Source organism: Ambystoma mexicanum, chromosome 5p, assembly GCF_040938575.1.
Source record: "Ambystoma mexicanum isolate Mex_15411 chromosome 5p, UKY_AmexF1_1, whole genome shotgun sequence".
Taxonomy (NCBI): Eukaryota; Metazoa; Chordata; class Amphibia; order Caudata; family Ambystomatidae; genus Ambystoma; species Ambystoma mexicanum.
The window spans coordinates 1,285,823,213-1,285,895,301 of NC_090930.1; positions in this window are offsets into that span (position 1 = coordinate 1,285,823,213).

Below are 72,089 nucleotides of genomic sequence, written 5' to 3' on the forward strand. Positions count from 1 at the left end.
AACCCTATAGAGTGTATATGTAGCCACAACCACTAACCAATCTCCTTTCAAAAGAGGTTTTTGTAAAATGAGATCAATGTGATGACATCATTTGTGACAAAGTTGTATTACTTAAATCATTGTTTATAATGGAAGCTCAGAGAGCTGCAAGACTTTAATGCTTGCATGCGGTCCCTCCTTTATTTGACTGATAATAATGTTGGATTTTTGCCTCAAACTTGATTTACTTCATCTTTGATTATGGTTTGGATTGACTCCAAGTCCTCTGGGTTATTGGGCCATCTTAACAGATGGTAACAGAGGAATTAGGCTAAGTGTTGTTGGATTGTGAATGGGTACTACTGTGTCCCCAAAGACCAAAGAGGAAACCTGTGGATAGCAGGATTACGCGCAACAGAGAGAGGTCAACAGGAGCCCCCTCTGGAGAAAGGAATTGCTGGTCCCTGCAGAGCACCACATAGAGCAGAGAGCAGCATTCTAATAGGGGAGACTTGACGTCAAAGACCTTCAGCAGATCAGTAGATGTAAGTATGATATAGATGTGTCAAAATTAAGAAAGGCCTTTATGTATATTGTAGGTTTGGGAGGAAGTAAATGATTGAGAAAGCTATCGTATGACAAGGGTCAGAAAAGATCACATGGTAAGCTGTGTTATGGCGCAATAATTTGTACAGCGCTTTGGCAAGTCAATAAAATACAAATACACATTTTTTGCTGGCACCAGACTTATGTTGTGAGATAGTTTAGGCTTATAGAAGTTAGTTTTGTATATTTTGTGGAGGAAGTAAAGTTATGGTGTGGACCAAGGAGTGTGGTCCAATATGGGAGCAGTGAGGTAGGGCTGCTCAGAGTGAGTGGCATTTGTGGGGTTGCTAAGAAGGATTGTGAGGAACAGCAAGGTGGGTCTGTTCAGAGCATGAGTGGTGTTTGCAGTACCACTCTAAGGGATTGGGTGATGCAGGAGGCGTGGTCTTTTAGAGAGACACAATGGTGTTGAGTTGTATGGGGAGTGTGAGTGAAGAGGAAAAGGTGAGCAAGAATCACAATTGTGTTTTCTGATCATTGATAAGTTATGTATGTTTCCTATTAGTATGGGAGACACTCCAATCATTCTTATTTGCAAATCATTGCCCCAATAAAAGGATACAATTACAAAATATTGCGCAGAGTTGGTGAAAGACAAAATGTTTATGCCCTGGTCACAGGAAGGCACTCATTCAAAGACAGTACTGCAACACATGTGCCCCTATTTGCATGCCACTTATAAGGGAAAGCAATTGCAGAATGCACTGAGTATATCGGAACTATGGAAAATGTTTGATGAACAGGAGGTGGAGGCAATTACAAAAGAATGGATGCTTAACCAGCATGATGAACGGTGTATGACGCCAAGGCTCCTCCTCCTCCTCAGAGCACTGGTAGGTCCTCAGCTGTACAAGGTGTATACCCATTAAAAGCATTAAAAGCAATGGCAGGGCATACTAATCCCACATACGCACCCCTGTGTATAGTAGTGAAGACATTAAACATTGAGAGAAAACAAGCAACCAACAACCAATGTTTGCTCATGTCGATATGACGAGCACTGCAGTTTACAAGTGAAGTGTGCAGAAGCTGAGAAAGAGGTTCAGAGAGAAAGACAGACAGAGCAACAGGGATGAAACAGTGATTGTATTAAATGAATGGATAGGGGGACAAATATGCTTAAATTAGACAGAAAGAACATTGATGATTCTAAAGGAGAGAGAAGTTAAAGAAAGACAAGAGAGAGAAGAAGAGGGAAGAGTACTGGAGGAGAAAGACAGAGTGCAAAGAAGAGAGGAGTGGGAGAAGGACAGACAAAAACAAGAAGAAAGTGAGAGGGAAAAGAAACCAGAGCCAAAAAGAGAAAGAGAAAGGGAGGAGAGGCAAGAAGACAGGAGGAGGGAGAAACAAAGAGATGGAGAATAGGAAAGAGAAATGAAAAAGGAGGAAGAAAGGGACAGAGAGAGAGTCAACAAGATGCAGAAAAAAGTCAGGAAAGTTGCCAAAAGGAAGTTAATGAGATTCTTAAGAAAGCATACTCTTATAGACAGAGAGAGAAGGAAGGAGCTATACGAAGGAGGATTGTACAATCTGTACAGGAACAAGAGGGATGGCACCAGCAAAAATCAGAGTAAAGCAGGATCTCTGCAAGAGAAGCATGGAATATATTGGAGGATGCAATGAGTAGAACATATAGGACAATTCCCAGTGGAAGACTAGCGTTTGAGGATAGAGAGGACAAAGAAGATGAAGACAGTGAAGATACTATATTCAAGGATAAAGATGAAGAGGGCAGGGAAGAGGAAACTGCAAGAGCCCCATCCACAAGTATGAAAATAGGAAGAGCAATAGCATGGTTATATTTGGAGGAACCGGCCAAGAGGCCAGAACCCATTGACTACCCGAAGTGCTCAAAGAGTCTAGAAGAAAGAATGCCATATGTGAATACTCTGAGAAATTTACCAGGATGAAAGAAAGTTAGCATGACAGATGGGGTGATAAAGACAAAGGGTGTGGTCCCTTTAGGCCAGGACAGTGGGCTAGCATGATTCCCGTTATTGGAGAAAGGGCAAGGACTACTGCAATATACAATCTGGCCACAAATGGACAACGAAAATGTAATTTGTAAATTTCCATCACTCACATTAGGGGCGGGCAAATGGATTTATGAATTGGAGCGACTGATGTCTGTGATGACCTTAGCAGTTGGTGACATAAAAAGCATGCTTGCTGCTATATTAGGAGAGCAATCAGACGATGTTTAGAAATGAGCAGGGTATCCTCGGGTGACAGCACATAATACTAACCAGGGCAACTTTTAACAATTGTCGAGCTGACTTATGGAGAGCACTTATGGTACAATACACAGACTTGTCAAACATGAGTGCAATTATTGTTCGGAAAATGAGAGCAAACAAAGATCCATCTGCTTATATACAGGACATTCAAGATAAATGGTGGCTAGAGGCTAGAGAACCATGAGCCAAAAATAAAACTATTGTTTATCATATTTTATCTCAGGCACTTCTCAAAGACATGCAACGACAGTTGCGAAAGATTGTGGGAATGGAAGCAAAGCCATGGACAGATATACAATTGACTATTGTTCACCATTGTTGATTAAAACAAGAGAATGACCGAAATAAAGCTGAGGAGGGACAGATTGAGGAAGCAAAATTGGTTTAGAAGAAACTGTCAAAATTGCCAGTGGAAGGAGCAATACTAACAAGTGGGGAAGAAAGTTACCATCAACAAGGGGCATAGCAGATGCAGCCAGGGATGAATGAAAGGTTTGAAGGAAGAGGCAAGTATTATTATTTTCCCTGAGGACAAGGGTTTGCAGCCCAAGGCAGAGGGTTTGGTTTCACGCTCCATAAGGAGGAGGGTTTAATGGAGGGCAACAAAGATTCAGAGGACCACCACAACAGTGTTGGATCGGTGGGAAGATGGGACACATTTCACATGTATGCAGAAGCATGGGAAAGATGTAACAAAACTGACAAGCAACAGACCCAAGAGGGGGACATCATACCACCACCCTATATTGCAGAACCACAAGAATATTATCACACACAATATCAGACACGAGCACCACAAATACAGCAAATGGAGCAGGAGAGGCGATACCAGACACAGCAAGCACCCAAGCAGACACAGGCACAAGAACAAATGAACGCACAGCAGAATGCAGTGACACCATGGAAAGCAAACAGACACCAACACGTGGTATAGGAGGATGATAGTAGTGGGTTGTCACAGGAGTGGGAGGGAATGATTTCATTGGCACAGGACTGAATACACACCAACAATAGGACAAACCATAGAGAAACCTGATGTGTCTATCCTGTCGATTACACCATGCCCACAAGAGGAACCAAGAGTCAGAGTGACCATAGGTGATAAAACATGTTCCTTCTTGGTAGATACTGGGGTGACTCGATACTGTGCAAGAAAAGGGATGTTTCAATATCAGGCATTGCAATGAACGCACAAGGATTTTCTGGGGTGACAACTATGGTTCCTTTTACAGATGATTTACCTATCGCCATATGTGAATGCAACATGTCTATTCCATTATTATACCCTCACAAGACACCAGTTAACATAGTGGGGAGAGACTTGATGAGTAAAAATAAACATGACAATAACATTTACTGACCAGGGGATACTATGTTCTACCTCAGGGATCCATTATGTGAATGCACAAGACATCATAACAGCATTTTATGTTCAGAAAGCACAGAGAGGGGTTCCACTGGACCCAGAAGTATTCATTTATGTTATTTGTTTATTTGTTTTTGATTCTGAAAGAACCTTTACAAATGTAAACACTTTTTCAACAATGTAATAAAATACAGTCAATCAATTTACTTTTAAACTTTGCCAATAATAATAATAATACAAATACTCTCATCTGAAATCTCCTATTTCATTTAAATGTGTGTTGCCAGTTGATACCCCTATCTTGTCTACAACTCTTCCATAAAACATATATATGAAAATAGAGGTACAAAATTAACTTTTCTGAACTATAAAACCAATATAACTTAACATACACCAGTTTATGATTACATTTTTTAAAATTCGAAAATTGGTGTGGGGTACTTCCTACTGTGGATCATCTGTATTAGCATTTTTCAGCATAACAAAATGGAGCCATACCCAATACAAGGCCATGTGTACCTCCTTAGACTCTGTGTTTAGGCAATAATCCCAGATCTCCTCACTTTTTATAGAATTGTAGTGGTGTACGTATTTACCCAGGAGAGATATATTAGCTATACCCACCACATTCTGTAAAAACGTGCCTGATGGGTCTCTATGACTCTTAGTAAACTACAGAACTAACTGCAATAGTAGTTTCTTGGTCTCAAGGCTTATGAGTTTAAGTGCTGACAGAAATTACACTACTAGGGGTACTCATATAGCCTATTTTACCGTGGAGTCTCTTGTTCAGTATAAGTGATTTCACGTACGGCCATAGTACGGCCATAGTCCTGAGACTATTTGATCCCAACACCACAGTTTTGAGTTCCACGCACGTTACATATTTTACTGATCTAATTGCTGACTAGACAATCTCTTTTTTGCCAAACAACATGGTAGCAGTTTTTAAACTACAAGAACAAATACGTGCCAAAACTACTAGCAAAAACTTCACTATTTGGAGAAGGGAAAGAACCAATTTCCACAACTAATTTGACTAATTGGGACGGACTGACACATCTAAAAAAACAACTAATCAGAACAGAGATACACAGAACAGGATTACTGGAACATTTTAGGGATGGGACCCTACCACAAGGGTTAATCGTTAAAAAAGGTTGTTTTTAGACAACAAAGAATTAATTTTGCAATGGAGCTACACATCAACTAAATGCAGAAGGGACTGGATAATCCTAATTATTGATAAGCAAAAGGAATGACTGAACAAGCTAGAAGGACACATTTTACTTCTAGTCCCTTTAGAAAGTTACAAAGCAAAACTAGAACAAATTAAAAAAGAAATGAAAGATTTTAAAGAATTCACAATTAAAGAATGAATTCATAGAAGGAAGAAAGACCTAGCAAACTTCAATCACGAGAAGGTTTTTCCCTACTCAAAAGAAGGTTTTGTAGTTAGAAATATTATAGAACAACAAAAACTAACAACAAAAAAGAGTATGTTTTGGGAACACATCATATGTTTGGACCTGTTTGGACCAAAAGGATCCAGGGCCTAAACCCCTGCTCAGAGAACAGGTAAGCATGCACCAAAATGTGTTTACTCCCTCTGTCCCCACAGGACATCCCCATGCCTCTGGTCCCCCTGTGATATTCCATTGTGCCCACCTTCTCACACATAGGTGTTGCCTGTTTTGCTTGATTCTTCTACCCTGCTCCCCCTCCCCACCCTTCACCCTACTTCTGCAGGAGTCTGTCCGGATACATTCTGGTTTCACCATCACCCTCTTGTGGCCAATGCTGGATTTGACTTTTATCGACTTCATCGATTCACGGTGTGTCACCCTTTCTCATGGTGGTCCTGAATCATGCTGTTCCCATCTTCATCTTGTATCCAGGCTTGCAGCATTATGTGTTACTACTGACTTCTGCAATTATATTTGCTCTCCCCTCTTGCTTCTCTGCTCTTTTTGACTGCTTACTCTCTGTTCTCTCCTCTTCTCCCTTTCTCCCTTTTCCTATATCATCTCCTCCTCCCCTTACTTTCTTATATGCACTTACTCTATCAGAATTGTCCCTGGACCTAGTATGATAGCAACCTCGTCTGTCTCCTCCCCCATCCCCTTACTTGTCCCCCCTGCCCCACCGCAACACTATCTGAAATGTCGTCAGACCTAGTACAATAGTCAATTGTTTTGTTCTTCCCCTCCCGTTCTGCACCCCTCTCCCTCACCTTTTTATTTTCTTCAGCTCTACCAGAAATGTTGTCAGGCTTAGTATGGTTGTCGCCTGTCTGTTTCCATTTCCTTCCCCCACTCCCCATCCCTTCCTTATCTATGTTTTAGCTCTTGCACTATCTGAAATGTCGTCAGGCCGAGTACGATAGTTAATTTCACATCCTTATTGTTCATGGCCTGTAAGAATGTAATTGTATTTTCCCTTGTTCCTTCCCTTGCCTGGAAGTGCTTTGAAACACATTGTTTATAGGTGCTATATAAATAAACTATAATATTATATCATATATTCAGGAGAAGAGACGTCCAAAGAAGAAAGAAGAGACAGAGCGTATGAGGCCTATTTCAAAGGAATATCACAAAGAAATAACTCCAGAAATAGAAAGACGGGAGGCCGAAGAAACAGAGACAGAGAACATAACACATATGAGTTAAGGCCTTTTTTAGGACAGGACAGAGAAACTCGAGCTACAAACCCACCGAACAGAAGATGCAAGTCCTGGAAAGAGGACTAGAATATGTAAGCACGAACATTCATGACAAATTCTGCTTCAGAGTAGAATTTAGTAAATTTATGAGAAAAACCCATCTAAAAGAATGTGTTGAGGAAGCTAGCTATAATGGTGTAGTAAATAAACAGGACTAAAGAAAATATCAACCTTTACACCACCAAGTAGTTCATTCTCAGCAGAGCCCTTGGTCTTTGAAAAGAAGGTAGGAACTACAACACAAAGGAGGAACAATCATGAACATTTCCATACAAGAATGAATAGCAGTTAATCAATTGAAAACAAAGCAATAGATCATAACTCTATGGCAGGTAAAGGAAGAGCAATCGTCATCCTGAACAGAACAGAATACATACAAGAATGTGAATGACAGCTCGAAGACGAGATGTGTTATCAAAGATTAGAAGAAGACAACCATCTGATTAATACCTCTGATTAGAGATAAAGTACAACAAGCACACGAGAGAGGATGGATCAGTCGACAAGAAGCAGATTTTCTCTTTAAACTTAACCCCAGAATGCCCAAATTTTAAATTTTCCCAAAAATACATAAAACTTTGAATAAAACACCAGGGAGACTGATCTTGTCAGGCATTGACTCGATTCTTGAGCCACTTTCACAATTCACAGATGTCTATTAAAGGCCATTCGTCAAGGAAATGCAATCTTTTGTAAAGACATGACTACTATCATCAGAATTATCATGACCTTCGATCATGAGAAAGAAATTCTGATGAGCTTAAATGTCACATTACTATACACAATGATCATACAAGATGCTAGTATAGAAATGATAGGGACACTGCTCATTGAAAAACAAAAAGATGGAATTGTACCAAACTCTTTCATTCTGTGGTGCTTGTCAATGACCCTCAAAGAAAGTTACTTCCAATTCCAAGACACAATATATAAACAAATACATGGGATCGCAATGGGTGCCTCAGAAGCATCCAATGTAGCAAATCTATATGTAGAAATGGTAGAAGAAAACAGACTATTCATTGACACAAATCCCTATAAGAACAACATCTGTCTATGGAAAAGATATATCGACAACATATTGAGGACATGGAATGGTGACAGAAATACAGCAGAATTGTGTGTGAGCTGGCTGAACAAGCAAGACCACTATCTAAAATTAACAGCAACCTACACCGATACCCAAGTGAACTTTTTGGATGTGACAATCTTTGTTGAAAAAGCAAGCAGTAAATTATGGGTTACACCATACCATAAGCCCACTTATATGAGAATGCTTTGCTTAGATTTGACAGCTTCCATCCCAGACACACCAGAAACAATCTGCCCTTTTGAAAATTCCTAAGATTAAAAGGAAATAGTTTCAATATACAGCTATACAAACATGAAGCAGAACATCTAAAAGAAAAACTGCTGACATGGGGCTATTCCAAGAAAATAGTAAAGTCAGCCTATAAAATAGTAAGCAACAATAGAGAAGCCTTGCCAGAATATCAACCTAAAGAAAAAGAAACTGAAAGACTTATGTTTGCCAGTGCTTTCAGCTATTTTTCAGACAAAATCGAGAAATCAATAATGAAGAACTGGAGAATTTATAAGAAGCAAGCGTCAAGCCCCAGTTCCCTTGTGCTCGTGTTCAAACACAGCTAAAATCTGAAGGATACGCTTACTTAATTCCACATAAGATTACCAATTCAGAAAGAAAAAAAACCTAGTAGAAATATGGGGAATGAACAAAGTGATCAGCCATACACCATGAAGTTGCTGCACATCCACTAAACGAATCAGTGAATGCGACCTAGGCCTGCCAACACCATGGAAACTAAAATAATTAACCAATTGTAATACCAAAATGGTGGTCTACGCAATCTAATGCCCATGTAAGCTACTGTATGTCGGCAAAATAGAAAGAATGGTTTGTACTAGGAATACCAAACATAAAAGCTGCATAAGAAATAAAGTTGAAAATGCCCCATTAGTAAAGCATTTCAATGACAAAGTAGCACACAGAAGAAGAGTCAGCATGGACGGTAATTTACAAATTACAGGAAGGAAAAGATGCAACAAGAGATAAAGAAAAACTCTTTAGAAAAGAACAAGAACTCATCTTCCTCACCAAAAGCCACCAGATAAGATTGAACGAGAATATTGAGTGGCTGCGAGTGAGTTAAGCATGCTGATACGTCTCTTGATTACAATTTGCCTTTGACATCAGTAGCGTAATCCTTTTATAATACAGGCAACAGCAAGAGACACATTTTACAATAGAGAGATGACAGAACATGCATTAACAAGCCCTAAAAGCCATCAGGAGTGGAGAAAGGTAATCTCAATAGTTTTCTCCAAAGATAACCCTCCAGTCTATCCAACCAACCCACTTATTTCATAGCCAGGGATTAGAAACAATACAATAACATAGGGCAGTAGCTTTGTTTGCATAATGCAACAACCCCTTCATTGTAATAACCGCCGTCTGATTTGCAAAATTGGCAATCACATGGCACAAATGTTGGGCCTTGTTTTTCTTGGCTTCAATTATGTACATATAGTCACTTTTTGTACTCATGCCTAATCCCAGATAGGGATCTTTGTCAACATAATCCAGGGTACCCAAGCTTCTAGAGAACATTGGATGATTGGCCGTTTTTGCTCTAATCAACATTACCTCATTTTTTCACATATATATGGTCAGCCCATTGTCATTTGTATACTTTACTAATTACTCAAACAATCCCTTTGCTTAATGGATTGTATTATTTAAAATCACCAAGTCATCAGCGTAGAGCAAACAAGGGATGGGTACATCCCGATTTTTGACAGCATCCTATAGACACAGATAGCCTTAGATGGAGGTCGGACAGATAAAGGTTGAAGAGCAGGGGGGCAAAGACACAAACTTGCTTGACACCCCTGCTGCTCAACACCCTTGCTGACATATTGCCTGCATCGTCCAACCTCACCCGTCCCCCAGTGTTATGGTGCAACCCTTTAAGTATGGATATCAGCCATGTCGGATGGTGGGCAGTGAATAAGTCGAAAACATTATGAATTTCTTTTTTTTTTTATTTACATGTTTTTTTTGGGTTCCGGAGGTAAAAAAAAGGGATACAACAAAACAAACAGTACAAAAAATGGGGGTTGGGATGGAACCCCCCCATTTCGAACAAAAAGCAACCAAAAAAAGAAATTTGACATTTTTTTTTTTACTTATTTTTTAGACATAATGTCATTTGAATTTATCACTATAAACCATGTCGGACAGCCCCAACACTCTATTTTTTGCTAGAGTTTGGCTCTGTTAACACTATCAAAGGTTGCTTGAAAATCAGTATGAATTACATATATTGGTGCCCCTCCCTGGGTTGCTGTGTTAGAGATCAATATATCTAAAATCCTAAGGTTGTGTGTGGTAGTACTACCCTGACAAAATCCTATCTGTGTAAAGTGGAGTAGCCGTGATTCATTAACCCAGGCCTGTCAGGCCCTTAAGGTATGGGATGAAAACATTTTTCCTGTTACATCCAAGATGGACAGTAGTCTGTAATTTTCTCAGTTCAGACGATTGCCTTTTTTGTACACTAGGAGCAAAATTGATTGCTGCCATGATGTTGTAATCATCGTTGATTGGCATACTTTCACAAATAAAATATCTAAAATCTTGGCCCACTCTGTTGGGTCATCTTTCAAAACAACACTGGCTAATCCATTTAGGATTTCTTTATCAGTTGAATGTGTTATTGCCATAGCTTCCCCAAATACGAGACAAAATATTGAAGTTACCTGCAGAGTTTTTTTTCTGAGCAAAAGTAACACCAGGCATGGAGGAGGGTCAGGTAATTATAGTTGAGCTTGAAACAGCAATAGTAAGGGAAGACAGCATAATTTTGCATACACTAGGCCAGAAAGGGGTAAATTGGTGCACCGTAACAGCGCTCTATGAAGCAAAAAGACTCACTGACCTGAAAGATGAGGAATTCTTTACAGACAAAGACTCAGATGACTAAGTGATGTTTAACATCATTCTTACATATAGGGTTCAAATTGAGAACAAAGAAATTCCACAAAAATGTCATTGACAAACAGAGTATTGCCATTCCTCTAAGAGGATTTGGCACCTATACCGGGCACACTGTGGACCACCAGTCCATATGACATCAGTCTATTAAAAGGAGTAGGAAGAGTCAAGATTAAACTCAAGAAGGGAGAACGTTTTCCACAAGTAAGACAGAACCCCATGCCAAAGGAAGCTGACAAGGGTATTTATGAGACTATTGCTGCCTTAGAGTAACACGAGATATTAGTGCCTTCACATTCTCCATGTAACATGGGTGTGTGCTCATTTCAAGAAGGAAATGGTGGGTGGGTGATTGTTGATATGTATTCAGGACTTACGCCCCCTGAATAATATTGTTGAGGCAGAATTTTCATTGGTGCTAAATCCAGCTACAATATTGTGCAACATCCCATCCAAAGCTAAATATTTGACTGTTATTGATTTAAAGAATGGTTTCTTTTCAATCCCCTTGCATGAAGAATCAAAGAATTTGACCTTGCACACACATCTAGAGAATGTCTTGCAGTACTGATTTTGGAAAAAGTGGTGTGTTCCTAATCTGTCTGAGCACATTGCTAACTTATTATAAATTGTTTGATATGCCAATAATTCATGACTGGGCATACTCTGTGAACAGCGAGAGGAGCAATACCCTGCTCTACAGGAACATGTCCGCATTTGAATATCAACTATTTAGATATGCTCCAAATTTTTAACGGCTACAGATACATGCTAGTGGTCGTATGACCCTTTTCCCGATGGATCAAAGCCGGTCCATGCACACATCCAGATGTCACATGTGATACGAAGTTCCTTGTACATGAGGTATTGTCAAGAAGGGGAATGTGTAAAGTGCTCCAGTCTGACAATGGACCACACTTTGTAAATGTGGTGTTCAAGCACATCACTATCCTTTTGGGCATACAGCATGCATTCTCATCTGCCTATTACCCATAAGCAAATGGCATTTGTGAGCACCTCAGCAGCCTCCTAAAAGAAAGAATTACCAAGCTAAAAGAGACTCTGAAAAAGGTTAGTTACATTGCCATCCTTTAGCCCTATTTGCATAACGCAACCAGCCAGGCTCTATCTCCTGGCTCCACATGAGCTTGTAATGGGATGCTGAATGCACATGCCCATTGCTCCTCCCACTCAGATTCACACTTATGCAGAGAATGCTGCTACTGTGTTAGGAAAGAAAATGCATGATTATTTGAGAGCTGTGTTGGAATCTTTTAAAAGTATGTCTCGACAGGTACAGACGTGGCAGGGGCATTTAAAGACTACAGTTTAAATTCAAGAACCAATTGAGGTAGATGATGAGTTAAAACCATAATTGTTGTAACCCAGAGACGAGATTTTGTGCCAAAGCTTCACAAGGACGTGGCACATACCTTGTTTCCAGGGTCCTTACAGTGGAAGATGTCACTTAATTTGCAGTGTAGGTGCAGGGCAAACATGCTTGGATAAAACTCAGCGATGTCAAGATATACAGAGGTGAGACCCCCCTGTCCACAAACATTGAGCCTGAAGGTGAAGAAGACATGAGAAGACCAATGACAAGATCAATGACAAGGGCCACTCAGCAACAAGAAGAATAAAGACACATAGGGGCCGATTCATGGAACAAACGTGCAGCGAAAATCCATGCGCAAGGAGGCGCAAGGGAGCACAAGCGTGACAAACGCAGCACACGTGCACGTGTGCGATTCAAGGAAGACGCTGCGCGTGCTTCCCGCTGTCCGTGCGCCCAATCCAGCCATGGTGCATGCAGGCATACACGGTGTGCGCTACGCGCACAGCAAAAGCGCACATAGCGCGGCGCACACAACCAAAGTGGGCGGAACAGTGGGCGTAACACACGGAATGGGCAACTACACGTGAAAAAGAAGGCGTAACTGGGGAAGTACTGCAGGGAACTACACGGAATGCCCACACGCATGCGAACAACCCGTATTCATGGATCCGAATATGGGAAACCCGCGCACGGCAAAAGACGCACACAGGCGTCAACGCGTCCGCCACACGAAGGCAGGCGGAAGCGTCCCCGCGCACAGTACAAAAGTGCGTGCAAACAACAAACACGTATATACAGCTACGATGAATGCCCCATTTGTCGCAGCACTGATCGTGGGACACCGCCGGAGGAGGAGAATAGACAGGGCACGCATTTTCGCACCACGGACAAGCCTTTTTGGGATGCCTGACGACCAGGTCTATGGCAGGTGTAGGTTTCCACCCCACATCATCCTAGACCTGGTCAGGGAGTGGGAAGATGACCTTACATCCCCCACCCTTTGCTCCCAAGCATTGAGCCCCTTGGAGAAGCTGCTCAATGTCCTGCATTTTTTGGCCACTGGGTCATTTCAGCGGATGACTGCCATAGTGGGGGGGGGGTCTCACAGGCCACGCAGTCACGCTGCCTACACCAGGTACTGGCAATCATAACAGCGTGCCCCTCAGTCCGCAGGCACATATACATGCCCAGAACACCTGCAGAAAGGCAGGCCATTGTCCTGGATTTTTTCAGGGTGGCACACTTCCCCAAAGTGCTCGGTGCCATAGATTGCACCCATGTGGCCCTATGTCCACCTAGGGCCACTGAGCACATCTACCGAAACCGCAAGCACTGGCATTCCATCAATGTACAGGTGGTATGAGATGCAAAGGGAATCATCACCTCTGTCTATGCAAACTACCCTGGCTCCACCCATGACAGTTTCATATACAGAATGTCTGCCCTGAGCCGGGCCCTGGAAGCTGGGCAGCATGGCGACACATGGCTCCTAGGTGAGTACAAATGTCCTTGCACATGCATGCAAGTCACACACAGACAAATACTCAAACCCTAATAATCTCAACTATTATCACCTCCCCAGGGGACAGTGCCTTCCCTCTGAGCAACCACATGATGACGCCAATCCGGAACCCACCACACCACCCCAGGTAAGATACAACGCCGCCCATATTGCAACCAGGGCCATAGTGGAGCGCACATTCGGAGTGCTCAAGTCACGTTTCCGCTCCCTTGACCGCTCTGCCGGGCAACTACTCTATGCACCACCAGTAGTGTGCAGGATCATTGTGGCAGTATGTGTCCTGCACAATGTTGCAAGACGGCAGGGCGTCTCGGTGGACATGGTGGTCCCCCCACATCCCCAACCACAGGCACAGGTGCTGCCTATGGGAGGGGACAGGGCATGTGGCGAGGAAGCCCGGACCCAGCTTGTGGCCACATTTTTCACCTAAACACCCAGCCCTGCGGAGTGCACACAGGCCTGGCACGTACCAGGTGACAATCGATGATGACAAAGAGACAGTCAACTGTCACAACCCTACCACCCTGAGATAGTTGCCATGGAAGTGCCACATCGTCTGCATCCCTAGCTACTTAAACACAAGCTATCCTGTGTGACCAAAAGGCACACATATGACATATGACATGATATGGCCTATACACAAGTATTTCAAGGTGCGATGAGGCAGGGAGGGGGGAACAAGGGAAGACAAACAACGGTACTACTAGGCCAGGTGTCATTTAGATTGTGCAAGTGCAGGGGTAGGGGGAAGGGAAAAGTGCAAGGGGAAGGGTGGGGAGTGCAGTACAGGGGAAGTAGACCAAAAATCAAATACATAGGTCAGCTGGTGGCAAGTGCAAAGGTAAGTGCAGACAAGTGCTGGGAAGGGGGTGCTGTAGGGATAGAGAGACATTACCGCAGTGCAGGGGTTGCCAGGGAGGCAGTTCAAGTGGAGAGTGGCTGGGCCAGGGACCGAGGTCAGTGAGAGTGGCCCAGTTGCAGATCTAGTGCAGTTCCAGTGAAGAATTCTGCAAGGGAGAGGCAGAGAGAAAGCAGAAGCAAAGAGGAAGGTCTTGAGGTGCTTCCCGAATCGGAGATGGTTCCCCTCAAGTTCAAGTGAGGCAGGAAGGCTGTTCCAGAGGGCGGGCCCTGCCGCGGAGAGAGATCTATCCCCAGCTATTTGCTCTGAGAAGCGGATGACCCTGACATGCAAGGTGTGCATCACTCACACCTGCAAAACAGGCCATGGCCATCACTGTTATGTCACTCAAACCCTCCCAAACCACAACATGACATGGCAAGCAATACCCATACACCAACACAGTAACAATAAGGTACACATTGCTATGTCCAAAATGTACAGTGGCATCAGACAATGATGCCTGACCTGGAATCAGATGAAATGACTGACCAACAAACTCCGACCCAAAATAAGTCATTTCCAAATGCATTACAAGAGTTGTAGATGCTGCAGCTTCTGTGTGCTGTGTCCTACTCCTGCAACACACTGCTCAGCGCACATCACAGTGAACAGCCATTGTGTGTGATGCACACCCTGAGCATCACATCTATGCGACAGACGACATCAAAAAGCAAATTAGGCATGTACAGGATCCATAATTGGTCACAGAACATGTGCTGCAGGGACACAGTGGCCACCAGAAGGCAAACAGTGTACACGTGGATATGCAAGGGTGGGAGTACATGAGGTGCATCAGAGTGCAAGTGTGTGGGTCTGCAAGGACATGCACTCAACATATGCATGTGCACTCAAGTGACCATCAGTGTTCTCTAAACATCACATGTGAACATTCACCATGTGTACACCCGAGCATGTCAGACAACAACTATCCCCTCGCACCTGAAAGGTAAACACAACACATGAACAGGCATTGATCAGCACAACACAACATGTACATAGGATACCACCATTACAATGTCAGAGTTCCCATCACACTGCAGGGCAAGTCAACTATCAACAACAACCCCCCCTCCCTCACAAATGACCATGACCCACTGAACAACTGCACCTGGGTCATGGAGCCTTCAACCCCCAATTCCACCTGGCCACAGGATCACCTTTACCCTTCGTCACCATCTCCCACCTTGTGTGTAAAAAGGTGCCTGCACCCTCAGAATCCACACTCATTTCCAAAATCACAAAATCCAAGCCATAAAAACGAACCCGAACACCCTCCAGTAGATGACTTGATGTAGCAGCACCTCACAAAGGCCAAGTACTACCACAATGATGCAACAACCAAGGTAGCACAGTAAAACAATGTCACAACAGGATGTGAATCATGTGTGGTACATAACATAGGATGATGCACCATGAACGGATGTGTACTGTCACAGGTCCCGTGTACAGGCGCGGGAGTGTCACGAAACAACCACCCCCACCGTGTCCCGGGTGCCTGCAAGGTCAAACTCACACAGGCCCCTGAGACCCTGGTGGGGAAGGAGGTTCAGGGATATGCAGTCAGGACAGGTGTTGGCACACTGGATGACTGGAATGAGTGGCAGGAGAGGGGAGGAGGAATGACACATGAAAGTAGGGAATGCACGAAAATGTACTACCTGCATGAAAACATACACAATCCAAACAAACTTGGACATCATTGACATGGCCTTCTGTAGTCCAGGCTTAGGAGTGGTACGAACCAACCACCCCCTCTAGGGTTTTGGCGCCTGCAAGTTCGGGGCTTACACAGGCATCCGCAACCCCAGCGGGGAAAGAGGGTTATGGAACGTTGCTTGGATAGGTACGGGAAGCAGGAACACGGGGTAGAGGGTTCAGGGTTCCAAATTGCATAGGATTCCGGGTGATTAGGGGGAAAAAACATACCAAATTGAATCACACATACATCCATGCATTAGTGCACCCCCCAGCAAGCCTATGCAGAGCAGTTTGAAAGAAAAACAACAAGACACTTAGCTCTGGTTTTGAGTGCTGGCCTCCTGCCTGCGCACTCTCAGGTCTCGTTACAGGAGCACTGCAATGCTGCAAAGAGAGCCACAGTCAACAACCTGTACGTGCCAATTACACAAAAACACACCACCAAACATGCCCCAAAGCAACAAACTACTATACAAACAGACAATCTGGTGTAGATGCTTCATACCCATATATAACATTACCCCTGTGACGGGTCATACACAGTCAATGCAGTAAGTCAGCCGCAGGTGGGTGCGTGGCAAATGGAACACCAATGTGTCACAATTCACACAACATGCAATGTTCCCTGGGTAAGCAGACAGACTCCTATAGCAAGCCATGACTTCAGAGCAAGTTGCGTACCACCATGACCGAAACAAAGTTGGCAGTGCATTTATCATAAAGTACATGGAAATGAAATGCACTGCACCCGAGTATGTCCCTTGCTGTATGTCCCTGTGAGCTGCCCCTTTCCATGTCTCGGAAAGGCTACATGGTTGATACAATTGCCTCAATGGACCTTGGTGTACCGGAGGGCATGTTCCACTGCCCCTGCAGGTGTCCCAGACAACCTTACAATCAACAGCCATCAGTCCACCAACACATCTGAGCTGCATTGTGTGCTTCAACACCAATATTCGTCCAAGCTCACCCTCAGTGCTGTGACTAAGCCTGCATGTGCAACTCGCCTGGTGCAACCTTTGCTGTGTTGTGGCCCCCCTGTGCTGCTCACCTTGCCTGGAGTTCCTTGGAACACGTCAGCAGTTCTAGGATGTAGGTCTGCAATCCCTGTGCCTCTGCTTGTGCACACATGTGCATGTGGGCACCAACAAACGTGTCCAGAATTCCGTCGTCCAATGGGCCATGTCTGCTGGCAAAGGTGCTCTGGAGGCTCATCCCCCTGCAGAAAGGGCATGAAACACATGATTAATGCTTCAAAGTCATCTGTGTGTGTCTCTTCAGGCATCTCATTACTTGACCATGTCAGAGAGTCAGATCATAAATCACACCATCAGTCCGTCTTTCACATCCAAATTGTGGAACACTATCTACAGCATGAATTGCAACAAGCACGTGTACAGTAAAGATAAGAAACATACTACACAATGCATAGCAATTAATGTACACATTAATCATGAAACACCCCATCTAGCAAAAGCTGAACAGTGGACAATAAAACCAAAATCATCCCCACTAGGGGTGTAAACACAAGTCACACAGCACCAGACATGCCACAGACATGACAGTCCAAAGCCCTTGTGTAAAAGTTTGTGACACCGAACCATCCTTGCAAGCCCATGGATAAGGGAGGCAGGAGTGGCATCTGTGAGTCAAGGACCCCAAGCAGCAAACACATACAAAAGACAGGCCTGAAGGGCCCAGCTGGAACAGACAGTGGATGCCTTCAAAAGCCACAAAGTACCGCACCGTCACATGAAAGCACAATAGACAAGCAATTTTAAACTATAGTAACTATTAACTAATTACACTAACTATGGAAAACCTACATTACCTAATTAAACTATCAAACAGAAACTTAACTAACTAAACTAAAAGAAAAATCAAAAATTGCCACATACGACCCGGGGGGAGGGGAGGCACCCAGGAGGGGGGAGGTACAGGGTGCTGCTCAACATCCACATGCGATGATGCTGAGCCAAAAAAAAACCTCCATGGGCTCAACGCCTGCACAGCCCGACCTATGTGGGAGATAGATGGTCGTCTGAGTCTGGCTCATCCTGTAAAGGAGGACGTGGCACAGTAGCCTGGCCACGCCTAGCCGCAGCTTGCCCCTCGTCGGCAGCAAGTCTGCCGGACGGGTGAGCCTGGTTCTGTGTGGCGATGTGATGTAGGTCTGCATGCAGAACCTCACGTGATACAAGTGCTTCCTCTTGCAAGGTAGCACGTGTAACACGGAGTTCCTCCTGCAAGGCCTGGCAGGACAACCGCTGCACCTCCCAGCAAGCCTGTAGCTCAGCCGAGATGGTACGCTCAAGCTGTGCAAACCTCTCCTCTGCCTGCTGCCTCTGGGACATCATAAGGACACCCAAAGTGGCTCTGAGGGAAGCATACTCCTCCCTCAGGGCATCCATGTGCGCCTCTGCGTGAGCAGCAATTGCTTGACGCAGAGACGACATTTCAGCCTGGCGTGCCCTGTCTGAGGCCGCCATGCCCAGCCTGAGCGAGCGGGCCGTGGACCGTGCCGCCTGCTGCTGGAGAAGCACCTGCCTAGCAGGGGGGAGCACAGATCGGGCCACACGCTCCATGCTCTGAGCGATGTTCTCCATTGCTGCCCCCTGCCGTTCTGAATTGGCAGTCATGTCTTGCTCCCACTCAGTATACTGCGGTTGCGCGCGGCGACCGCGTTGCCGGGCTTGACCCCTGCGGGACCCAAGGACCGGGGGTCCTCGCTGTGTTGGCACCGCCCGCGGCTGCACGACTACATGCCCCCGTCGACGTGATGTCCCAGGCACATCAGTGACTGGTGTGGAGGGTGACCCTGCGTCCCCATCCACCACGGGCGGAGGAACCAAGACTGTCTGATCCCTCAGTGCAGGGGTCGCAGACAGAGGAGTGTCCACATCAGAATCACTCACCCCTGACACATGGACTTGATGCTCATCCAACTCAACATGGAAGTCAGAGTCGTCATCAAGGCTGGACTCATAGGCAGCCAGAGACAAGATGGACTGTAGCACTTGGGGGTTTTCGTGGCCTACCACCCCACGACCCCCACTAGTGCCGGGTTGATGTAGTGGTAACAACCCTGTGTCTGGCATGACAACACCATCCTCCGCCTCCATTGCGTCATCACCTGAAAAATAGAGAGAAAAAAGGTCACTACACATGTCAGAAGCACACAACACACACACACACCGACAGCAAATGCATCAGGCAGACATGTGACACACAACATATAACCTGCCATGCATGCTGGGTCAACTTTGAATTGCTTCTGTGATCAGACCTGTTGAAAGGTGGCAGTTTCCATGGAAGTGGGTCTATGCAGTGCAGAAAATGTGTACGCCACTCACTACCTACATGTACAAGGACTCCATGGTGTGTGCCAGGAAATGTGAAGGCAGTGCAATGTCAAATTCAGACATCACGTGCATTGTGCATTCAATGTGTACCATATCTAGAAGCCAAGCACCCCTCAACCCCAGTACCAAAGCAGGGATGCCTAGCATGGTATCAAAAGGCTGACCATACACCTGTGTATTGACAGGCAGTGTTGACTGGCATCAACAGCTGGATGTGATTCAAGTGACAACACTGCAAATGATGCAGGGACAGTAAGCAGGACACATGATGAAAACTCTGGATTCCGCCCATGTGCGAAGAAGACACAACAACAGTTGGACAGAGTCATTGGCCATTGAACAGGCTGAGGCCTGTGAGCCACACAGATTGTCTGACCCTAAACATGTGTGCAACGCAGGACTGAGCCACAGTTGACATGGGAAGGCTGATGAGATGGCAGGCAATCTATGTAACCAAGGACTTGTATTACAGTGATCATCCAGTCAAGGACACATAGGGGCATGCGTGCAATGCACATGGAGCATGAATGGGCACTCATGTCCCTGCGGGACATCTGACCTATGCACAGTACAAGTGAGATACCCTGCATCAAGTACTAAGGCTGTACCACACAGCATATGTTTAGCAGATTCTACGCTGGAAGTTAGCATCTACACAGGACGCATGAAGAAGAAAGTACACATTGGCAAGATTGAAGAACACCAGTGCAAAGGTGGAACTGGGGTGCAGAGTGGCGAAGGAGGGGCAAGGGAGCATGCCTACATGGAGTCCCCGCATGCAGGCAGAAGAGACATGCATGACGGAAGCATTGCATTACTTACACATGTACATGTCACATGTAGCGGCAATCATGCACAACACATCCCACAAGTGAAACACACACGTCCTCAACAAACACGCATCAACACTCACTGGATTGGGCATCAAAGTCCAGCATCTCTCCCACTCCTTCGACCAATTCAGGTGGTATGAACTCCGCAACGAGTGCCTCATGCGGAGTGAGCTCTTCCCACTCTGGTGCAGGCCCACCGCCAGTCACCAGAGTCAAGTTGTAATTAGAGGCACGCTTAGCCTTAGTGCTGCGTTTGATGTCATTCCAACGCTTTTTGCACTCTTGCGCCGTGCGCACCTCATGGCCGAATGAACTGACATGTTCCGCAACATGCTTCCAGTGGGTGTCACGTTGGGCAGCCGTAGTCTGACTATTGGCACCCACTAGCATGTCACGGCTGTGGCCCCGCAAGTAGTCCACGAGGAAGTCCAGTTCCTGCTTACAGAAAGGCTTCTTCCTCGACGTGCAGGAGGTCATGGCTGTGTGTGGGGTCCCAGCCTGTGCTGTAGGTGCAACCTTCCTCCTCTTGGACTGTGGTGCAGACCCTGGCTGGCTAATGCCGCCGTGACCAGTATGGCCAGTGGGTTCGGTGGATTGAGCCAAGGGAGTGGCAGGTGGAGGAATGACCAAAGGCCTGACTTGTGTCAGTGGCAGCTGGGTGCCCACTAATGGACCCTGCACAGCAACATCAGCTGTGGCAGGGTCATTGACCGCAACGGTCCTGGTTGGCAGACTCACAACCGGGTGCTGTTGGGTGCATCTGCCCCTGCACTTGCCAACACCTGGCTGTTCGGGGTAGGCAGATGACATGACTGCCCCAGGGACACGTGTCTTGGTCTGAGCAGCCCGGCCTGCCCCTATGGTTTCCCCCCTGGCCTGTTGGAGATCTACCAAGGGCTCTTCAAGTGCCAACGCAGCCTGCACCGGCAGACCCCGAGCCTGTGTGGCGGTCGGTGTCCACAGCTGCACCTGCAGCTACCACTACCCTTGGGCCCATGGCAGTCGATGGAACGGACTGCCGGGTCACACCGGCACCAGTGCCAGATGCAGAAGCTGCATCCCCCGGAACCACAGGGGGTGGTGGCATGACTGCACTGACACATGGCACAACATTGTGCTCAAGTGGTGCACCCCTGCCTCTTCCCCCTCTGTGGCCGCCCTGGACACCCTGGAGTCCCCCTACTCCCTGGTCACCACGGCCACGTCCCCGACCACGCCCGCCACGAGGAGGATGCCCAGCTGAGGCGCCCCTCACCTTTGGTGGCCTCCCAACCATGGCACAGATGTAGTAGTGCCGGCACAGATGGAGTGGTGCCAATGGGAGGTGTACACCACAATTGACCTGGGCAATTGGGGTGAAAGGGGTGGGAAGCAAGATGTTAACAGCCCCCCTGCACCTGCAAGGCTGTATGTGACCCCGGTGATGTAGTGACGGGTCACGCAACGCTCAGGCACCCAAAACTGCAGTAAAACCGTGCACGCAACCCTGCAGCCTACGTGCGTGGATTCAACCTCCTGCAGTACGCGGTGGCACCCAGTAACACGAATAACGCGTACACGTGGGACACGCAGGCTACTATGACATCGAAAATGGGTGCGATAGACAGGGGCACCCGCAGTGGGAAAAAGAGCGTGTGCGACTCACCGTCTGACTAGCGCGATGCAGAAAAACACACGTAGCCAATACCCCCGCCAAAAGAAGAGATACGTCCTTGATAGCTGTGAAGTTGTGATGGCGCGCAAACCAACAGGAAGCAGCAACACACGTCGGTCTCCACGAAAGGCACGTACAGCGAACTGCTGGGCCCGCTCACCTTTAACCCGTGTTGAGGGAAACGCACACGCGCGTCACGTCACTTACGCACATGGGCCCTTTCCTCGTATTACACGCGGACGTGCAGTTTTTCACGTCCACTGAAATGCCCATGCACGCCTGTGCACGTCACGTCACAGGGGCGCTTGCGCTTGAGGGGCCTTCTGTCCAATGAAATTGCGTATGCGTGCAGACACGCCTACGCGCTAAGGGCCTTTCCTCGAATTACACGCTGACGTGCCGAATTTTCACCTGCCAAATCACTCCGTATCAAGCTGGCCACGCGTAAGCACACGGAAGGCCACGCTCCTGCCCAGAAGGCCGAACTGCTGCCCCACAGAGCCCCAAGCATGCTCCCACCTGCCATCTGCTGCTGCCTGACTGCCTGCTGCCCACGTGCCCTGCCATTTGCTGCCTGCACATCAGCCAGGGGTGCTGTTGCTGTGACCACCCCTGCTAGAACCGAAGAATCCCGACTGGCATTCCATCGCTCCACAGCCCAGCCCCAGGACCCAGTTGCCCACCCACTCCTGCCTCTGGGGTTGTCATGTCGGGCAATGCAACATCTGGCACCACTGACAACCCCAGGCCGGAGAGGCAGAGGGGAACCAGCTTCAGTGCCAGGGCCCTGAACAAGGCCCAGAGCCTCTTGAAGGCAGCGGATGCCAAGGGGCGCCAGGGCCACTTGTCGGAAGATCAAATGAGGGTCCTGGAACGCATATCCCCAGCGCTCCACGTCCAGGTCCTTGAGAGGCAGACCCGTCTGGAGTCGAGCGGTAAGTGTACATGCATCCTGATTGTGAGCTGTGTGTGTGGTGATGTTTCAGTAGTGTGCAGGTTGCACATCTGTTTGTATGGGGTTGAGTATGGGTGTAGGTGTACAGGGCTGTGGGGCTAACACATGCGAGGGCTGTAATGTGTGAGACATGGATGGTGCTTGTGTGTGTAGGCTTGCATGCCAAATGCAGTTGTGTGGGCACACATGTTTGGATGAATGTGTATGTAAGTAGACATGTCCGTGATGTCAAGCATATATGTTGTTTTCAGCTTCATGTATCAGCACTGTGTACATGTGCATTTGTGTGTATTTGACAAGGGTGCAACAGTGATGCAACATGGATGCATGTGACAGCGGGATGTGGAAGCCTGATTGGCAGATGTGACATTGATGCCCATCTGAACACTGCGACACTTGGCAGAGGTGTACACATGCATGCAAGTGTGGTGGTGTGTGTACATGTGTGGTGCACTTCCTGTGTTGCATGTGATGTCTGGCTCAGCTTTGTCTGCTCACGCTGTTGTATGTGTATGGATGGTGCTGGCAGTTGCGATATGGCTGTGGTATGGCTCATGTGTGCGAGTTGAAATGACATGTGTGTTGGGGATTGTGATGGCATGTCTGAGGTTTGCCAATGCCACTCATTTACATCTGTCATGTGTGTATGTGCCCTTATGCCTGTGTTTTATTTCTCCCTGTCTGCAGCGTCGACTGATGAAGAGGGCGGAGAAGGTGCTGTGGAGCACAGCGGCGGGGATCCCACCGCCAGCCGGAGACGCAAGGCCTGGCTCCCCTCCCAGGTTGTCATCTCGTCAGGGAGTGAGGAGTCCGGTGCCGCGTCCCAGGCCGCAGCTGCCAGGGGGAGGTCCAAGAGGCGGAGGTTGGAGTTGGACTCCTCGGCAGCAGAAGGGGCAGCTGGGACCCCACAGGGCCCAACGGGGGAAGATGGCACAGAGTCATCCAGGTTGGTGGGGGGTGTGGTGGAGGAGGAGGCCGTGCAAGCAACAGATACGGGGTCTGGAGGTGGGGATCCCACTGGTGCTCGTGGTGCAGTGCATGACCAGGGACAGGAGGCAGCACAGGCCGCCGCGGAGGTGCCTGTGTGCAATCCTGTCCCTGATCCTGTCCCTGCATCACCTTGCACCAGCAGGGATGCCTACGTCCAGACCCGTTTTCAGGCAGGGGATGAGCAAACGACAACTGGCCTTCCTCTGCCTGCGGACGTGGCTATCCGGGTTGAGCCTGTCCTGACTGATGTGGCGTTGCGCCAACGGGCCATGCGAGGTGACCTGCAGTCTTTTCATGAGGAGACTGGACGTCATCTCGAATGGCTCGTTGACCACGTCAGCCTACTGGGACAGGTCACCCAGGTCGGATTCCTCCGTTTGATTGGGCTTGCTACGACCCCCTCCTTAACTGAACCCCCTACGCGCCAGTCGTCCTCCGTGCCATCTTCCCACCCATCAGTCACCTGGGTGCCCTGTGGAGCTGCCTCTGACAGTGCGGCCAGGCTGGTGGAGGAGGCATCCCTGCCACAGTCGGGAGTCGGACGTCCAGCAGGGGTGGCCACATCAACGACTGCACCCCAGCCGGCGGAGGATGTGCAGACAGCAGGAGGCAGTGCACGGGCAGAGGCACAGCAGCAGCAGCAACGTGGTGGGAGCCATGAAGGCTCGGGGCCTTCAACATCGGAGGGGCAGGCATCGGCCGGAGGGCAGGAGGACCCAGGACAGTGAGTGTCTTCCGTGTGGCAGCGGTTGGGCCACGCCATAGATGCGGAGCGGCAGCGGGCGGAAGAGGCACGGTTCACAATGGTCAGGGCGGAGAACTCCATGCGGAGGGCCCTGAGGCGGGCCGAGTGCCTCGAGGCAATCCGCAGGGGGTTGGAGGTGGACACGTCGACGTCCCTGCGGACCCTCAGGGCCATGGAGGAGGACCGCCTCCGGGACATTGAGCAGGAGTTCGATGATGCCCTGGCCCGGGACATCCAAAAGTGAGCCGTCAGACTAGCCCGCTGCCCTTGTACATAGTTATGTAGTTAGTGTTAGGTTTCCTTTGTTTTTTTATTTATTTTGGACCTTTTGGACATTGGCCACATTTTTGTATATAGTTTATTTTATTAGTTAGCGTTGTTAGATAGGTTTCATTTCTTTTGTTGGGATAATGGACCATGGCTTGTTCGTCTGTACATAGTTCACTGTTGGATTTTATTTCTCTTTCACAATTTACCCATGGAGCAATGGCTTTCAATTATTATTTCCCATTGGATTTTCTTTTGTGGACAGTGACTTTGGACACCATTACTTTGGATTATGATTTTTGGTTTTACTATTTTTCACGGACATGCTTCTTTTCTTTTTTGTGCACTCCCATTTCTGTTTCTTTATTTTTGAATCTTTTTATGTTTCCTTTAATACATATTTTTTTATCAAACTTCAATGTGTAGTATCATCTCATTGGTTTCATGCATATCATGATATGGGTTTTGAGATTCACTGACACCCATTGGGTGTATATGAGGGACATGTGTTTGTTTCGAAACTTGCAATTGGTGTTCTGTCATGTAATTGCCATTTCTGAGTGGGCGGATGCAATACTCGGGTGGGTGTTTTGCATTTGGAGGCTGACCATTGGGACCAGGGATCTAGATTGTGATGACATGTTGGCTGGGGAACATGAGTTGGGGCCTGCTGGCAGGTGCCCCACAGTGCTGGGGGGTGGGGGTGGTGGGGAACATGAGTTGGACATGGGTGGGGGCCTGGTGGAGGGTGCCCCTGCACTGCTGGGGGTGGGGGTGGTGGGAGACATGGGTGGGGGCCAGTGGAGGGTGCCCCTGCACTGCTGGGGGGTGGGGTGGTGGGGAACATGAGTTGGAGATGGGTGGGGGCCTGCTGGCAGGTGCCCCACAGTGCTGGGTGGTGGGGGTGGTGGGGACATGAGTTGGACATGGGTGGTGGCCTGGTGGAGAGTGCCCCTGCACTGCTGGGGGTGGGGGTGGTGGGGACATGAGCTGGACATGGGTGGGGGCCTGCTGGCAGGTGCCCCACAGTGCTGGGGGGTGGGGGTGGTGGTGACATGAGTTGGACATGGGTGGGGGCCTGGTGGAGGGTGCCCCTGCACTGCTGGGGGGTGGGGGTGGTGGGAGACATGGGTGGGGGCCTGATGGAGGCTGCCCCTGCACTGCTGGGGGGTGGGGGTGGTGGGGACATGAGTTGGACATGGGTGGGGGCCTGGTGGAGGGTGCCCCTGCACTGCTGGGGGTGGGGGTGGTGGGAGACATGGGTGGGGGCCTAGTGGAGGCTGCCCCTGCACTGCTGGGGGGTGGGGGTGGTGGGGACATGAGTTGGACATGGGTGGGGGCCTGGTGGAGGGTACCGCTGCACTGCTGGGGGGTGGGGGTGGTGGGAGACATGGGTGGGGGCCTGGTGGAGGGTGCCCCTGCACTGCTGGGGGGTGGGGGTGGTGGGGAACATGAGTTGGACATGGGTGGGGGCCTGCTGGCAGGTGCCCCACAGTGCTTGGGGGTGGGGGTGGTGGGGACATGATTTGGACATGGGTGGGGGCCTGGTGGAGGGTGCCCCTGCACTGCTGGGGGGTGGGGGTGGTGGGAGACATGGGTGGGGCCTGGTGGAGGGTGCCCCTGCACTGCTGGGGGTGGTGGGGAACATGAGTTGGACATGGGTGGGGGCCTGCTGGCAGGTGCCCCACAGTGCTGGGGGGTGGGGGTGGTGGGGAACATGAGTTGGACATGGGTGGGGGCCTGGTGGAGGGTGCCCCTGGTGGCTGGGGGTGCAGGGAGACATGCGTTGGTGGGCAATAGTGCAAGTTGACATGTGGGTTGGCTGGGGGGCATGGCCATGGTGGATGGGGTGCCTGCAGGACATGTGCAGGGTAGGCCCCTGTGGTGGGAGCCACCTGCAGGGGCCGTGGAGGGTGTAGAGGGAACACCTGGGAGGACCCACACGTGCAATTCACGTGTGGTGCTCCCCGCGCACCCCTGTAATACACGTACCCTGATGGAATCGCGTGTGATACTTTCCGTGCACCCCTGATATGCACGTACCTTGCTGATATCTTGTGTGAAACTTCCTGCGCACCCCGAAATACACGTAGCCAGGACATTCGAAGTGTGTAACTTCCCGCGCACCCCTGGTATACATGTACCCTGCTGACTTTGCGTGTGAAACTTCCCACGCACCCCAAGATACACGTAGCCAGGAGATTCACGTGTGTAACTTCCCGCGCACCCCTGAAATACACGTAGCCAGGAGATTCGCGTGTGGAACTTCCCGCGCACCCCGAAATACACGTAGCCAGGACATTTGCATGTGGAACTTCCTGCGCACCCCTGGAATATGCCTACCCTGCTGATATCGCGTGTGAAACTTCTCGTGCACCCCAAAATACACGTAGCCTGGACATTCGCGTGTGGAACTTCCCACGCACCCCTGGAATACATGTACCCTGCTGATATCGCGTCTGAAAATTCCCACGCACCCCTGATGTACACGTACCCTGATGGAATCGCATGTGGAACTTCAAGCGCACCCCTGTAATACACGTACCCTGCTGAAAACGCGTGTGGAACTTCCCGCGCACTCTGAAATACACGTACCCTGCTGAAATCGCGTGTGGAACTTCCCGCGCACCCCTGAAATACACGTACCCTGCTGAAATCACATGTGGAACTTCCCGCGCACCCCTGAAATACATGTACCCTGATGGAATCGCATGTGAAACTTCCCGAGCACCCCTGAAATGCACGTACACAGCTGAAATGACGTGAGGTACTTCCCGCGCACCCCAGTGATACACGTAGCCCGCTTGCCGTGCTGGTACAGGGTTAGCGCAGCCCTTTGCGCTGGATTGGGGATTTTGATGGCTTTTCCCTGCGCGAGAGGCGTTCTTGGGGGCGTAACTGGCTCTGCTGCAGGGTCGCTGCGCCATTGTGCGCCACGGCTGGTTTTGGTAGCTGGAATCCATGAATACGCTGTGCGCGGAAATGGGTTTTGGAGCACGCGGCTGGCGCAGGGATTCGCACGCGCACACTGTGCGCCAGCCGCGTGCGCCACTTGTGCACTGAATTCTATGAATTACCCCCATAATATCTGCATATAATGGTCCAAAATCCTGTGAAAAATAAGCACCTAAATTAAAACATGACATTTCTAAAGTAAAGGAAACCAGCAAATGTTCAATGTTCCACATAGCCATCATGTTCCTTTTGGTCTTGTCCTTTCATTGAACAGTTATCAATATTTGGGAGCCTGGAACCTCTGTTTGTCCATATTGTTCTTTAAGTATAAATCTTACATTCTTTTAGAAGGAAAGGTTCTCTAACTCTTAACCAGTTTTTTCTTCTGAACGTTGTTTGCTAACAAACAAAAGGAAATATGTGTTCCCTTGATGAAATGAGATATGATTTTTTAGCTGGAAGTATTAACATCTATATACAGTTTATTTCCTCCTTTTTGTGTCTGTACTTCCTTTATTGGTTTGCAGTACACCACTTTAGCACTTATGATCCAATTCAACCATCTGTTTCTGTTCTTCATGATGCTAAAAACAGTAAAATACATATAGTAATACCAAGTGAAACAGTCCCTGGGAAATACCATAAACCTTGCACTCCAGGGGAGGGAAAAAAGAAGTGTGCTAGATGACTCAAGGCAACCGAGCAAATATATTGATGATTTGGCTCATATATCCGACAATCTATGGTACCAACACATGATAAAAGTAGGGAGAGAAACATCTGATGAGAGTTGCTATGTGTGTTCCCTCATATTCTATGCTATGGGTGCCTCTAGGATATTTATGGCCACATAAATACCTGCACAAAGAGCACATTGCCTAACACACTTAGCACTTTGCACTACTAGCAGGCAATTTCAAGGAAGATGGGCTACCTTGCGATGGATGACAAAAAGTACATTAAATTATGAGGATAGCTACATAAAACACAAGTCCATGATGGATAACACTAGAATAAAAAATAAAGTGATACAATATACCCTGGAAGGCTCTAATATAGGAGAGATTAAAATAACAAACCATAAGCTGTTACAATGGATCAATTCAGCAGCGAAGTAAATACCTGTGAGCTGGGAGAGACCACAGTTACTAATATTCAGAGACATTCATAAGAAAAGAGAGACCCAGGATAAGACTGCGCCCAGTTTTACAAAAGGTGGTTTAATATGTAGATAAGCCCCTTAAGATGACACGTGTTTTGGTCCCCTTCAAGAGCTTCCTCAAATCAGGGCTACTAAAGTATATAATCAAAAAGTGAATTCCAAACATCAACAAAAACCATTATGTTAAAACACATGTTTGCATTAGGAGGTACACATAATACGAATAGATATGTTTAATTGAAAGAAATAATAAGACAAAAACCACAAAAGTAAAAAAGCAAAAAAGCAAAAAAGCCAGACAAAAATGGGATGGGGAATGGGAGGGACAGAGAGAGTCAAGAGATAAATATAAAAATCTCAATTAGTCAGAGCTTCATGTATAGTCACATTCTTAATTCAGAAATAAATAGTAAATGTTTCTGTTTTAACTTGCTTTCTCTAATGCCCTTTATTAGGTTTAGCAGAGATGATCCGCTCTTCCAATATCGGGTTAGAACCCTTCAAGAAAATAAATGTATCATTTAGCATTGATACTGCTTCTATTGCAACCTATTATTCATATAGAGTCGGCGAGTTACATCCTCAGCCAATAGTTAATAGTTAAAGTTAAACTATTGTAATAGTGCTTGATGCATGTTGTTACAATCATATCATAGACCATGCTACTGGTTTAGTCCATTATTCAAAAAACTCTAGTGCTCATTGTTAATTCCAAATATTACGTGCAAAGTTCTATGTTGGCATCTACTTATTCGCGGGTGACTTGTTTTGACTTATTCTATATATCAGCCTTCTGGTTTATAAGGTTCGTGCTCGCATTCGCACCACTTTGGGCATAAGTAAATCAAGCGTGTGCTGTTCTATATTGCGCACACGGGCTTGCAGCATTGTGTTACAATAGAAGTCAGATCGCCGCACGTCTGAGATGGTCTATTACCTTTGACTATCTGTCTAGCGTTCAATTGTGTGCAGCCGAGTGTCCGGAGGGGGCGTCTGAAAGCATCCCCTTCCGTGTAATTCCAAGGCTCGGTCGCCATGACAACAGACTCGAGAGTAAATCCGTTTTCCATGGTGAGGGCCAGTATTTGCCTGTATCTGATGGCGGCCATTTTAAAGCAATGGGTTTGAACATACTTAATACTTCCAAACATATCCGGATCTCAGTTTTGTTGCATTTAGGTGCTACTAAAGTTTACTAATTGATTATGATGTCAAATTAATGTAAATATAGAACCAATTAGAGTCATTTCTTGAGGTAATACCGCCTACTGAAAAGAGTGTTTAATATCTTATTCAGAGAACCAGATGGCCCTAATCATTATATTGTCTAGTGAATTAGGTCAATTTAATCCCAAATTAATTAGTGCTGTATCATAACCAGACTTTGAGTTATTGCATTCTGTTAAGAGAAAAAAAGAGATAGAACATTTTGTCATAGTATTTCACTTAAATAGTATGATCACAGGGTGTGCCACAATATGATCCAAGTCCAATGTGGTCCCTTTAGAGAAAGGACACCATTTCATTGTCCGTGTTTAAGCTGAGGACTGTAGAATTCAATTTGCAAATTGTTCTCGCCTCTGCTTGTCTCAATTTCTTTTCCTTGTTGCCACCTCTTTTGCCCAAAATGACTTTCTGAAGACCAATTAAATGTATCCGCCTTATTGTCCATTTGATGTCTCTCTTGCCAATGGCATGCCAGTGGTAATCTTGGGTCTTGACTGCCGATTTTGGCTAAATGTTCTCTGACCCGAATCCTTAGTTCTCTGATCGTGCTGCCGATATAGACCAAGTTACATACACATATAATCCCATAGACTACATGTTTGACCTGCAGTTGATAGGTTGAAGAATTTTTAGCGTTTTGTTGTTGGTGCCAGTAAATGAGTCCGTTTTGTTATGTGCGTATTTGAACATTGTGCATGACCCTCACTTCCTAAATCCATTCGTTGTTGCTTTTAACCAGGTTGATGGTTCCTCCCTAGGTGGGTCTGGTAGGTTCGAGGGACTTAATTTATTCTTCAAAGTCTGTGCCTTTCTATAGATGATCCTTGGTTTCTCATCCACATTCTTTGCAATGTTTTCGTCAAGCTTGAGAAGGTACCAATGTGTGGCTAAGATTTTGTATAGAGTTCTATGATCACTGCTATATTTAGTGATAAAGCCAATCATGGGTTGTTCTGTCACTTTTTTCCTGGATGTTAATGTTTGTTCTTGATTTGTTGCTAGGCTTTTGTCCAGAACTCTTTTCACACATTGCTCTGTATAGCCTCTTGACAGGAATCTGGATGTTAGGAATGTGCATTCCTTCTCAAAGTGGTCTATTGTTAGACAGTTCCTCCTGGCTCTTAGAAATTCCCCTGAGGGTATGTTAAGGATGGTGGGTCTGTAGTGGCAGCTTTCTGCATGTAGAGTTGAAATTACTTCCGTGGGCTTCCTGTATGTGCAAGTTATAACTTGGTTATGGTCAATGTATATTGTGAGGTCCAGACAGTCTGTGCTCTCCTCATGACAGATGCCTGTAAAGTGTATGTCCATTCCATTTTGATTGATCCTATCCTTGAATTCAGTAAATTCTGCGGTTGTACCTTTCCATACTATTAGCACATCATTGATGTATCTCATCCAGTGCACAAGTTGATTTTGATAAGCTTTGTCTTGATAGATGACTGTGTCTTCAAACAGGCCCATAAAGATGTTCGCCAAGGCCGGGGCGTATTTAGTGCCCATTGCAATGCCCTTGGTCTGTCTAGAAAAGCAGTTATTGAAGTTGAAGATATATTCAAATGTTAGTTCTAACATTTCCTTTACCATTTGGATTTGTTGATACATTGATGACGAGTCTTCCTTGAAGGTGTGATCTATTGCTCTTAGGGCCCATGTATGGGGAATAGATGTGTATAAGACCCTTACATCTAGTGTGGCTAGTTGATAGTCTCTTTCCCAAGTTACACGTTTCAGCTTGAGAATGACATCGGTAGTATCCTTCAGGTAAGCCTTCAATCTCATTGCTCTAGGCCTTAAAATGTTATCCAGGTATTGGGAGATATTCTCTGTCGCCCAACCTATTCCACTGAGGATTGGTCGGCCTTCTGGTATCTGTTCATACTTCTTGAGTACCTTTGGCAGAAAGTACATGATAGGTGTTGTAGGTTCTTTGATGATAAGGAAACTTTGCTCGTCGTCCGTAAGGAGACCCTTGTGGTGCCAGTTCTTAATTTTTGTTCCAAATTCAATACTATTTCTTTGGTTGGATTCGTTGGTATAGTTTCATAGCAGCCTGGGGTATTCAGGTATTTTCTGGCCATCTCTAGGTAGTCCTAGAGATGGCCAGAATTTATAGAACGTGCTGCATAGGACGTGAAGGTCGATAGACCGTGTTCCGTGTATACGGCCATTTTGGATGTACTACAGCGAGTAACCCCCGACGTGCCAGGGACCAGGAAGGGGCGCGATCGATGGATCATGACAGCATGCCCCCTTCTAAACCCTGTTCCACCAGGTTTACCTGGATGTATTCGGTGTAACCTTCTGAGCAGTCTGGGGGAGTTTAAATTCGAGACTGGTTCCCAGGTACGTTCACTGGGTGGATAGCCCTTCCATTCCACCAGGTGTTGAAGTCGGCCTCGTCTATATCGGGAGTCACAAATACGAGAAACTTCATATTCCAGTTGGTCATCGACAATCACAGGACTAGGTCTAAGAGTAGTCCGGGTGGTTTGGATGAATGGCTTCAACAGGGATTTGTGAAAAACTGGATGTATCTTCTTCCAGGAGTCCAGAAGTTGGAGTCGAAAGTCCACAGGATTAATGATTTCTTTTATAGAGAAGGGCCCATAATACCGGGGAGCCAAGTTATTCGGTCTGAGATGTTGGGGCAGAAGTTTCGAGGATAGCCATACTTTATCCCCAATAGAGTAAGAAGGTCCTGGTCTTCTCTTTGAATCTGCATAGTGCTTGGTTTGGATTCGCGCACTCTCAAGATGTTCCTTTGTGTCTTTCTGTACATTGATGAGTGTTTCGATCCAGGAATCGACAGTTGGAACAGGTGTTGGGTGTGGAAGAACATAAGGTAAGACCGAAGGATGGAATCCTTGGCTGCAGAAAAAAGGGCTGGTCTTAACAGCCGAATGATCTGAATATTGTAGACGAATTCGGCCACTAGTATTAAAAGTGACCAATCATCCTGGACTTTGGTAGAGAAGCAATGAAGATATTGTTCAAGGGTTTGATTCACTCGTTCTGTGATACCATTGGTTTCTGGATGATATCCCGAGGAAAGAGCTCGTTGGATGCCTAATATCCTGCAGAGGTGATTCCAAAACCTAGAGATATACTGTGGTCCTCTGTCCGATATGATCTTGGAAGAAAGTCCATGCAGTCGGAAGATGTGTTCCAGGAAAATACCAGTTCTGATGAGGATGGTAATTTATACAGAGGAGTAAAGTGAGCCATATGAGTGAATAGGTCAATGGTGACCATGATAGTGGTATAACCTCTGGAAGGTGGCAATTCCACAATGAAGTCTGTAGCTATGATTTCCCAAGGTCTTGTTGGTGGAGTTGGCTGTAATAAGAGACCTGCTGGCTTCTGGTTATCATGTTTGTTCTGATTACAGATGGAACAAGATTGAATGTACAGTTGTACGTCTGTCTTCATCTTGGGCCACCAAAATTGTCTTTTTATTAGACGGAGGGTGTTAGAAATACCACGATGACCGGAGTGAGGAGTATCATGGCAGAGATTTATTATCCTTTGTTGTAGTTTCTCTGTGGGGATGACCAGGTTAGTATCCTTGAACAAGTATCCGTCCTTGATTCTTAAGTCCCATTGATTGTTCTCTGAAAGTCCTTTCCAAAGTTCCGAAGTCTGAGTTTGCATGTGAATCTCTTCCAGGAGGTTGTTTGCTTGAGCTACAAATATGGTATGAGGAAACATCTTGGGATACGTCCGATCCTCCGGAGGTTCATAGTCTGGATGACGAGAAAGTGCATCAGCTATTACATTTTGGGTTCCAGGGACATGGTGAATCTGAAACTGATATTGGGCAAAAAAGAAGGCCCACCAAGCTTGGCGACTATTCCTACATTCCAGGGCTTGCAATACTTGTAGGTTTCGATGATCTGTTCGGACATGGACCGGAAATTTGGCTCCTAGAAGTAAATGACGCCACTCTGTGAAGGCTTGACGGATGGCTAGCAGCTCTTTCTCTAGGATGGAGTAATGGGTTTCACTAGGAGTTAATGTCCGAGAAAGGTAGGCGATGGGATGTTCCAAGCTATCCTCGAATTGCTGTTTTAGAATGGCTCCAATGGCGTAATTGGAGGTATCTGTCTCCACTATGAATGGTCGATTAACATCAGGCTGAGCAAGAATGGGAGCTTGTGTAAATTCAGACTTTAACTGTTGGAAGGCTTTCTCTTGGGCCATGGTCCAATGAAAGGGAACATCTTTTTTCAATAAGGCAATTATTGGTTGGACACTCTCGGAAAAGGAAGGTATGAATTTCCTATAAAAATTAGCCAAGCCCAGGAAGGATTGTATCTGTTTCACTGAGGCGGGGCTAGGCCAGGATAAAATATCCTTGACCTTGGACTGATCCATACCGATGCCATCGGGAGTAAGGACAAACCCTAGGTAGTGAACAGTCGAAGTATGGAAGATGCATTTCTCGGGCTTCGCCAGGAGTTTATTTTCGCGTAAGCGTTGTAAAACTGCTTTCACATGTTCTTCGTGCCTGAGAGGGTCCTTTGAAAATATTAGAATATCATCCTGATAGACAATCACAAAAAGGAACAGCATGCCCGAGAACACTCGATCCATGAAACGTTGGAACACCGCTGGGGCATTAGTAAGTCCAAAGTGCATGACCAAGTATTCAAAATGCCCAAAGGGTGTTCTAAAGGCTGTCTTCCACTTGTCACCTGCCCTGATATGAATCAAATGATAGGCGCTCTGAGATCCAGCTTGGTGAACACAACTACGCCTCTTACTGCCTCCAGGATGTCTGAGATCAAGGGCAACGGATAGCGGTCCTTTAGAGTACATTGATTTAGACTTCGATAATCCAGACACGGTCTGAGTTCTTTAGTGTCTTTTTTAGGAACAAAGAACAGGGAGGCCCCTGATGGAGATTTAGATGTTCGTATGGTGCCATTTGCGTGATTAGTATCCAGGTATTCATGAAGGGCTTTCTTTTCAGGTTCTGATAGGATGAACATCCTTCCAAATGGAATCACTGCGGAAGGTTCCGTCTCAACAGCACAATCTTCAGGTCTGTGGGGAGGTAAGGCCTGAACAATGGCGGAGGAGAAAACATCGGAATATTCCTGGTAATCCTCCGGGACCCGGATGATGTTTGAAACTGAGATTGTGTTCTGATGAGTTGTAGGAAATTCCTTAGATGGTGTAGGATCAAGGTCTGGATGTAAACAGTGGGACATACAAAACTCAGAACCCAGGAACAAGGATCCCGCTGCCCAATTGATATAGGGGTTGTGTCTTTGAAGCCAGGGCATTCCCAAAACCATGGGGTAATGGGCGGACTTGATGATGTCAAATCTTATCCTTTCTCGATGTTGATTTATAGCAAGCTCGATCTCCTTGGTCTGCAGGGTTATAGGTCTGGAAGAAAGGGGTCTTCCATCAATTGCTTCCACAGGTTGCATGATAGTCCAGGATTCGTAAGGAATATGGTGTTTTAAGACCCCTTCATGATCTATGAATACCCCCATAGCTCCACAGTCGACCAGTGCCAGGATGGGGTATATTTCTTTCTTGGATGTTGTCAGGAAGGCCTGTAAGATTACCAAGGAATTTTGTCCAGGAGAGTTCAAGGATGGAATAGAGGTGGAGCAGACATCTCTCTCCCGAACCTGCGCTCCGTTTAGGATCAGGAGCTGGCGTTTGCCTAGCGCCGTGGGGGGGCAATCGGACATCCTCTTACTAAATGTTTGTCGGATGCACAATACATACATAATCCAGTATGAATCCTTCGCATCCTCTCTTGTGGTGTAATGGGTCCACGGAAGGCCCCTAATTGCATAGGTTCAGGCTCATTGCTTGGAGTAGAAATGCCTTCTGAGCTCAAAGGGGTTCCAATGGGGTTTTTCTGGAGTGGTAACTTGGTTTTCTTCTTTTCTGCCTTTCTCTCCTGAATGCGAATGTCAATCTGTAGAGCGAGATCCATTAGGGCTTGAAGGGAACCCGGGCGTGCCACTCTGGCTAGTTTGTCCTTGATCTCTTCGTTTAGCCCTCTTTGAAATAAAGTAAAACAAGCTTCAGAGGACCAATCCGCTTCCTTAGCCAGCTATTTGAAGCGTGTGACATACGTGAGCAAGTCCTGGGTACCCTGATGAAAGTCGAGTAGACGTTCCTGGGCACTGTAAACTTGTTCCAGGCATTGAAACATGGTCTTGAGGGCCTCTATAAAGCTGCCGTAGTCATCCAGGAGAGCATCACCAGAGTTAACCAATGGGGTGGCCCAGGTCAAGGCATTCCCAGAAAGATGCGAGATTATAAAGCCCACATTAGCCCTGGGCGTAGAAAAATAAGGCTTAAATGTAAATTGGACCAAACAAGAATCTAGGAATCCACGAAGGCTCTTTGCTGAACCGTCGTACTTATCAACGACACCGCCTAGAATTACACTCTCCTTCGTGGCGGAATCATGGGATAACACCAATTGTTTTAACGCAGCTTTTTCCGCCTTTAAGTTTTGCACTTCGGTCGTCAGCTCTTGCATGATACGCATAAGATCATGGACGGTCGCTTCCATATCTATCTCAAGATCGGTCAGGTGGCGTCTCAATCAGTCACAGGTTTCCCCTTTTCTCACCTGTTTTCTCTGTTTTGCGGAGTCTTTTGTCGGGGTTTTCTTTCGAGCAGATCGGGTCTTGTACAAGCCCGCTCGGCCGTCTTCGGATTCCAGGATTCATTCAGCTTCTTCGTGCGGTATCTAGGAAACTCCAGGAAGCTTGGAATGGAGGCAGCACACGGAGGCGGTCTGCGCGGAACGCGGAAGAGACAGGATCAAGGAAGGTAGTAGGAAAGGAGAAGGAGGAAGGTCCGGGGACCAGGAAGCAACACAGTTCAGGAGAACGAACTACAGAGCACGTCAGGCCACAGCTATCGGTAGCGTTTAGACGCACAGAACCACAGGGGAGTGGGTAATTTATAGAATGTGCTGCATAGGCCATGTTGGGTGTACTACAGCGAATAACCCCCGACGTGCCAGGGACCAGGAAGACCAGAAGGGGCGGGATCGATGGATCATGACATCCAGATTCCTGGCACGAGGCTGTACAGAACAATGTGTGAAAAGAGCTCTGGACAAAAGCCTAGCAACTACTCAAGAACAAACATTAACATCCAGGAAAAAAGTGACAGAACAACCCACGGTTGGCTTTATCACTAAATATAGCAGTGATCATAGAACTATACAAAATCTAAGCCAAACATTGGTACCTTCTCAAGCTTGACGAGAACATTGCAAAGAATGTGGATGAGAAACCAAGGATCATCTATAGAAAGGCACAGACTTTGAAGAATAAATGAAGTCCCTCGAATTTACCAGACCCACCTAGGGAGGAACCATCGACCTGGTTAAAAGCAACAACGAATGGATTTAGGGAGTGTGAGTCATGCACAATGTGCAAATAGGCACATAACAAAACAGACTAATTTACTGGGACCAACAACAGAACGCTAAAAATCCATCAACCTATCAACTGCAGGTCAAAACATGTAGTCTATGGGATTATATGTGTATGGAACTTGGTCTATATCGGCAGCATGATCAAGAACTAAGGATTCGGGTCAGAGAACATTTAGCCAAAATTGGCAGTTAAGTTCCAAGATTACCACTGGCATGCCATTGGCAAGAGAGACATCAAATGGACAATAAGGCGGACATAAAATTCATTGGTCTTCAGAAAGTCACTTTGGGCAAAACAGGTGGCAACAAGGAAAAGAAATTGAGACAAGCAGAGGCGAGAACAATTTGCAAATTGAATTCTACAGTCCTCGGCTTAAACATGGACAATGAAATGGTGTCCTTTCTCTAAAGGGACCACATTGGACTTGGATCATATTGTGGCACACCCTGTGATCATTCTATTTAAGTGAAACACTATGACAAAATGTTCTATCTCTTTTATTCTCTTAACAGAATGCAATAACTCAAAGTCTGGTTAGGATACAGCACTAATTAATTTGGGATTAAATTGACCTAATTCACTAGACAATATAATGATTAGGGCCATCTGGTTCTCTGAATAAGATATTAAACACTCTTTTCAGTAGGCGGTATTACCCCAAGAAAATGACTCTAATTGGTTCTATATTTACATTAATTTGACATCATAATCAATTAGTACACTTTAATAGCACCTAAATGCAACAAAACTGAGATCCGGATAGGTTTGGAAGTATTAAGTATGTTCAAACCCATCACTTTAAAATGGCCACCATCAGATACAGGCAAATACTGGCCCTCACCATGTAAAACGGACTTTCTCTCAAGTCTGTTGTCATGGCGACCGAGCAACGGAATAACACGGAAGGGGACACCTTCAGACTCCCCCTCCGGACACTCGGCTGCATGCGATTGAACACGAGACAGATAGTCAAAGGTAAGAGACCGTCTCAGAAGTGCGGCGGTCTGAGTTCATTTGTAACACAATGCCGCGAGCCTGTGTGCACGATATAGAACAGCACACGCTTGATTTTACTTATGCCCAAAGTGGCAAGAACACGAGCACGAACCTTATAAACCAGAAGGCTGATATATAGAATAAGTCAATACAAGTCACCCGCGAATAATTAGATGCCAACATAGATCTTTGCACGTAATATTTGGAATCAACAATGAGCACTAGAGTTTTTTGAATAATGGACTAAACCAGTAGCCTGGTCTATGATATGATTGTAACAACATGCATCAAGCACTATTACAATAGTGTTACTTTAACTATTAACTCTTGGATGAGGGTGTAACCCGCCTACTCTATATGAATAATAGGCTTGCAATAGAAGCAGTATCAATGCTAAATGATACATTTATTTTCTTGAAGGGATCTAACCCGATATTGGAAGAGTGGATAATCTCTGCCAAACCTAATAAGGGCATTAGAGAAAGCAAGGTAAAACAGAAACATTTACTATTCATTTCTGAATTAAGAATGTCACTATATATGAAGCTCTGACTAATTGAGATTTTTATATTTATCTCTTGACCCTCTCTGTCCCTCCCATTCCCCATCCCATTTTTGTCTGGCTTTTTTGCTTTTTTGCTTTTTTGCTTTTTTACTTTTGGGGTTTTTGTCTTATTATTTCTATCAATTAAACATATCTATTGTATTATGTGTACCTCCTAATGCAAACATGTGTTTTAACCTAGTGGTTTTTGTTGATGTTTGGAATTCACTTTGCGATTATATACTTTAGTAGCCCTGATTTGAGGAAGGTCTTGAAGGGGTCCGAAACACGTGTCATCTTAAGGGGCATATATACATATTAAACCACCTTTGGTAAAAATGGGCACAGTCTCATCCTGGGTCTCTCTTTTCTTACAAAAGTTTTTTATGTGGTCTTCTCTTGGCTAAACCACAAACCCAGTGAGACGCGACCATAGGGGACATTTTTGAAAACAAGCTGAACTGAAATACCCATTTGAATTAACATGTTGCCATGCTAGACCGGAACAACATAGCCAAGAATTGGTGAAACTGTAATATTCAGAGACGTGTTCACCTCAGAAGGCTGGGTCGAAGGGAAGATTGATTGTAAAGCACAAACACTGCTATCAGTACTCCAAGATGTTGTGCAGAATACAAATGATATAGGCATCAAAGAATGGACTGACTATTCCAAATTGCTCACGTGGGTAGAGGATGAAGCAGACCCTCTACCCATAATACCCATGAAGAATACTACTGTATAGATCAGAAATAAGAGGACAATAAAAGTAGGGTAACATGAAAGGTGCAAATGCATTTTTGGCGTGCATGGCATGAAAATAGGAACAGCTGTATTAATGGACCACTGTTGGGCTTGTGTCATGAACCATCGAACTCGCCCCTTCTGGGCCTCCTGGTCCCTGACTCGTCGGGCCTTACACTCCATAATACTACCAACATGGCGGCAAGATCAGAACGCTGCTCGTCAGTCTTCACGTTCTACGCAGCATCCTCTATAAAGAAGCCACACCCCCGCGGCCCGCGTGTCTCAACGCTGCTACTAGCTGTGATCGGACATGTGCTCTGAACCTTCTCTAGTGCTACTTGCTATCCCCTGGCCCCTGGATTCCCTCCTCCTGACTTCTTCCCTCTTTCCTAACTTCCCGGAATCCCTGCGTCGCTTCCGCTTGCCCCCCTACTCCTTCTTGAATATTCCCGGAGTTTCCCGTGATCCTGGACATCGAAGCTGAACGTAATCTGGAAGCCGAGGACGGCCAAGCGGGCATATTTAAGTCCCGAACCTTACGAAAGAAGACTCCACCTAAAGAGGACATCAGGCAACATTGACAGGTGAGAAGGGGGGAAACCTGTGACAGCTTGTGGTTCAAAGGCCTATATAAAACTCCACCTGAATTGGGAAAGTCTGTGCTCCCTGGTGATAATACATACACCAGTTTTAGTTGTACCCCAGAGTGAGCTGCAGATTGGTGATTTCCAGCAGATGAATGCACACATAAGAAAACCAGAGGCTCCTTATTCTTAAGCGCAGAAGAAGAGACAACTATAGCTCTGCATAGATGGCAAAGGCATATGACAACATACCACATGAGCATACATTGTTCAGTAGAATGGATATGTTCATTACATCCTTGTTTACTACCGGGTTGAAGGCCAATACCAATGCCAAATGGTTGTAAATAACCTGATGGGAGCTGTTGCATACTATAAATACGACTATAAAAGGCTTTAATGCCATAAGGGAAGAGTTGAGAGCAATAAGACTCATGACCCTCCAAAACAGGTAATGTCTTTATTTGATAACAGCCATGGAGGGGGCTTGTACACAAACCTCTGGCCTTCTTGCTGCACATACATATCCACCCACGATGAGGAAAACATGAATCCCAATAGCCACCTTGACAGAAATCCAAATAAGAATGGTGGAGGAAGTGGAAGACATTGCAAACAATGACTGGTTTAACTACCTGCTCTCATGGATACCCACCTGGTTGTCTAACACCTTCAAAATACTAGTAGCCATATTGATTCTGGGCTACTAGCTTGCTGTGTTCTAGGAATAGCAATAAGCCAACGCAAAAAGACAGCCAAGAAGGCAGTAGGAATGGAAATAGTGATACATTTGGATAGTAACATCATGAATATACCCAAACGGATGACTTCTGCATTCCCAAGTAGTGGAAATCCCTATCGCCCCTCCAAGGTCTAAATTCATATGTCCTCAGGACCCTCACAATTACACCAAGCACTGGGTATATTCTTATTCCAATGGGGAATGCAGCTATATGGCCTGGAGTTTGGATGATCATGTGAGACGTGCAGGCAGCTTGAGGGGGTGACTAAAATATGGATACCTAAGGCACCCTATGTGGGGGAGAGCAGAAGAGAGAGCGTGGTTGAGGACTTGCCCAGCAGGGGGAATGTTGGGAGGCAGATGAATATGTCATCCATAGCTCTGTCCCTCCCCCGACCCAATACCACACAGGTGAGAAAAAGCTCACTAAGACAACCATACCAACCTTATCCCAAGAAGATGCAGAAGGACATGCAGGCAAGTTAAACTGAAGGTGGCAAAAGTAGACAAACTAACCTTATAATCTTACATGTACATGCATTATACATGAAGCAAATGTGCATTCAACATGAAGAACACATACAATTCGTAATATATGCATTTATACATGAATAATACTAACACAGCATCCAGTAGACATCAAGAACACTAACATAACTGATGTATAAGCCGAATACAACAGGTAAGACACACAAATACTGCTCACTAACGTAGAAAAACAGGTATAATGGAAAAGCCATTTTCTCCAAAATGGAAGACACTGCATGCTTTTAAATAAACAAAAGCCCAAGACTTCTAGAGAATTGAAAATGCTAAATTCACATAAATACAGATATGTACAGATCTCAGACAGTAGCTAACAACCCAAGCCAAGCCAAAGTTACAGTGGAATAAGGGGGGTAGGAATGTCAGATAGAAGGTACGAGATGCCCAGGACACAGGCAGTATACATTCAGATTCATTCAAGTTTATAAAAAGCACAACCAACCTTTGTAACCCAGGTGCAGTCAAACTATAAGCCTACAGTGACAAGAGAAAACATGACACTTACATTAATATTAGCAACATTTTCAATAAATACAGGATAAATTGGTACCCTTAGGGCCATGCACAAACCATATTCTCAAAACCATTCAAATCACTTGGCACTCAAGCATAGAGTGTGACATTACTAAGGATGAATACAGCTCCAGCGCCTACTTTTTTCGACCACTAGAGTACACAAGTGCACTGGAGCTGCCAGATTCGATAGACACACTTTCATCATTGTACCCGCATGGGATGAATTTATATTTTGATCTGAATTGTTTTATTTAATGTCACTGATGATGTATGCATTAAACAATTTCGACTTTTTTACTTAGGTGTCTTAACATCCAATGGAGTTGTATGGTTGATTAGATTATATCGATGTCATAAAGGGTTATTAATTGAGATAGCATGCAAACTATCTCTCCTGGTGTTTAGGGTTGCATTTCTGGTTTTTCGGAACCCTGTTATACATGCCATTATGGTTTAATTTATTGTGACCTCTGCCCTTCACTCTCATCTTTCTTTCTATTTTCTTTTGGACACTTTTTAATGGAATGGTACATCTCACTGGGGAGTCGTGTCTTTCCATCCTTAAGATAACTATTTATCTATATATGATATTGTCAACTTTGGTGGAGGATTGTTACAGGTTTTTTCTTCATGATTTACATGCATTTTCAGCTATAGAAACATGTATAGCGTACCATTGCAACATGGCGCTTAATTGTTTTTGAACACCATTTCCTGCCTCTCACGTTGGGCGTGCGAATCACAGCTGGGTGCCTGGCGTGGATGATCACGTTCTACAGAGAGTCTTGTCTGCTGCTGACTCGTATTAACACTGAGTAGGGTTTCTTTCTTTATGTTTGAAGATACGTTTTGTTATTCTTAGGCCCCACAGTTTATCACGCCCTTTTATTCATATGTGCAGTGTTTACAAAACATGAATTGTGATTCATGTTTTTTTCTGGTTGGAAACGTGATCAGGTACATCGCAGTATGAAAACTCCACAATGAGTGCTGGTGGATTTTTTTTTGTTGACGAGTCACCTTACAGGGCTTCCTTTTCTCTTACCTTCTATCTTTCAGAGGACTGGCCTTTCAACATGTGTTATTTTAGATAGTCAGCTTGTGTGTGCAGCACTTCCCAAAGAGTGGGTTGATTTAGCTGATTTCAAGCCTATACAGGTTGGGGTTCGAGTGACTACTTCTTTGTTTAATTGGATAAATCATGGATACTTGGAATTGTACAAAGGAATTCAAATTGTGTTGTGTATATTACATTTTCAGAAATTCACTGAGGGTCTTCACCTGAAGATTGGACTTGGGTCCCAAACACATAGGGCAATTCTATGTGTACGCTCAGTTTCTATGTGTTAAACCTCATTTTAACAATTATTGTTGTACTTTTCTAAAATAGCCTGCTGATTATTTTTTGACTGTAAGTTAAATATTTTCTTTTGAGTAGACATGTTTTGAAGAACCTGCTACTTAGAAATATTGTATTTCTATAAAATGTTTCACATTAAGTGATAAATGTTTGTCTACCTTTCTTTTAAGAATTAGAACCTTTGGGTTCTCCCTAGCAATGAGCAGCTGGGTTCCAGCTAATTTTTTGCCTAGACTTCACAGATCTTTATTTGAGGATCATTTGAGGGCTGATCCCTTTACCAGCTTTCTCCAGCTCAAATCATTGTTTAGTTTATTTACTTGTTCTTTTAACATCAAGTAGTGACATTTACCTAGAGTGCAGTCTCCATATCTATACATCTAGAATTTAGAGTACACATATATTTCCTAACCTACATGATCGGTTTAATGTTGGATTTGTCTGAAATGAAGAAACACCTTTTCCTCCCTTTGATGTCGAACTTTCTATCATTTAATAAAACATAATAGCTTGCATGCAGAAACATGTATTTCTTTCACTTTATAAAGCGTTTTCGGAAAAGTGTTCCACAGACTATTACATGAAAAAAGTAATACGTATTTGAGGAAGGAGATGTGACCATCACAGCATTAGTCCACAATTAGGCACAAAGGTAGGAGAATAGGTTAGATGTGAGTAGGATGTGAAAGGTAGGAAGAGTGGACTCCAGCTTAGAGGAAGGAGGTTGTCATTTCATAGTTTGGGGCCAGCAAGTAAAACGAGCAGAAACATGATTGGGCGCATAGGGGATGAGGAAGAGTTCAAAGTTGATGGGAAGGGAGTGGGAATAAGGGCAGAGGGAATGAGGGAATATAGTGTTTAGAAGCAGATCCAAAGCACCTAAACGTGTGTTTAGTTCCTGGAGCCCAGCTGATTCCCCAGCTGATATTTCAGATACAGTGGAGGGATTTACGTAAGGTAGTAGCTCAGTTGGTACAGAGGGCTCCCGCCTTGTGTCCAAAAAGTAGCTCAAAAGTAAGAAATCTCGGAGTTCCGTAGACAATATGTGATTGTTGCACCCCCCCCCCCCCACACTCTGGAATCTAAACTGCAATGTGGGTGAGGCATACTCCTATTAGCTGGAAATGAATACCCCTTTCATTTGCAGCAGCTTAAGTGTCTCACTGATGCTGCGATTTCAGACTGGAATGCAGACTCAATAGATGAGAAGTATGATTGTAGGAATCTGATCACTTGTAACATCCTAGCTTCAAATAAACGTTTTATCAAGAAACGATTGTCTAATCACGAGAGCATATTTGACATGGGCATGCAAAGGGGCATAGCATCTGCAAAGACCAGTGGGGTGACAAAGATTCCCTTGTACCTAGGGACGTCATTTCATCAAAATGCCAGCGGAAGTGATATCACACGACCCTTGACCCCCTGATGACATCACAGGATGTTGTTGGACCCCAACCCGAAGTGAGATCGCAAGAAGTGATGGAACACGACCTTTCACCCGTTGACAAAACAGGAAGTGGCATCACATGGCATTGTACACTATGAAAAATATGGCTATGATATCACTATAATGTGAATTACATTTCATACAAGAATGCATCGCCATCTGTATCATTAAGATCAGTGTGTATAGGCCCATATTACCAAATTACTGTGAATGCAAGCAGACGTCCATGACCAAATGATGATGATGTGTTATTATATAGTACTTACGCTTAAGCGCTTTATATAGAAAAAATATACACCCAATATCACCCAACCTATGTTGGTACTTATTTATCAACCTCAGACGGAAAAAAAAGGCTGAGTTGAGGCATTTAAGAACAGACAAAATCAGTGGCTCACCCCCTGAAGTGTGCCTGAAATAAACCTTTAACGAGTCTAGCAATTATTTAATAGAATTTCAGAAAGCCACATTATTTGGTATTCCTATTCTTTCTTATTTAGAGTCAGTGCTGAAAGTGTTAAACTTGTGGCACTCCTGTTCTTATCTTTCTTCTTTTTTTAAGGGGCCTGAACAAGAAAGCCAGCCACTCCAGAAGTAACGGGCCACATGGTGCTGGCCACAGCCCAGGAGCTTGCATTACAAAAAAAAAAAGGTTGCAAAGGAGACCACAGAGGTCGCAAGGGAGACCTCCGAGGTCGCAGTTGTGACCTCTGGCGACCCCTAAATGACGTCCCTGCTTGTATCTTGCTCCTGTACATATAAAATGTGCTTTGATTTTTGAAGTCAGAGAAATGAAGGCATTGACAGTTAAGTTACAATCTAAGCCCAGCAGTGAGTGACTTCTAGAATGTTTTTTGCATTGGAATTCTACAAGCATGTGATTCAAAAGCCGTCACAAATTAACATGACATGTTCTCTTCCATCATTTTTTAAAGTTAACGTATTTGAATGCTGTTGTGACTGCTGCTTTTGCAATCTATAGTGGGTACGTTTCATAAATAATGTATCACTCAGAAAGATCACCCACGATTTAAAGTTGGGTGGTTATACTGAATACGTGATGCCAATTCACACCTGCATTGTTTATTCTGTTTGTTAGAAAGATAAAGCTAATAAATGTTATGCCCCACATTATTTATCAACACTGCAACCCTTGGAGGATAACAGGCAATCTCCCAACCACACCACACAAAATGTGTATGGGAGGAGCCATTTGAAAAGGTGGAGAAATGCCTCATGGCTCTCTCCCTGGCTGCAAAAGAAAGACACCAAAGGTTTATTCACTGTATCAACTTAGCACTTCCTGCCCTCCGCTGACCCCAGACAGTCCTCCTTAGAGAGGATCATTGAGAACCCTAAACATAAGTGATCAGTGCCTCAGCCTTGGAGGCCTGCGTCTATGAGACCAGACAATAAATAGAAACAGTTTCAAAGTGCCTGACTTGGGTGGCACAAGGATGTACACTGAGGGTTAAATGGGAGCAGTGTCGAAAGGAATAGAGGAAAGGGAATTCCACTCGATGTGATGTATGAAACAGGTCAGAAATCCATGAACAGTCCATAAATCAAGAAGAGCACTGTTTCCAGTTCACAGGAAGCCCAGGAAAAGTGAAGGATCAGGAAACACAAGGATATTGAGGAAAATCCCAGAACCGAGGTGGATGTACAGAGAATTCTCCTGTGGGAGACATCAGCGTCCTGAAAACCAGGAGAACCATGCCTACAGACAAACTGATAAACATTACGATCTTGCCTCCCACGCATGGTTACAGCAAGATATCACTATTCAGTATGTAGGGCCTGTTTATGTTGAAAGAAGATATCTCCCAGTAGAGAATGATTTGTGTAGGATGAACTGCAGCACAGGGGACTGAGGAGAATAAAGGAACAAGGGTAGATAGAACTCATCACCTACATGGGAGCCTAACCAATCAAAAAAGGGGAGTCCTTCAAGGGAGGAGTAGATACTCCAATGGTAAAGAGAAGGCCAAATCAAAAGTGCAGATCAGGGTAGAGTGCCAAAAATTAACAAAACAGTTTGGAAAAATTCAAGTATCTGATCCAAAAACAAATCTGAGTTGAGAAATACCAGGACAAAACACTGAAGCACAGATAACAGTCCATTAATGTAAAGTCACTGTTGAGAAGAGCTCTAATACATACACACTGCAGCTTTACTTCCTCAGTTGTCTGCATGGTCATATAGCATCAATGAAATAGAGCGAGGGGAGGGAAGAAACATGATGTTCCCTCCATCCAGGTCGCTGGGCTTTTTAGTGCTGCCTAATGGTATCGGGACCTTAATCGTCATTGGATGATGGCAAGCGCCCTGTGGCCACCTGGGTTTCTGGCCCACAGGGAGCTGGCGCATGACAGCTCCCGCCTTCAGGGCCGGTGTACTATGTTGGTGATGTGGATGTAAATGATCGAACAGAGACACCAACTGAACAGCAGGAATATGATGCACTGATTCCCAGGTCCTATCTTCTTGTCCATACTCTTTTCAGTCAACCAGAAACTGAAGTGCCTGCCATATTCACTTTGGAATCAATAATCACTTGAACTTTATAGTGCTCTGCAGCTTGGACAATGACTGTGGAGGCCCAGTGGATAGCCATGTTGTGATGGGGCATGGTTTTAGAAGGAAAGCGTGCAAAACTGGATGGATGGTCCACATCCTTGGAAGAAGCAACTCTATAGACGTAGGGTTGATAACTCCTGTTATGGCATATGGAATCATGAAGCAGGGTAATGCATTACTCATCCCAGCTGTACAAATTTTTGTACTAGAAAGCCACCCCTTACTACCTGCTTTTTAGGGAAACAATGGTTGTCGGTGAGGATCATTATAGCACTGCTTTAATTTCTATGTTGTCTATAAATCCTCTACAACTGAGGGATGCATTTTCTGACAGTGTTTTATGAAATGTCTGTGGCAGGAGTTAACACAGGTGTAATGGCATACATCAGGAGTAAACAAGAGTTGTTGGCCATTGACTGCATATAATAGAACAAACCCACCATTGAATGGGCTGAGATGTTAAATGCTAATTCCACTACACTTAAGAGGGACATCCAGGATTCCTGATGCAGTATTGTAGGATGTGTTAATCCGGCGATGCCTAATTTGGGGGAATTTTCCACCCAGCCCAAAACAATAGATGCACACAATTTTCATTTATTTAGCCCCTGGGGCCCCAATTTAACAATATTGATTCCCTGCAGCATCCTTCCCCTTTCAGGACAAGAAACACACAGAGTTGCACCGAATTTCTATTTATTAATAAAATGCAAATAACTGAATCAATTTAAATATCCACAAATTATGTATCTATGAAATTTCAACACCAATGGTCAAAACGGCATTTACCATGAAAGTATACTTTTAAAGAACATGTGTCGCTTTATGTTCATTTGAATTATCCTGAACATGCAACCACAATGCGTTGAAAATTGTATGAGGACCTGGGATAAAATCATCCGTTTTAATGAAACCAAATTATGTCAGAACATCCCTGCCTATCTACATCTTTCTACTTCTTATTCATTGTAACCAAACATTCCCCCCACTCAATGAACCTGTTGGAAATTCAAACTGCCTTCTAGAAAACTCAATTGCAAGACAAACTATTTATCATTCCTGCATGGTTATCACTTATAAGAAGTAAAACATATGTTTGATAAATTTCCTTCAGTGATGAATTACCATGTACAAGTGTCCACTTGTTATCATCAATGGGCATGTTAAAGGTGGAAAATAGGTGGCTGTTAATAACCCTTTCCACCAATTCTTGAATGGATCAGCACCAGTAACAGAACTCTGCTTGATGTCATAACCAGGGAAATACTTAAATTGCTTTATTTCTCTTGGTATGCACACATTGAGATGTCATTTACTCTTCTGTGCTTGCACAATACACAGAGAAGAAGTAAGGGGATCTCATGATATACAGACCATATGATCTATTTGCGAAAATCTATAATTTCAGAAGCACATACAATTTTGAAGTGTTTTCTAATTTCCCAGGGTGCATAGTCAATTTACATACCCCTGCCCCTAAGGAGTTTCCAATGAAAGGGTCAAGGATTTAATCTATTTCCCTTTAGAGTAGTTGACCTGTCAGGAGAATAGTCCCCCTTGGCACTATATTTACATAGGAATTTCTTCTGACTGTCTCACAGACAGTTGCAAACCCTCTAAGGACTGGTTTAACTCTCCCCCTAAGGAACAGGAGAATATCAGTCAGCAATTCTGTGTCAGCTTTCTTCCACAGCATTGTTTCTATCTTTCTGTATTTGGGACTGTCTGCTGTCTTTTCCACGTAAGAGTGCCTGGCTCTTTAACTCCAAGCATGCCTCTTGTACAGGGTTTGTTTTTTTGGGGCAAATTCTTTATTTGGCAGTAATTTCTTACTGTGGTATTTTGGTAGTATTTTGGCGGTAAACTGGCCTTGCTGTTAGAGGTAGTTCAGTATTACTCTATTTTGGTGATAATATAGTGTTAGCTTATTTTGGGGTAATTATTAGTGGTATCTTATTTTTGTGGCCTTTATGCTACCGCCCCATAATCTTTCAAACTTCTCTTGCCATGATTGAGATACCTCTTGGCTGACTATGAAGAACCCCCAGACCTAGCACACTTTCAGGGAACCCAGTGAGTTTATTCAGAATATCGCTTATTGCATGTAGCTCATGTTACTGACTTATTTACATCCAGTAACCTATGTGCCTTAGATGACACTGCTTTCTCTTCAGCATGCAGAGAAAAGCACATTCACACACACTCTATCTGTCTCACCTGTATGTATTTGCTCTTTTAACACTGTCCCAGATGGTAAATGAGGTAGCACATTTTTTCCACTGTGGTTTAACACTGTGACCACCCAGTAACCTTGCCTTTTACAGAGTAAACATGAGAGGCATAAAATGAAACCAAAAAGAAAATGCACCAACTTTGCTTTGTTTGTTATAATAGTGGTTCTTATTATACACACTCCAGTAAATGAATATTACATCTCATAATGTTACAACATATTCTTACCAGCAGCGAGCACAACTTTGTCCTCAAAAAGATAAACAAATAAAAAAACACAAGTACATGGCAACACAAAATATTCTGATTCATTTCTTTTTCTTTTTCTTTTAAACAATTGCAGATAGAAAGGAACAGGAATAAACATTTTGTGTTATAATCTAGCACTCTAAGCTAACTGAGCACATGCCAGCCATCACATGTATTCCTCAATTACATAACTTACAAATGTATTTGAAGTCTGCTTCTATGTTCCGTCTGCTTCTCTTGCTGCCAGCGTTTATCTATGTGACCTCACACAGCCCATGGGCACAGCCTTTGGAATTCCAGTCTCCGATGCCAGCAGTCCGACACCTCTCTGCACTGTCTCCAAGCTGTTTTTAAAAAAAACTGAAGTCCCTAGAGCACACCATCCCACAGTGTGCAGATAGGACCCGAATCTCAGACTGAACTGAACTACACCCCCAGTCCAAATGATTAAATCAACTCTGCCTGTCTGTCAAACTTAGATCAGCCTCTTCTGACGTGGTTCTGCACCCCTTGATTTTTACCAATCACATCACAAGAATGTCCATGTAACAGCTACTTCCCTGCCAGAACAATGGAGACTTCATTTAAACAGGAAAACTGTTTCCATCTAGTTTCCTGCTGTGCATATTTTCTTCTCCATAGAAGAACACTAAACAGAATGAATCTCAAACTGTGCTTACCAAACTGCATTATAATGTTAGAGAGACAATTAATAGGTTACTGGGCGTACTAGTAAGGTTAGTTGATTAGATATTTCCAATGCAGTGCCACACGGATAAAAAACATTCAATTTGTAAATATGCACGTTTTTTGCATTTTAAAATGACTGCACACTTTACTACATGTCTTTGAAACTAAACCCAATTTTTCTGGTTTGCTGCTAAAAACGTTTTGCTAAATGCTTTAAAAAATAATAGTCATTTTACTGGTTTGTTGCTGAGAAAAGCTGTCCCTTGCACCCATTCCGAAATGGCTGCTTTTAAACACTGCCAATGAACACCCATTTTGCTTCCCTTCGAATCTGTACACATGTGCTGTTATTTGCATGTATGAATATATCCCTACATACTCCTCCTTTTTCAGACAAATATGACTGCTAGCAAAGTCATAATTGGAGGAAACACATATCAAAATTAAAAAGGGATGTGTTACCGGATATCTCACCTTCCCTATTGTCGCTAATAGCATGATTAACATCCCCATTCTTATAGTCAAAGCAATCAGCTATCCGGCCAACAATATCACTAAAATTGCCAGACACACCATACTCCATTCCAACCAGGTTTCCCATTTGAATGTATCTATTTCCATTACGCCCAAGCTACTCACGGTGATGTTATCTTTTCTCAAGTTCATCTTAATGGTGTGCCTTTCCTTAAGGTTCAACAAAAATTCCACATCTGCGTCAATCAGGAATAAGTCCCTTTGAAAAAATTAAATATTCTCCACCTGGCTTTCCCATATATCATTAGCGACATGGTACAGAGTTAAATCCCCAATTGGAACAATTGTGTCCTTTGGAATACATATGTAAAATACATTGTATTTCAACTGCTTAACAACACCTGGGCCATGATTTAAATGGGTGACCATGTAGTTTTTCAAAGAAGTACTGACCAACCATCTGTTCTTAATCAGCTTAGCCTGTGACAGTTCCTCGCTACCCGAATTGCTAATGACCACTTCACATCCTCCCGATATCCCTGGATCAGGTTTCAAACCACAAATAGCATCTGTAGCATCAGGAGCAAACGGTTTACCTGGACACATGTAATTTTGTTATTTAAACCTTCTACATGTGTCCAAATTTGTGATCAAGTAAACATCAGGTTCCCAAGACTGAAATGCCACCACCTCTGGGTTTTTTATCTTAACATATTTATATTTTTGGACAAAATCCTACATTGTGTACCAATATTGTCTGGTTTATGAGTTCAGGAGCAATATATGGAGCACATAACAAACACCCAATCTCCATTCTCTCCAGATTCGCATATAGGGGCATTGCGCTCCCCATTTCAAATGTAATTTTAACCTGCATTACCGCTACCTCTCTTTGAGCAATCCTTGCCATAATATCAGATGATTCAAAATGCAATGGTATATGCCCCAAAATTAGTTGTAAAATTGCAGTTTGCACCTCTCCCATATATTTCATCAACAACCTATCAAGAGGATTAACTATGTTTATAATGTCACTTAACACTCGGTCATGTTTGACCACAACATTTGTGCTGTGCTGCATGATTTCAGTCTGTTCATTTAACAGAAGAGCAGTCTCATTTATACATTTTATTTGCTCATCCAGTCCGCCTCTAATTCCATCTATGGTCCTTTGGATTATGTCCAGGTTGTGGGTCAACTGCTGTGTTTTACACTTAACGTCCCCACTGAGATTGCGTTGGCTGTAGACATTGTAGTGCCCACTACAGCCCCAATAATAGTCATTACCCCGGATGCTACAAGTAATACCACCCCCCTTCTCCCCCTTCTTTTCTTAATATCCGATGAATTTACAAAAGTTTTCTCCAGCTGCATGGCAATGTCTTTGATCGCTTGCCTATCATCCTCCTTCCATAGCTCCAACCATTCTTTGGTTTGGTCAAATGCAATCATAGTCTTATTAACACATTTTTCAACTACATTGTAATGGTTTATGGTGATATATATATTTTGATAAATTAATCGTCTATTTCCCAGAATAAATCCAGGTGCCTCCTCCACTGCAATTCCAGATGCCGGTCCAGTTTCAACAATCACTTGTGCGCCTGCGCCTTCAATTCCTACCACACCCACCATAAGTATCGGAGCAAGTATCCATGTCTCAGACTTGATCATCATTGCCTTTTCTTCCTTATACTTTGTCTTCACCTCCATATTCCGGTCCAGAGTCTTTTGGTCCTTGGTCCTGCGGCCTCCGGTCCAACGGTCTCCGGTCCAGCGGTCTCCGGTCCCTGCCAGGACATATAGTTAAGGGATTCTAAATCAAATAGAATAGAAACCGATTAAGTACATAGCCCAAAACGAATTTCTACCCCTTTCACCACTTGGCCTAAAAGAAAAATGTGTTCCAAGATATCATGACTCTTTGGATGTATCACTTTTGGATATCTGCAAGTAAACACACATTATAGAGAGACAAACAACATTTTAAATCTTATCATAACATATTACAACAATTTTCATGCAGAATAATTTTACCACACTGTACTAAAATAGGTTAATCTGATTAAGCGCCTTCCATGAATGCATAGCACCATCTTTTTTTTTAATGCTAAATGTGACATTTTTATTTGCTTTTGTTTTTACACTAAACTATATCTCTGGTTTCTCATGAAGTGAAACATACACCACCTTGTCATTAGGTTACATGCATTATGAAATAGTCAACAGTTCTTCACTGCATCCGTCAATATACAAACTTACTGTGCCTACATCATTTATCTTGCTGTCAGCTTTCTCTTCCTTGCAATCAGTACACTTAACACGTCTCTACCTTCTCAAGTCTCTTGATTTCATTCTTTGGATGACAAGGCTTCATTTGGTTAACATGGACAAATTGCTCTCGCCATTTCACCCTCTGTCCTCAATATAGTATACACTACAGGAGATATTTTATCTACAATCTTAAATGGCCCTTGCCATGCCAAAAGAAACTTTGAATTTCTATGTCTATTCTTACCAAAATGGAATTTGTATACCCGATCACCTATCATATTCTCTCACAGATGTCTTTTTATCATAATAAGACTTTGCACTCTCAGCAGCCCTTTCCAAATTTCTCTGTGCAAATGCAAATGCAATGCATGTTGTAAGTGCTTCCACATATTTGTGAACTGTAGATGCACTCAGAAGTGTCTGTTCATGTGTCCTGTACAATAAATGTTGTGGTAGTACCATTTTTCTTCCTGTCAACACCTCATGAGGACTGATACCTGTTACTTTAGCAGGAGTCTATCTAATGGCACTTAACACTAAAAGTAACCATAGATCCCAACTGGAACCTGCCTCTGCTACAAACTTTTTTAGTATCTCCACAACAGATCTATTGCTTCTCTCTACATTCCCCGTAGAGGCAGGCCCACAATAACTGTCACACCTTGCTAATTAAAGTGCTTGTGAAATGAGTTCCTCTGTCTGACTCTATTCTTTGGGGTAACCCGAATCTTGAAAATGTGTGATTTACCAACAATGTGGCTGCTGTTTGTGCACTACAATCTGGCGCAGTAATGCATTCCACCCATTTTGACATTAGACATATCACCGTCAATAAATACCGGTTAAGCCCGCAGAAGTGAAAGGCGCTCGCAATTTTCTGCTGTTTGGCTGTTTTTACCCGCGCTTTGCTCCACGTGGTGTACCTAGTTGTTATTTCTGCTGTACCAACTTGGAGAACTGGAGACCTGGAAAAAGCATACTGCACCCTTAAGAGCACGACTCTACCTCCTCAGGAAGAGGAAGCTTAAAACTGACCCTGCATCACCCTTGTGGCGTTAAGCCCGCAGAAGTGAAGGGCGCTTGCAATTTGCCGCAGTTTGGCTGTTTTTACCTGTGCTTTGCTCCGCGTGGGGCACCTTCTTGTTATTTCTGCTGTACCAACTTGGAGTACTGGAGACCCGGAAAAAGCATACTTCACCCTTAAGAGCTGCGACTCCACCTCCTCAGGAAGAGGAAGCTTAAAACGGACCCTGCATCACCCTTGCGGCGTTAAGCCCGCAGAAGTGAAGGGCACTCGTAATTTGCCGCTATTTGGCTGTTTTTACCCGTGCTTTGCTCCGCGTGGTGCACCTTGTTGTTATTTCTGCTCTACCAACTAGGAGAGCTGGAGACCTGGAAAAAGCATACTGCACCTTTAAGAGCGCAACTCCACCTCCTCAGGAAGAGGAAGCTTAAAACGGACCCTGCATCACCCTTGCAGCGTTAAGCCCGCAAAAGTGAACGGTGCTCACAATTTGCCGCTGTTTGGCTGTTTGCTGGATGTTGGAGTTGGATGTTCTCTTGAGAGGGCTGCCTAAATCAAGATTTAGGTAAGAGCGACAAATGCTTGTTTGTTATATACTAAGCAACTCCTCTTACACATCTTGATTAGGAATAAATTAAACATTGTTTATAAGATACATCCTGCCTCGTACCAGGCAATTACGTAAAGTATTTTGCACGGACGATACTGAGGCGGCCCCCAAAGCTTTGGTTTTTGCAAGGTTTACCTATCACCATAGCACCCAGAGACTGTGGGCCCTTGAGCATTTGATCTGGATAGTGCTGTTGATTCCTGCCTTAGCTCAACCAAATCTGTTGTGCACACCTTGTAAACAAACATTGTGAAACACTCAGCCGAGACTGCACTTGGAACGAATTTCTGGCATTCTTATGATGGAGCGCTATTTCTAAAATTACAAGCACTTTATATTTAGGCATACTTTTGCTTACAATACTTTGTGAACTGCTCTTTGTGCTGCCGTAAAAACTGCAGACCTTTCCAAACACTTTGGATTCTGTGAGCCAACATGAATCGGGTAGTATATACCCTACGTTCTGATATGCCAGCTATGGGCAGAGCCCAACAAATGGGGCGAAAACATACAGATGTTCAAACAACTTACGAAAAATGTGTCCATATTGCTTCCACACCTGTATCTCGGGGGAACACATTCAAAAAGGTGGGTAATAGTAAATTAATCTTCAATGCTGACATGCGTGCTTTTTGTCATAATACAACAACAAGGCAACCCAGCAATGAAGAAGAGGTTTCTGCCTTACCAGTTGATGGCCTTCCCGATACTGATATAGAAATAACTGCACATGGATTAATAAATCGATCTGATTCCAGTCAGATGGGAGTCTCCAAACCTTTTAGTGTCCCCTCTAAAAAACTGTCTAGCGTTTCTCTTTCTGATAATACTGTTCTACAGGGGGATCCCATCTGTCCAATTGGTGAATCTGACTCTACAGACACAAACTTACCATTTGCTCCTAAGGACATACCAGTCATTGACCTTGACTTAAATTAATCAGACTCCTTTTTGGAGCAAAGCTCTGATAAATTGTCACGCTCACCGGAGCTCTTTCGAGATCTCACTCCTGTGGCTTCTGACTTGGAAGTATCTTAAATAGCACCTACCCCACGGAGAAGAGACCTTGGGAGTCACCTATCAACAAAAGAACCCACAAAGTCTCTCATTCAAATTACACTTAATGCTTTAAATCTAACTATAAATACATTGGTTAGACTTTTTGAGTCTCTGGAGACGAAAATTAATCATCAAGCGTCACAATTGGATACCATTTTGGACTGGCAGAAAAAACATGAACCTGATTGTTACATCACGCCAACCCTTGATACCTTGCCTATAGGTGTTGGCGTTCCAAAAAACAAGCTTACTGTTTCAAATGCAGCCCTGGTACTTGTCAAAGACAGTAACATTTCTATGAAATCTATTGCTGTACAGGTTGACTATATTATGCCACTTCCTGTCATTAACAAGATTATCACAGTCGACTCATAAACCCCTGCATCGGCGGAGGCACTTGTCCCCATAGAAACACCTATTTTAGCTGAGAAACTGGCTTTTACCATCTTTTCTAAAGACGACATCAACAACATGATGCCACTGCTTTTAAAGATGGGGAAAAACCCTGTTTGTGAAAAGAAATCCAAGAACATGAAATCAACTAAAATTGCTACTAGCTCAGCAGCTAAGCAATTTTTTAAAAATGTAAAACTACCACAAAAAAAGGGCTTGTCACTAGCAGCAAGTGTGGTGGCCAAAAAATATGCATCTTTGAACTTGATCTGCACTAGTAGAGCAATCATTGACACCCAACAAGGAATAGCACCCTATGCTCCATAGATGACCTTGTGAAAGCTGTGGACACTATGCAAGGGTCGTCTTTGTCTGCTACAAGTTCTGCCCCGAAACTAAACCCAACCCAAAAAATTATACCAATATCAGACAAGGAGAATGCTTCTTTGGATGCGCGAAGAAAGGAAATTCGAAAAGAAGTAGATGCCTACATGGCAGGGGTAAGACATATACTACTTGATAATACTCAAAAAATGCCCAAACTGTCGGAATCGGTTGAAGCTGTACAAAAGTTGGGCTACTTCTCAGTTTCTAAAAACAAGAATTCGGTCCCAATTACTGCACGGGATATGTATTCACAAACTGTGGGAACTGATGATCTAAATGACGGTTGTGGTCAATCTGAGTTGGGTTTACTTTCCGCTGGCATTACGTCAACAGCAGTCTGTGACCATTTTTCCAATGAATGCTATCATCCTACATCAAGTTCTGTGACAGGCTATACGACAGGAATGGGCAGGGAGGTAGATGGTATACTGAAAGCAATAACATTGCACAAACTCAAATCAACGCCCATTATGCAAAAACCAAAAGAAGTGGATATGAAAAAGAAGAACAGTCCATCTAGTGGCTGTCCCTTTTCAATCCTTATTGGTTGTAGACAGGCTCCCTTCACTCAGTATGACTTAAACCGACAGAGTATAATGGAATTATTCTCTGATGTCCCGGCCTTAGAAGATATTGGGTCAGTGGATAATGATCAGGTTGAATTTCTTAATGACAAAACACTGCCCTTGGTAATATTGTGGTTGAGAACAAGAGTTGTCTTAAATACTATCTGGCGAGCCAAAAAACAACTCTTTGAACTGGGTTTTGTTGTACTAGCTGGCCCTGCTTTTGCATACAATAATGAGTCACACAATAACCTTACTACGGTTTCAACTTCTCTAAGTTTGAACCCCAAATCTCTTACAAAACAAGGGCTACAAGATCCAAATGTATCTCGTTGTAACTGTACTAAGAATAACAGTTAACTAGACATAACCCAAATGTGTATATCCAACTAACAAAGTTCGTAGACCATCAAACTACCTATGCAATAGTTAATTTGTACTGGAATCCCAGAGCAATTTCTATTGAGCTATTCTTTAATGATTTAAATGTTGTTTTCGATCAAATAATACTGTCATCAGATGTTTCACACACCATAGTTGCTGGTTATTTGAACTTACACTGTTTGGATCCTGTTACCACCCAGAATCAGGCTTGAATGTCCCAATGGTTACATCTCATAAAATCACATGGTTTACACATGGTCGACGGAGCATGTTTAAATGATATTCCACTCAAACACACGTGGAAAAGAGGGAAACCCAAAGCAATCATCGATTTTATTTATGTAGATGCTAAACTGTTTTCTAAGATAATTGAGTTTCAAGTGATACCAACCATACAAAGTGATCGCAACATGCTCAGGCTGATTTGGCGTACAAGCAATAACAACTCCACCTTTCAACAAATACAAGGAAAAGGTGAGATTCAAGTAAATGATGCCCTAAACCGTCGAAAATGGTCAGAGGTCACTTTGGTTCACTTTAACTCTCCATTAGATACAGTTGTTTTGTAAATCTAAGCACAATCTTAATGAAGGAGTTATTAACTATCAGGATTTTATGTTATTGTTTCACACTCATACATCATCTAAATTGCACAAGTAAATGGAGTAACCGAATTAGAGTGGGTGTCACATTTTCAACAACTTTATGCCAAACCAAGTAGTCTGTCAATTATGGGCTGATATTCTGTTTAAGATCTTCACTCACATAAACCTCACACAGCAGCTACCTCCCTCTTGGAAGCACTCAATTGTAATTCCTATTTACAAAAAAGGAGACCATTCCAAACCCCAAAGCTATAGACCAATAGCTTTGCTTGATGAACCAGGGAAAATGTATAGTCGTATTGTGTTGAAACAACTTAATCAATGGACTAAAAATAGAGATCCCTTTCAGACGGGTTTGTGGTGGGCCTTGGCACTATTCCTAACATCATAGCTCTAAATATGGTTAGAGCAAAAGGGGTAGAGCGAAAACAGCTAATCTATATAGCATTTGTAGACTTTCGTGTCGCTTTCGACTCAGTTGATCGACAGAAATTGTTTACCAAATTAATTGACTACAACTGCCCTCCTTCACTTCTAACTCTAATAAAACTACTACATACCAATACCTCCATGCAGGTGCTTCTTAACTTGCAGGGTTTGTTGTCTACTTCTTTTCAAACACATTGTGGTTTACGGCAAGGATGCATCTTGGCGTCCACCTTGTTCAATCTATTTTTGAGAGATATTGGGTGGCGATTAGATGAGGCCTTAGCAGATGCTCCTAAGCTGGGTTCACAAAAGTTGGCTTGGTTACTTTATGCAGATGACCTGGTCTTGCTATCACAGACACCACAAGGATTACAAAATCTACTATCTAAATTGGAAGAATACACTAATGAAAACAATCTGTTTATTAACATCGAAAAAACACAGATTGTAATCTGTGGAGCAAAATCAGAATCAGGGAAATCCTCCACCTTTTCATGGAAGCTCTACCAAACCAACTTAATGGTTGTATAACAATATAAATATCTGGGAATAATGTTTAGTGGTCACACTTCCAGCCCTACTTTTCTCACCTCAGTTGAATTGAAATTGCAAAGCTTAATCTCACAAGCGAATATCCTAGCTCACAAATATGGCAAATTCTCCTTTTCCCATATTATAATGTTTTACCAACAGAAAGTGGTTCCTACCATTCTTTATTGTGTGGAGGCAATGTTGCCATGGAATCCAGCAAAATGGGAGAGAATTAAGGCTTGTTTCTTGAGGGCCATCCTGAGACTACCTAATTGTGTCCCTATGGCCTTAATCAGGTATGAACTTGGACTTATATCCTTAGTAGTGCATGTGGCATGGAAATTGCGTGCCTTTTTTAGGAAATGTATGTTGGGTGTCGATTGCTGCACCATACTATCTACTGTAGCCTGCTACATCTTGACACTCTTTATTATCCACTATGATTTTAAATGGCCCTTCCCTGATATTTACCAATGGGGTATATTCACAATTCAGCCCTTGCTGCTTCATGGATTCACTTATGCATGCAAAGGCATCTGAATCCTTCATCTGCTGTCCACTTTTACGCATTAATGTTATAGCAACCAGCCTTTTGAATGCAGGAATGGTAATATTCTTCTTCACTTGTAGCTCAATTGCATATGGCACCAATTGCACACATTGATAAGCCTGTCTTTTATCTTCAAATACAGGGGCAGGTCCCCCTAGTCAGGACCACACTTTTTGATTTAGAAAATCCAACACCATACACATTTTGTGCATAATGTCATTTGCCAAATAAAAATCACTTTATGCTCCACTCACTATCCACACATTGTGGTTTATGGTTTTCTGACCAACAGTAATTTTTATCATGCACCTTCCTGCAATTCTATTTTCAAAAAACGCATTGTCCAACCCAGCAATGCATTGGTTTTAAATTCTGAATTTTGTGAAGTAACTTCTCACTAATAAAACTCCTTTCTTGTTCAAGTGTTAAAATGGCTTTTATCTTTTCAGAATGGCCATTTATACCAATAAGAATCCATGGCTGCTCATCTTCCATGTGTATTTCAGAAAGGGTTGTGTTATGTTTTTCTGTGGTTGCCTCAGGAATAGTATTCTTCTTGCACTTCTCCTCCCCTACATACAATCGCAATGTATTTACATCTATTTCAGGTTGCCATTCTTTCCTAGGATCCAAATAAATCTGCATAGATTGTTTTTCCTTTTCACTTTGCTTTTCGCCCTGACACATCAGGATGACAGTGACGTTAGGTACACAGCCATTTTGAAGATCTACCTCCACTGCATCATTTGATTTGGCAACAGTATGACATTCATTTAAACTGTTGTTCTGTGACTTTATTTTCTTAGGCATTAATGGTTTCTTTATCAGAGACCATAGGACCCCATTCACTCCATCAATGAGGCGCGACAACCTTTTCAGGAAATCTGTTCCCATCAGGAATGGAATTTCACTAATAGATGTAATCAATACTTCCTGTCTCATTCTGTACTTTCTTATCTTTACATCAACCTCAATGACACCTTCGATAGGTACCTCTTCACCGTTAAAATGATGTACTGGACCTTCATTTTGTCTCACTTTGATTTGATTTTGTGGGGATCTTCCTTCATTGATACTTTTTACCAACTCTTTGGACATAATCGTGGCCTGTGCACCTGTGTCAATCATTGCAAATGTATTACACTTTTCTTTCACAGTAATGGGGTCATAATACCTGTCCTCAACTTCTTCTAATACACACAAAAAGTGAGAATTTCTGCTGATTTCAGGACTCACTTTTCTTAGCCCCTTCTCACTTTTTGCCATGCACTGGGGCAAATGAAATGAAAAATTTCCCCCCTTTTTGCCCACCTCATCTCAGGAATCTTGGTTTGTCTTTTCACGCTCAGACGTCATCTGGAGTGTGGCCAATGTGCGCCCCTCTACCCAGGGACCATCAGGGTTTACACTGCAGCTCTTCAACTTAACATGCTCATAAACATAACATGGTAAGTTGTCATTTTCTGACACTGAAAACCTATTTGTATCTGGCACAGCAGCATCCATTTTAGTCTCTTATAATATATGTGGCTCAAAGAACTCTTCAGGTCACTGTGCTGTACACTCCTTTTTAGTACTTATTTTTCCTGTTTGCATTTTATAGGCATTTTGATCATCTAGGGAGAATGTTTTAGCAGCCATACCTGCTCCCCCATCAGTTATTTTATCATCGCATAGGATGTCCTTTTTGAATCTGTCTCATTGCTCTTTTGGAACTTCATGTTTATTTTCTCCTTTCTCTCATCTATTTGCACAGACTTCAATAGTCTGATTCAATGCAAGGTTAAACCAAACCTCTTTTTTTAGGTGTGGGTGCAATCTCTGTCTCATTTTCATTTGCAGGTATCTTCATTTTTTAATTCAGTAGCAATTCAGGACTGTTACACAACACTAGTTTATGTGAGTCTGTACTTTCATCATGGCAGGTGCCATTAGCATTTAGGTATCCAGTCATAATTTCGAATACAATATATTCGAAAGTAAAAATGTCGAAAATATTTAGTCGAAAAACAAAAATGTCGAAAAACAAAAATGTCGACTTTTTTTCGACTTTTTTCGATTTTATGTGTTAATAATAAATATTTTATTTAACTTTTTTTAAAAAATAATTAAAGGTATTTCCATGGGGGGTGGGGGTGATGGGGAGGATGGGGGGGGTTGGGGATAGGGGTTTGGGATGGTTTTTTTAATAATTAATTAATTATTTAATATTAAACCAGCATTTAGTCTCTTATTGTCAGGAGTCCCAAGATCGCTTCTGCAACCTTCTTCCCCTTCATTTGATGAATGTTTTGAACTGCACAGAGTTTCCCTATCTTTTCAGATAACATTTTTACTTGGGCCTCAAGACATTGAAATCTGTCCATTTCTCTAGAATCGGCTTTTTGTGGCCTACACCGGTACTGGTTACTTTCACCCTGGTTAAATCTGTTCTGGAAGCTCTCAGTAGATACTTTCTATTTTGATTGTTTCTGAACTCTTGATTCATGGAGGGTGGGGAACGTGGGGTGTTCATTCTTTGATTATGATTCATTGGTGGTGGTGATTAATTACAGTGGCGCGGGGCATAGTCCACATTTTGTCTGCATTTTGTGAGTACTGTACCCTATGCTGGTTTCCATTTTCAATTAACCTATACAAATATCGTGGTCTGTCCTGGTTGCCATACACCATAGTGTTGGGCTCAAATCTGCTCTGTGCCCCCAATGTCTGGTAGGGACTATTACTTCTGTATCCTGATTTTTCTCTGATTGTTATTTCTGCCTGACATATCGGGCCGGTATCCCACCCGGATGTCTGTGTGCCATGTATCTAGGACTAATGTAACTCTCTCTATTGCTTGGATCATGTGATTGAAACATCAGTGCCTGGGGTTGGCAGCCTTTGTGGTGCGCCCCTCTGATCGGATGCCACATTATTTCTAGTGGCAGTCTGGGCTGATTCAAGTGACATTTTGGCAGACCTTATCTCCATAACTGTTGCTGAGGAGTCTTTAGATTTTGGTCTTGTTTCTTTTACCCTATTTCCCCCTCCACTCTGGCAATAGAGCATCTCATATAGTTTAGTACCTTGGTCTACAATCCATTCAAGGGGTTTCTTGTGATCAAACTCGCAAATCAGTTGTGATATAATATCTTTTTGCAAGCCATAGAAATAAGCAGTCTTAAACTCAATTGAGTTAGAGTTATAAAATACATCAAAGCGAGAGAAAGCTCTATTCAACTCCTGGAGAAATTGTTGAGGTGATACATTTGACCCAGCTGCCATCATACATGCAGCTTTCTTTGCATCCTGCAATGACTGATATGGAAAAAAAATGGTGCCTAACTTCCTTTTCAAATTCTGCCCATGACATGTTTTCCTGTTCATTCAAACCGCTGATGATACTTGCTGTGGCAGCATCAAGAGTTAAATGAAAGTACTGTCTATATTGTTCCTTGGATATATCTAAGGCTTTGAATATATCATGCACTGTTTCTAGATAATCTTCTATGCAGCACTCACCTCCTTTCTTGAACGGTTTAATTAGGGCCTTGATTGATTTCATTATCTTGATAGGGCTACTTGATGCTATGTTTCGAGTTGTATTATTCCTCAGTTGAATTAATAGGGCTGAACAACATGTATGTGATTATGTTAGTATTGAGGTGATAATACATACAAATGATTATGCCTTCAGTGATGGACTCATGGAGTTGTATAAGGCTTTAAATAATTTTGTAAACGTGAGAGTATCATTGGGACAATGTATATATGTGACTATTTCTGCGTGCATTGATGAATTGCGCCACAAAACTTTAACATATTTTACAAGAGATTTTAACTATGTTCAGATTAGCTTTTGCTTGTTCAATGAAGTCCAATTTGTTCATTTGTTTCTCGCATGCCATGTTAACACCATAATTGAAGGGATATTAGATCAATGGGTCATTAATTGATATAGTATTCCCTCTAACTAATAGCGACATACAGAAATAGATTCAGTCTTTTACACATCATGCAAATCCTATTACAATTCAACCTGATGGGAGCATTTTACAAGATATGCTTGCATGAGTCAACAAAGTTTGCGTGTTGATTGGCTTGATGTGCTAACACTTTTGGAGTAGAAAATAGCAAAATAAACATTTACAGTTAGCAGACAGTTGATATTTTGCATTATGTGTTTTGAAATATTGAAGATACACTTACTTGTGAAGGCAACGTTCGAGATATCTCAGCACAATTTCTCAAGTGACATTGCATTTAGTCCTCTAGAGTGAGCAGTATATTTACTCTTAGTTGCAGTTCAACAACAAGAAATCATCAAGCGATACCGCATTTACATTTCCAGAGGGAGCAGTACATTTACCTATGGCTGTCGTATAATGATAAGAAACCTGCTACTTTGTTTGTTTGTTTGTTTGTTTATTTTATTTGTATAGCGCTCCAAACCCAGGGGTAGAAGGGTGCTTAAGAATATGGTAACAGCGTTGAGAAGTATCTTTGTGTTGCATACTTTGTACATACTTATAATATATACATATATACAGTGGTCGAAGTGTACGAAAAGAAGTAGTGGTACTATGTTCCCTGCTGGCCTGCACCCACTCCCAACAAATCTCATCACCACGCCCCATCCCACACACAATACACACACCCAAACAATTGCACCTGCTGTTTAAGGGAACGTTCAGTGCAGTGCACTCAAAGTGCAAGTTTCAACTTCGTCCTACACATTTATTTTACAACGAAACCATTCCGCAACGGTTTCTTTTTAAAATAAAAGTATAGGAGCTGTAAAAGGTAATTTAAAAAAGTAGAGGAGCACCGCTCCCGACCGCTCCCGCTCACTTCGACCACTGCATATATATACAGTCATCAATAAACAGAGCACATACAATACGCACAATATACAATTTTCAATATAAATACAGTACCTAAACCTATTACTGCACAGGGGAGTAAGGTCTGGTGTTAATGGGGCTATTCTTTCTTTAGGAGCCAGCTGATGACCTGCTTCCTGAAGATCTGGAAGGATTCGATAGTTTTGATGTTGTGAGGTAGGGTGTTCCAGAGTTGGGGCGCAAGTACTGTGAAGCTTGCCCCTCCAGCTCTTTTTAGGTGGAACCTGGGCACTGTCAAGCATAGAGTGTTGAAGGATCTGGTGGATCGGGTAGCAGGTTTCATGGTATATTTATTAGCTAGATATGGTGGTGCTAGGTGATTGAGGGACTTGTACGTGAGGCAAATGGTTTTTAAGTCGATTTTTTGGCGTATGTATAGCCATTTGCAGGCTTTCCTAGTAGCAGAGATATGCTCTCGTCTTGGAATGTTGAGGGTTGCGCGCGCAGAGCGTTATTTTGTATTACCTGTAGCTTGTTGAGAACGGATTGGTTGGCACCTAGGTAAAGGCTGTTGCAGTAATCCAGTTTGGATTGTATGAGGGCCCTTGCAAGGGTGAGGCAGCTGTTGGATGATAGAAATGGTCTGCTGGCCCTGATGAGCTTGCCGGTGTAGGCAGCGGCTGAGGCGGTCATATTGGTGTGTTTGGTGAGGTTGGTGTTGGCATCTAGATAGAAGCCAAGGGTTTTTACTCTTTTGGCTATAGGGATGGAGTGGCCATCGATGATCATGTTATTATAGCTAGGGTTGAGTTTAGTTAGGGTGTTAGGGGAGCCGACGATTAGGAGCTCTGTCTTCTCATCATTCAGGCAGAGACCATGTGAGGCCATCCATGCCTGAATGATGGAGAATATTTTGTTGATCCGGGCAGAGTCTGCTTGGTAGTTACCTGTGATGGTGAGGAGTATCTGGGTGTCATCTGCGTAGTTTGTGTAGGTGACACCCAGACGGGCCAGTTGGTCAAATAGAGGCTTTGTAAATATGTTGTACAAAGTGGGGATACACAGGATCCCTGTGGGACCCCACATGTGATGGGGATGGGGTCTGCTGCAGCTGTTGTGGAGAAGACCCGCATGGTTCTGTTTGCCAGGAAGGATTGTATCCATGTGATGGCAGAGGAGGAGAAGTGGGCTGCGGTGGCAAGGTGAATGCAGAGGATTTCATGGCCGACCAGGTCAAAAGCCGCTGAGAAGTCTAGTAGGAGAAGGATTACGGCATTGCCTTTGTCTTTAATTTCATCAATCTGGCTTTTGAGATCAACAAGGGCGGTTTCTGTTCCGTGTTGAGGTCTGAAGCCAGATTGGCGTATTCCTAGCAGTTGGTTGGATTCCAAGTATTCCTAAATTTGGATGTAGGCAACTCTGTCCAGGATTTTTAATGAAGGGGACTGTGGTAATGGGCCTGTAGTTGGTGGGAATGGCTGGGTCGAGAGATTGTTTTTATAGGCGTGGGAGAACCCATGATTGTTTTAAGTTGCTAGGGATCGAGTTATTGGTGAAGGATAGGTTAATGAGTTTGGTGATGAGGGGGGAGAGCTCTCTGGCTGCATCTTTTATGATCTGTGCCGGGCAGCTGCCTCCTTTGCAGTTTGAGGGTTTCAAGGAAGCGATGATTTTTTGAACTTCTGGGATAGTGACTTTCTTAAACGAGAAGCCAGAGCTAGTATTGATTGGTGTGGGTGGGCTGGGGTTGGTGACCTTGTTATTGGAGAGTTGTTGGCGTTTGTCCTCAATTTTTGTTTGGAGTCCTGAAATGTTATTGTTGAGGGCGTTTTGGATGCTGGTGCACCAGGATGTGTCTTTCAGGCAGGTGTCTGGAGGTGAGATAGGGTTTTCTAGTTCCTTCAGATTTTTAAATAATTCTTTAGTGGAGGATCCTGCCTGAACAATCCTATTGTTGTATACATCTTTTTTGGTGAGGATTATCTCGCTTTTGTAAAGTGAGGATAGATTTGTGAGGTTGGATTTGTTTTCCGTGGTGGGGTTAGTCTTCCAAGTGTGTTGTGCCTTGGCTTTCTCTTTTCTGAGTAGTTTGAGCTCAGGGGTGTACCACGAGTTCAGGTGAGCTTTGGGTTTGACTTTGCATATTTTCAGGGGGGCAACGGTGTCCATTGCTCTGGCCATTGAGTCGTTAAAGGTGTCGATCAGCAGGTTAAGGTCTGCGTTGGCTGGGAGAGCATTGAGGGTAGGTAGGACTAGTGGTAGTAGGGCTTCAGCAGTAATGTTGCGTTTATTCCTGGTGGGGCAAGCTGGTGCCAGTGTGTGTTTATTGGGCAGTGTCTGATTGGTGTTGACCTCGAGGGGGATCATGTGATGATCGGTCCATGCCAGAGCTTGGGGGTCTTTACAGGTTGTATTGCAATTGTAGGTTGCTACCCAATCAAGGGTTCTGCCTTTTTGGTGGGTGGGGAGGACAATGAGTTGAGTGAGATCATGATCGGCTAGGACATTGGCTAGGGATGCAGAATGTACATCGTTTGGGTCTTTGTAGCCAAGGTTGAAGTCCCCGAGGATCATGATTTGTGCTGATGGTTTGGAATTTTCGGTGCTGAGGGATGAGATGTCTTCTTCAAAGGTCCCAGGGGGGTCTGGGGGTCTATATATGAGGTGGATGGTGATTGTGGTTGTGGGGGAGGTTTGTAATTTGGCTGTGAGTAACTCGCAGGATGTGAGTGAGACTGTAGCAGCTAGTCTGAGGACTAGGGAGGATTTGGAAATTATCACTACACCTCCACCTCTGGCGTTAGGTCTATCAGCTCTGAGGATGGAGTATTTGTCTGGGATGGCTAGCGATAAATGTGGTCCAGATGCCTCATGAAGCCAGGTTTCTGTTAGGGCTAGAAAGTCGAGGTCGTTGGTAAGGATGATGTCTGCAATTTCTGTGGGGTGGGCAGCCAGGGATCTGACGTTGAGTAGGGCGCCTTTTAGTGGGGGAGGTGTGGGCTTATTCGGCGCATTGTGCTTTGTATAGGTTTTGGTGTTGGGTTTGGAGATGGGCCTAGTAGTTGTGGTGGGGAGCCTGGTGCCTAATCTGTCGTTGCGGGTTGTGAGGTTGGGGGTAAGGTAGGGGGGGGTTAGGCCGTGGGGCCTAGAGTGGGTGGGCGGTTTGGTAGTAAGTTTAGTTTGGTTAGACTTAGCGATGGGACTGGGGTGGCTGCGTGTAGTGTTGGTGGGTAGGCCTTGGTTGACAATGGAGTTGGGAGGGTGGTGGTGAGTGGGAGGGAAGGGGGATGCGGAGGGTAGGAACGGAGTGGGGCAGGGGATGGGGTGGTGTCTGGGGTACCCAAGTTTAGCCAGACCGTCCAGGTGGGCTTTCTTTGGCGAACAAGCTTCACATGACGATCTCTGTCACATTAAGTGTCTTCTCTGCCACATAACGCTGGTGCTAGACGGGAGGCTGTCTACACAGCCTTCTCGGGATTGCTGTGTTGAGCGTTCACAACTTGTCATAGGTAAGCAAGCATTAGAAAGGAAAATAGATATTGAATGCTAACCAGGTGTAACGTTGAATTAAATTCAGGACCTTATGTACCTTCTACTTGCAGATGAGATTAATGAACTGAAGGTCGCAGACCCATTGTTCTTAAGGTGATCAAGAGCAACATTTAGTATTTGAATCAGACGAGAGAGAAACAAGGTTAGTTCTTACAATACAGGAACCTGTCATTACAAATGTCTGTTTGATATGACATGATATAATATGATATGATATGATAAGTAATTTATAATGCGCCAGAGGTTTATAATCAGAACAATTAACTTTATATGGCTATGTATCCTTATTTCAGCTCCCGTAATGGTGTATTGATTTTGGTACTTAAAAGATCACTCAGGTTAGTGCTTCTCCTTACAGATTTACTTTATAAAAATAAAATATATATATTGATTGAAATTTGAGTTTCCCTTTTTGATTGTTTATCTTTCACTTCATTAGAGTTTGGAAAAGGATAACATTCACACGAGAAGAAGGGACAATTGCCCCAAAACATGTAGTGTACAGGTTTTAGAGGAGCATTTCAATTCTATACTTTTTATTTATTGATGCTTTATTGCTCTGATATGTCTACCATTGTTATCCAATAAGACAAAAAATAATATGGTGATCAATGACAAGATGTATTATTTGTCTAAGGCAGCTGAATAAATTCTATTGTTATTATATTTTCTGTGTTTGTTCTTCTTCTTAGAAATGAAATGTTGGTCTGATATATTTGCATTAACAAAAAAAACATTTTACAAATTACATTTCAGCTATTCTATCCCACATGGTTCAAATGATATAGTCTCAGTGGCATACACCAAGTTACAGATAGGTCAAGGATTGTCAGTTCAAAGGATTCCATTGCAGGTTGTCTGTTAAAAGGAACCGGTTCAAAAGGTTGACAAGCAAACAGACTCGAGGGGCCATATCGCCGTTTGTCAATGTGCCCCACCAGTCCTCTGGACACAATGATGGGAAGGTCCTGATCAATGAACCAAAATATAATGTTCTATCCTCGGTCAGCCCTGGGCAAAACAGCAGCGCATTCTTCAAGGTTGCCACTTGCAAAACCTCCGAGCAAAATCGACACTGACTTGTTTTTTTTGCATGTGTTGGAGACCTTGAGGCAATTATTTCGTTAGTTGGAAGGAAGTTCAGTCTCATCCATAGAAATTTATTTCTAAACTGTTTATTGGGAATTTCTGAAGACATTTTAGGAATGTACCAAACTTTCTAACTTCATGATCCAGCTGCCAATACAATTTGTATGATGAAGCTTTTTCCAGGGTATGATCCAATCAAACTCGTACAGTTTTGTTTTTACTCTGCACAGGTTTGTTAATAAGTCTTCCGTAGTGCAGGCAATCTGCTTCAACTTGAGGTTGTTAGCATTCACCCAATCCTTCAAGCCTTCGTTGGTGCTTTTTCCCATTTCGTTCTATATCAGCGAAAAGAGTACCGGCCTAGAGGCCCGAGACATTTCCCATATAATGTCAGTCTCTTCCATTCCACAGTTGCCTTTAGAGTGCCTAGTGCTCTTCGCAAAATGTACTTAGGAAGTGTCCCAAAACGTTCCTCCAAAGTGCTCTTTCCAGATTGAGCCATAGATTATCCAGGTTTTTCAAAATTGCCTCTGCAACATAAGTGAGGGTTGGAACAACTTTCATTTTAAAGAAGTCTAAAACCGGTACCAATCTGAAGCGTCCATATTTCGTGTTTACTCTGGTGGGTTGGCTCGCCAAAGCTTTGGTGCTACTGTGAACAAAATCTTAGACATTGCTGGTATTGATTATGGTTCCCAGATATTTAAATGCTGACACTTGTTCAATCTTTGTTTGGTCAAGGTGCCGTTCAAAGTTGTTATGTTTGGAGGATTGTTTCCTATTTCCTTCTATCAACAAGATCTTTATTTTCTCCATGTTAATCTGGAGATCATTTTCTTCTACGTATTTCCTTAATTGATCTAGCAGCCACTGAAGACCCACCAGCGTTTGATATATTAAGACTAAATTGTCTGCGTGGAGGAGCCTGCTAAGGTGAATCCCACCATAACGAGGAGGAATACTTCTCTCCATGTCAAGTATTAGGCTAATGTCTGCCAAAAATAAATTAGAAAGCTCTGGTGCCAGTGGGTAGCCCTGCTTTAGCCCTCTAGATGTGTCAATGTCTACCGACAGTAGACCAGATTGATTTAATGTTATTCTCATTGTGTTGTTTGAGTGAAGAGACGTTAGGGGGTCCAAAATGGAGGTTGGGCAACTCAGTCATTGAAAATTATCCTACAGACATTTCCGGTCTACCTGATCAAGCGCCTGGATAAGATTGACAAAAGCCAAGCAGATTGTTGTCTTGCTTTCCCATGCCCTTCAGTTTAGAATACTTAAAATCAAGATGTCAAGATGTTAGCTCCAGTTCCAATCCCTCTCCTGAAGCCCATTTGAAAATGGTGTTTCAAGCCCTTGTCACCAACCATTTGGTTAGTCAGTACAAGAGGAGAGAGACGATGATCGTACCGATTACATCAAGAAGTTAGTATTGGGTGATAGTTCTTAGGATCTTCTCTGTCACCCCTCTTGAAGATCGTTACCACTATTGCTCTCCTCCATGAATCTGGGATGGTATGGGTGTTGGTTATTTGTTCAAAGAGAATTTTGAAAAACCTGGCCCATTCCTCTGGATGTTCTTTTAATATTGCATTGGTGAGGCCACCCAGACCAAGGAGCATGGGAGCCTGACAATTTCTACAGCTTTGTCAATATGTGGTCTAGGTCATGCAGGATGTCCCCAGTAGGATGCTTTCTCATAAGTCTTGATGGTGGTTGGACTCCCCTTCTCTTCATATAGTTTACTAAAGCGAGAGATCCAGACTTCTTCTAGGACGTTATTGGTATGAGATACACTAACGTTCTCTGAACAGAAATTTATGAGGGACTAAAAGTCTCTCACTCGCTTTTTTTAGCATAGCCTCTGAGTCCTGTTGGTAGAGTTTTTGTCTATGTGCATGGGACCAGTTTGTATATTCCAGGACAGCTATTTTTCCATAGAGAATGTCCTCTGGGGTCTTTGTTCGGCCAGCTCTGTGTTTTGTTCACCTCAATATTTTTCTACCACCAATGCGCCAAAAGAATGTAATGTTGTTAACTGGCTTTTGGTTCTCCCTTGTTTTTTGGTGAAAAAACACCTCAATAGAGGGGTTTAGTCCACCTTGGATAATCCTTCAAATGAGTCGTCCTCCTGATG